The 70972-nt window shown below is 51.6% G+C and overlaps 1 protein-coding gene across 1 annotated transcript; it reads left to right on the forward strand.

The window, feature by feature from the left end:
- Window positions 1-13326: 13326 nt before the first annotated feature.
- Mn1 (MN1 proto-oncogene, transcriptional regulator) lies at window positions 13327-50280 on the forward strand. The gene is made up of 2 exons (XM_048450719.3): window positions 13327-17917; window positions 47918-50280. Exons 1-2 carry the CDS (start codon window positions 14176-14178, stop codon window positions 48091-48093), a joined length of 3918 nt encoding a protein of 1305 aa, XP_048306676.1. The 5' UTR covers window positions 13327-14175; the 3' UTR covers window positions 48094-50280.
- Window positions 50281-70972: the final 20692 nt, after the last annotated feature.

Consider the following 70972-nt stretch of genomic DNA (forward strand, 5'->3'; position numbering starts at 1 on the left):
CTTTCTGTGTCCTATGCAGCCTCTCTGAATAGAACCACACAGGAAACGAGCTGTGCATCTCTCACGCACCTCAGCTCTGAGCTGGCGCACTATATCAGAGCTCCATGCCTTTCCAAGGCTGAATACTATTCTGTTGCACGGACAAAGTCATCCTGTTTAATCATCACTGTTGGTGGAAGTGTGGGCTGCTGTGGAGAGTTCTAGAAACAGTTGAGCCTGGGTTTTTATTGGGACACCTGTTTTCATTCTGTGGGGAGGGTCAGCAAGAGTGGAAATCCAAAGCTTCACTTGCTGAGGAGTCTGTAGTTTTTCAAAACCAAGGTCAAGTAGGCTTTCACAACCTTGGTCCTGAGAGTTAGGGAAGCACCCTATGTCACTTCCGCAGTTCAGTGCTCAATGGCAGACAAGACAGCAGGTGGGAGAGACAAGGGACAGACGCAAGGGTGTCGAATAGGTGCCTATGGACAAGTCAGGAGGAGGAGCATCAGAGGCAGAGTAAGGGTCAGACAGGCCTTGCAGGGGGCCATTTTTCTCTGAAGCTAGTGCTGGGCTGTGGGAGGAGCTTCCCGAACCACTGGACACCGGCTGTGGCTGAGCGCATGCAGGCCTCACCTTCTCTCATTAAGGACAAAGACCTTTACATAGCTGTTCGTTCCAATTATTGAGCCAAAGGTTGGGAAAAAGGGAATTTTCTAGAAAATAATAGAAGCGAGGTTCATATACTGTAAAGACAGCCTTGATTAAACTCAGTAGGTTACAAAACAGCATGAATATGGGAAAGGACCTGTAGGACAAGGGGTGGGGTGGGACTGATGGGGAGGGAATGAGAATAACCAGAATGCATTATACACAAATATGAAGTTGTCAAAAAGGAACATCTAATAAAAACCAAATATTAAATTAAAAATGAGGAGTGGTGTCTCCCAGCATCCCCCACCAGCTTCCAGCTTTTATAATTTTCTGTCATTTCCTTAGAGGGGGCGTGGCCTGAATACCCAGTTTAGGGCCGAGTGCTCGCTGTTACTCGTTCTCAGCACCTTTTTTTTTTCTCCCCCCGAGACAGGGTTTCTCTGTGTAGCCCTGGCTGTCCTGGAACTCGCTTTGTTGACCAGGCTGGCCTCTCACTCAGCAGAGATCCGACTTTTCTTGCCTCCCGAGTGCTAGGATTAAAGGTGTGAGCCACCACCACTTGACTAGTTTCATTCCTTTTTATTATTTAAATAGTTTAATAAAAAGAATTATTATTATGTATATGTATGTTACGGAGAATGGTATTCATGTATGACAGTTTTCATGTGGAGGTCACAGGGCAACAGGCAAAAGTTGGTTCCTTACTTCCACTGTGTGGGTCCTGGGGGTTGAACTCAAGTCGTTCAGCTTGGCTGGTTGCAGTTTTAGTTTCTTCTAAATGGTGTGACCTGCACCATTTGCCTCATCTTCTGTGACTGGAACTCCAACCTGAATAAACACTCAGCACCGGCCCACGGTAAGCTCCAGAAATCATCTTTGCATCTGTATTCAGTTACTATAAGATGTTATTAGGAATAAATTATATTATAATCTTAAGATTATAATATAAAATTATAATAAGATAATCCTAATTATTTTCTAAAAATAATTGTTGCTTAAAAAAATATTTCCTGAGCTGGGCAGCTGTGGCCCTTAATCCCAGCCCTCAGGAGGTAGAGGCAGGTAGATTCCTATGAGTTCAAGGCCCGCCTGGTGTTCTAGGACAACCAGGGCTACACAGAGAAACACTGTCTTGGAAAAAAAAAAGTCTACTGTTATAAGTAGAGCCCATGGTCAAGTTTGAACTAAAGTCAAACATGCACGGTGTTGAGACCTACCGTTAGCAATCAGCCAGCTACTTTTTGACTGACTCGGGGTGGATGCATTAAAAACCGTGCGAGCCGAATGGCATACCCACAGCAACAGGAATGGAGTGTTTTGTGATGTTATTAGAGAAATACATTTGAAAACAGAATTGAATATCACAAGCTGAATCTGAGCAAAATGGCCTGACATTTTTGCCAAAGATTTTATGTACTGTTTCTTGGAGAAGCTGGCTACCCCAGGGAAACATTCCAGGGCATTTAAAAGAATCAGTGTGTGCTGAATTGAATGGTGTCCCCAATACTCATGTCCACGGAGAACCTGAGCGTGGCGTTACTTGGAATCACATCAAAACTTGGCCATAGGTGGAAGGCGTAGAGTACGTTTCTCAATGAGCATGAAGTCCTGGGTTCCATGGCCAGTACTGCAGAAGCCAGGCATGATGGTGCACGCCTGTGATCCCAGCACTGAGTAGGCAGAGGCAGGAGTGGTCAGAAGTTCAAGGCTCTCCTCAGCTGCTGAGTTTGTGGCCAACTTGGGCTTATATGAGACTCTGTCTCAAAAACAAAAGCCTTGTATTAGATGTGTGCATGGCGAGGGGGCAGGCTTAAATCTAGGGTGCTCTTATGAGGAAAACTCAAACAGAGGCACCAGGAGACAGCCACAAGCGGATGGATTGGAGCAGTGTGCCCATCAACCTGGAACCCAGGGCTCACCAGGAGGCTTTGGTGTAGGTCCATGTAGGCTCAGTTAAAATCTGTGAAAACAGCTTGCTTTTTGCAGCAGGCCTTTGGCCTTGCCTCTTCCCTTGGTCTTAGTTTTCCCACCTCAGGATCTTACTAGGACCCAATTTGCATAGGTTCCCAGAGGTTTCTGGTTGTATTGGGCTGCTCAGAGGAGGGCGGTTCAAAGCTGAGGTCAACTGTAGGAATGTGTGAGATATGCCACCTATTGGACAGGTGGCTGCATCTTAGCCAGTTTTGTTTTTTTTTTTTTTTTTTTTTTTTAAAGCCCTTCAGTGTTCGGTGTGAGCTGCAAAAGGATAGAGTTGCAGAGTTGAGGCTGAAGGGACTGGGAAGACATTGGGAGGTCTCCAGGGCTTCACAGACAATACTAAAGAACCTGATTGTCTTCTCTTGCATATGTATGTGTACCCCTGTGCATACGAGACATGTATGTATGTGAATTCACACCCTACAAATGGAAGAGTGGAACCAGGCGGTGGTGGTGCATGCCTTTAATTCACCCCCCCCCCCCCCGCCCCGCACTCAGGGAGGCAGAGGCCAGCCTGGTCTACAGAGCTAGTTTTAAGACAGCCAGAGACACACAGAGAAACCCTGTCTCAAAAAAAAAAAGAAAGAAAGAAAGAAAGAAAGAAAGAAAGAAAGAAAGAAAGAAAGAAAGAAAAAAGAAAAAAAGAAAAATATCAGAGTGGAGAATTGTCCCAGGTTTCTTCCTCCATCTGAGACTCCCCTAGGGGTTGGGTGGTGGCTGTAGCCATGGTGGGAGGAAACCCAGGGCCTGAAGCACCCCTCCTCCACAGTCCTCCCTTTGGAGCGTCTCTGTGTCCCTGCACCCTGCCCCCACTTTCTCCCGGCTCACTGTGATTTAAGAGGCATTTTCCTTTAGGGTGATATAGATTCTGAGACGCAGCATCCATCTCCGGCTTGGTGAAGCTGCCTGAGTTATAGCAGATTGCTTTCTGTGGGGGGAAGGGGCGGAGGCCGCTGGTTGCTTTCTGCTCTCTGAGCCTGGAACATTTGAGCAAACATTCCTGGCTGCTTTAGAAGTTACCAGACCCAGATGAGCTCATCCCAGCCAGAGGTGGGGGCAGCTGGCGCCTGGAGCCTGCCCAGAGCTCCCCAGGTGGCCCGGTGGCAAATGGTGGAGGCGGCTGGGCCTCAGCTGGGAAGAAGGCAGCCAAGACAGGGTGGGCCCCAGCACAGCTGGGTCTGCCTGAATAGGATGAGTTTTTTGCTTAGGGTCCTTCCTCAGAGCTAACGAGGCACTGGCTAGGGACCACAGCATCTAGGGAAGCCACGGTGAGCAGCCTGGCCCCAGCCCTTCCTGGGGCTACCCCAGGGAGCTACCCCCTATGCAGGGCCTCAGGGCCTCCCTCCAATGCAGTAGCTGCCGTTTATTGAGTGTTAACTATGTGCAAAGTGCCTGGGCCCCATTCACCCTCCTGATGTTCTTAAGAACTCTTAGTCTTCCCACTTGACAGATAGGGAAACTGAGGCCTGGAAAGGTGTGATGAATTGTGAGTAGTCAATATGCAAGCCATAGCGTCTTTGTTGTTGTAGTTGTTTGTTTGAAACAGGGTTTCTCTGTGTAGCCCTGGCTGTCCTGGAACTCACTCTGTAGACCAGGCTGGCCTCGAACTCACTGAAATCTGCCTGCCTCTGCCTTCCAAGTGCTAGGATTAAAGGCATGCGCCCCCCCCCCCCCACCATATTGTCTTCTTGCTGTACACAAAACAGCATTCTGGTCGTATTGCCAGGTACCTGGAAGACCCAGGGAGTGAGCCTGGTCCTGACTTTTTGGGCTGCTTCTCAAAGCCAGCAGGCTCCTTCCCACCCTGTCCCATCCTGGCAGTCTGACAGGGCAAGGAGTGTTCACAAGCCTCCCTGCAGTTTCCTTCCTCCCTAGGCCTTTGGCTTTGTTCTGGGTCTTGCATGTTCTAGGCCAGCACTCTGCCATTGAGCTGTGTCCAGCTCCTGTGCCCAGGTAGAGGGAGGTATTCCCCTCTATGGAATACTATCCCCTAAAATCCCTTCTGTGAAACAGGCACATGTATATCCCCTGGCGGGATTGGCGTGGGACTTAGAACTGACCTCAGAGGGCCCTCATGGAGAGGAACACCACTTCCCACCACTTTGCTCCCAAGAGGATGCCCAAAGCCACCTCTGCTTCCACACCCTCAGGAATCATTAGGTTCTCTACACTCCTGGGGTGTCACAGGACCTCATACCCTACCATCTCGTTCCAAGCTCTGAACACCTCTCCTTGTAGGCACCATTGAAGCCAGGTTTACAAAGGAAACTGAGGCACGGGGGTGTATTCTAAGCTACACAGAACCTCTTCCCTGGTAGAAGGAGGCAAATATTAAAGCAGAACACCTGCCCAGCACCCAGTCCTGCCACCACATACTGCTGCCTGTCTGTCAAAGACAAGTAGCTTGGGAACCACTAAGATGAGACGGGTGACTGCTCGGTGGCTGTGGGGGACCTCAGCACATCCTTGATGCCTGCATTTGAGGAGGTGGAGGAAGGGACGAAGGAAGGTCAGTGACGAGGATGGTGTGGTTTGAAAGGCTGTGTGAAGACTGTTTGGAAGCCCGCTTGCTTCTGGGTCCCAGTAGTAGGAACCCTATTGCCACCTGGTAAGAATAGGAGAGGGGCCATGACCGCGGGTCATGTGACACTCTGCACAAGGTCTGCTTTATTTTCTATTGCTGATCAGGAGTTGTAAGGGAGGCTAGACCAGGCCTGGAGCTGTTGGGCTTCATTTCCAGCCTGTGGGGCTGGCGTGAGTTATTTTGGGATGGGAGCCAGGTTCATCACGCTCGGCTTACAGAATGGAAAATGGAAGCTCCTGGCTGGTAACTGTCTGAGGAAGAGGCATCAGAAGGCTTCAGGATCCCAGGGCCTGGATCACCTGTGAGGTCTGGAGCAGCTACCCCTCCCAGAGCTAGGGTGCTGAAGATGAGGGGTGCTTTCAAGATTCAGGGGAATCCAGAAGAGTCTGTATGCTCAGAAAGAGGACCTGTCCAGGTGGTGGTGAAGGCTTGGGATTCTGATACAGCATGAGGCAGAGGCAAGAGGTTCATTGCCAGGCTTTTCTGTCTAGTGAGTTCCAAGTCAGGGCTATGCTGCAAGACTCTTTTCCGAAAAACCAAACAGCAACAACAACACAAAATAAAAACAAAACAAACAAAGTCAAAACCCTAAAGAAAGGGGCTGGAGAGATGGCTCAGAGGTTAAGAGCATTGCCTGCTCTTCAAAAGGTCCTGAGTTCAATTCCCAGCAACCACATGGTGGCTCACAACCATCTGTAATGGGGTCTGGTGCTCTCTTCTGGCCTGCAGCATACACACAGACAGAATATTGTACACATAATTAAAAAAAAAAACCCTAAAGAAAGGACTGGCTCTGGTTGCTATTGGGATCCCATCTCTGAAGAGTGGTTCTCCTCAGCTTTCTTCTGTGAACCTGGTGCCCAGGACCTCTGCATGCCCACGGCAGCTCTACCTTGGTGCCAACAGCATAAACCTCAGTGCCAATCATCAGTCAGCTGGGCAGATGCAAGGTGGGCAGTGTTGAACTGTCCTGTGCTACACCAGGAGCTCTGGCACAATCAGGCCTGAAGCAACTCTGGAGAACCACACCCCTAGCGGCTGGGTACAATGCAGTTGAATGGTGACAAGAGGGCTTCGGTGCACAGGGTCCTTCTGGGTGCCATCTGAGGGGACAGTGCTGAAACACTGAGGTCAGCCTGCCCAGAAGGAAAGCCTAGAGGGTCCTTCTCGTGGCCGAGGGTCTCCAGGATGCCAGACTGTTGTTCCCTGCAGACCACAGCTGGGGTTTCAGAGGAGCAGAGCAGAGTTGAGCAGTCTTGTCCCTGTACCAGCTGCTTAGCTTCTAGTTATGGCTCGTTTGTTTTGTGAGCCTGGGCACATTGCTACACCTATCTGTGCTTCAGCTTCCTCCTCTATCACGTGGAGGAGAGTAGTGAAGCCTATTGAATAATAACAGTCTACCTGCCTGCTACTTCCCCCCCCAATCAGTCATCTGCCTACATATTTTAACTACCTAAGGATCACCCAATTGTCATAATGTGTCTATCTATTATCTATCTATCTATCTATCTATCTATCTATCTATCTATCCATCCATCTATCTCTATCTATCTTCCACTCATCCATTGCCCATCCATCTATACCTTTTTATCCATCATATTATCTATCCATTATCTATCACCCATTGATTCATCTACAATCTCTCTATTTCTCTATTATCTATCTATCTATCTATCTATCTATCTATCTATCTATCTATCATCTATCTATCTATCTATCATTCATCCACCCATCATCCATCCATTAATCTGTCCATCCACCTATCAGTCCATCCATCCACCCATCTACCCACCCATCCACCCATCCATCATCCACTCATCCATCCATCCACCCATCCACCATCCATCCACCCATCCATCATCCACTCATCCATCCATCCACCCATCCACCCATCCATCCATCCACCCATCCACCATCCATCCACCCATCCACCCATCCATCCATCCACCCATCCATCCATCCACCCATCCACCCATCCATCCATCCACCCATCCATCCATCCATCCACCCATCCATCCACCCATCCATCCATCCATCCATCCATCCACCCATCCACCATCCATCCACCCATCCACCATCCATCCACCCATCCACCCATCCACCATCCATCCACCCATCCACCACCCATCCATCCACCCATCCATCCATCCATCCACCCATCCATCCACCCATCCATCCATCCATCCACCCATCCATCCACCCATCCATCCATCCATCCATCCATCCACCCATCCACCATCCATCCACCCATCCACCATCCATCCACCCATCCACCCATCCACCATCCATCCACCCATCCACCACCCATCCATCCACCCATCCATCCATCCATCCACCCATCCATCCACCCATCCATCCATCCATCCACCCATCCATCCACCCATCCATCCACCCATCCACCATCCATCCACCCATCCATCCACCCATCCATCCACCCATCCATCCATCCATCCACCCATCCATCCACCCATCCATCCATCCATCCACCCATCCATCCACCCATCCATCCATCCATTCACCCATCCATCCACCCATCCATCCATTCATCCATCCATCCACCCATCCACCATCCATCCACCCATCCACCATCCATCCACCCATCCACCCATCCACCATCCATCCACCCATCCATTCACCCATCCATCCACCCATCCATCCATCCATTCATCCATCCACCCATTCATCCATCCACCCATCCATCCACCCACCCATCCATCCATCCACCCATCTGATAGCCATCCATTCATTCATCATCCAATCCACCCATTATCCATCCACCTATTATCTATTTATCATCCACTCATCCATTCTACAATCTCTCTAACATCATCCACCCATTATCCACTATCTACCACCTTTCTTTCTTCCTTTCTTCATCCATTCACATATCACCCATACAATCCATCTTTTTTCTTTATCAACTGTCTGTCTATTCATCTATCTACCCTGGGAACCAGGATCTTTCTTGTACTGTCCTCCTCTCCGATATGTTTATGGACAGATGCTGTGCCTAGTCAGGGGCAGTGGCTCTGAACTTGAAACTTAGAACTCTCATACCCAAGCTGCTCTTAAGAGGGACAGGTGGGTAGATCCTGTGCCACAAGAGGGAATTCTGGTCTATACACACAGTGTGGCATGCTCTTGGCTACCTGCTTAGGAACAAACACAGGACTTCTCTCCCAGGCCTGGTTTCCAAGGAAGCCAAGGATGACTTCTGGGACCACCTTGAAAGGCAAAGAAAGGAATGGTACTCGAGTCTCCAGGAATTTGCTTCTGGTCTTTTGTGGTGTTCACAAGGCCCACACATGTCCACCTCCTGATCCAGGTTCTGACACTTTTCACTTTCCTAATTGCTGCCTGAAAACTTCCCACATCCTTCTAGTCTGGTGTCTGTATCTTGAATGGTCCTTTGGCCTAGTCTGTTTTTCATACTCCTATTCTACCTTCAAAACCCACCTTTGTGAACACTTTTCTATTTCTTTCCCCTCCTTTCACAGCTATTTTAAGCCCTTATTGATGGAATCCTTCTCATGTCAAATAATAGAACTCCTTTGATCTGATTTGACAGTAGAGACTGTTTTCAACTTTTCTTTTTCTGAGTTATCAGATGGCATACAGTAGCCGTTCAATGGACAGCTAGAAGAAGAGACACACTCAAAAGATATCAAGCATGTGTCGAGAGGTGGGAATTGCTGTCGCTTAGCAACCAGCAGCCTGTGGCTGCAGGAAGGTCTCATCCCTTCCGCCCCACTAGTCAACTCCTCTGTCTTCTCTCCTGGCCACACTATGTCTCCCTGGAGGTTTCTGTCTAGGGCACCATCTAGACTGCTCCACGGGCACTAGCATGGGGGAGGGTAAGGCATGGGCACTAGCATGGGGGAGGGTAAGGCATGGGCACTAGCATGGAGGAGGGTAAGGCATTCATCATGATCACTGGTCTACTAAGCAAGGTTGAGTGTCTTCCTGCCTTCTTGCATTCCTATGCAGGAGACATGTTGATGACTGGTGACGGAGAGGAGCAAATGCTGAATCACAGGCTACATGTGAGGTCTGTTGGTTCTGCAAACATGTTCAATGATCCTTACATTCTCCACAAACTGGCTTTGATGTCCCTTTCCAACAAAGAAAACAGGAGTTCAGAGAAGGTAGTATTTTGCCCAACATAACATGAAGGTGTTGGAGGAGTGGACTCCTCTAGGCTTTTCAGAGGACTCTGCTGAGTGTCCAGACTCCAGAGTGTGTGGGAGATTTGGGGGAATGTTTCCCAGTTTCTAATTTGTCTTAATAATAAAAACCTAGAGTCAGATATTAGGGGGTGAATGTTGAAAGATCAGAGAAGCAGAGCAGCTTCTTACCTCTAGGAAATCCTCAGACCGAATGGGGTATCCTGTCTCTACAAGTCCTCAGACTGAATGCCTTGAACTTGTCTCCTCTCTCTGCCCAGCCATATCCCTTCCTACCTCCACCTCCCTAGTGTTGAAATGAAAGGTGTGTGACTCTCGAGTACTGGGATTGAAGATGTGAGCTACCACCTCTATGGCTGACTCGTGGCTAGCTCCACACTCTGATCTTCAGGCAAACATCATTTGTTAGAGCACAAACAAAATATCACCACAGGGAAAGGGAAAGAGCATTTGTTGGGGAAGAGCCCTGCTACTTCTGCTTCCTCCCAGGGCAGCCATAGGCGGCTATGCCCATGATAGTACAGCCTGGCATAGCTCAGGCTGTCTGGGGACTAGAATTTAGGACCTGCTCTTATTTGTTCTCTGCAAATTCCTTGACCAAGGGAGGCATCTGTCAAATGGGTCAGGTCTGGACCTTGAAGGGCTGCCACGAAAACAGACAGGACCCTTGTACTCAGACAGCAGAGAGAATAGCTTACTGCCCTGTATGTGTGCAGACGGGTCTCCTTTGTATGTTTGTGTGGGCCTGATGGGCAAATGTGAGCGCAGTATCTCCTCCTCACAAGGTCATGGGTTTTGAGTGCATTTTGTAGTGTGTGGATGTCACTCTTCAGCCCCAGCTGGAGGCTGTTCTGAGCAGCTGCAGGGCATTCCAGGCAGCTCCTCACACGGTCCCAGCTCAGAGCACCCTCAGCAGCCTCAGGGCCCCAGCCTATCTGTGTCCCTTCCTTCCTTTGCTGGTGCCAACATGTTTAGTAGTGGTGGTGGTGGGGGGGTACAGGAAGGAGGAGAGGAAAGAGGAGGCCTGGATGGATGCCCGAGGCTCTGCAGTTTCTGGCTTGGTGCCAGGAGAGACTCTGAGTTTGTTTGAGCACTAGGGGGCAATGTGCCTGTTTGAAAGAAACTTAGGAGCCAGCTCCAGAGGTGTGAGCACACACAGCGGTGCCCACACCATAGAGGTGCAAACACTGGTGCACAGAAGGCCCAGGCAGACATGCATGTCCTCACAGAACAGGACAAAAGGTACACAGGGCAGGGGGGAGGGCGCTCAAGGGGTAAATGCAACTGCACAGAGATAAATAGCTGCACACCCAGAGAGATGGGCACTGGTGGTTGAGAGCAGACAATACCCCTGAGAGAGAGAGAGAGAGAGAGAGAGAGAGAGAGAGAGAGAGAGAGAGAGAGATCACACACACATACACACTGCACAGTGACTTCCAAAGGTGCATGCACCTGCTGTATACAGAAGCACACAGATGACAGCTAGCTAGCCTCTCAGGGCAAGCACAAATGCAAGTATAGTCCATTTATAGCATTAAGAAAGGAGTCCTCTCTCTCCAAATTCAATTCTCTCTTCAGACACCCAAACACCTCAAAGTGTTGACTCTGGGAAAGAGCCCGGAAAAATACCTATACTTCCTCCCTTCAGTGCAAGCAGGAAATTCAGTCAGATGCGGGGACCCCCACCCAACACCTCAGACCAGTGCCCCTCAGAGAGCAGGCCTGTGTAAACTTCTTCCCAGCTCCTGCCATCCCTCTCTAGTACTCCACAAAGTTCCCAAAACATCCTGTCCCCTCCCGACATGATGGACAAGGTATTCCATCCCTGCCTTCTGAGAAGGCTACCATCCCCAAGATGGGCACAGCTTTGCTACCTGGGACATCCTCCTGAGATCTACCCTGGACTCTCCCCCTTCCTGCCCAAGAGGTCCAGCAGCCCCGGGCTGTGGGCTGAAGGCTCCCTCGGAGGTGTCTAACCGGGTCCGTTTTCCTTTGTGCCTGCATAGCCAAGCCCTGTCTCCCCGCTCTCCTTCCCTGTCACTTTGCTAAGTAATAATTTCCATGTCCAGTTCCATTTCTTTTCTAGTTCTGAAACCTCTAAGCTATCAGCAAGAGGATAGTTCGCATGAAAACTAATTACACAAAATCAATATTTAATCACAGACCAACAACCTGATCCTGCAGAAAAATCCTTTTAAAACTCCACCACCCTGCACAAATACTTCTTCCCAATGCTTATTTATGGGCCCCGTTTTTGGTGGGGGTAATTTTCATTTTTAATTTCAGAAGGAAAAAAAAATCTGTAGACTGCAGGAAAGGCCTGAGCTTGTTGCAGCTTCCCAAGCATTATTTCGAGTGGGGGTGGGGGAGTGTATGTGGGGTGAAGGAGCAGGGGCGGGGTGAAGGAGCGGGGGCGGGGGGGTGAGTGAGTGTGTGTGTGTGTGTGTGTGTGTGTAGGGGGTGATTGCTTCAGAAGTCCCTTGGGGCTTCCTGCCGCCCCCCTCCCCTCAAATCGAGCCATTTTCCAACTAGAAGCTCCGGGGAGTGATGAATTCGCCGCGAATGACACGGTAACTTTTAACTCATGCCCGCGACAGTGGAGTGCTTAATCTGAGGTTTTTAAATAAAAACGGTTGGTTTTATTATAACGTTTATTTCATTTCAGATTTCATGCGTAATTTAGCAAACGCTAGACAGACTTGGGCGATAAACACTTTCTTTTGTGGGGGGAAAAGGCATTTTTATACACCATGCTTAATTTTATTTAGATTTAATAGCGATATCAGGGCACTTCAACGAAAGTTTTTTTCCTTCTCTTTTAAGAATCCTGGCCTGCCAGCAAAATTGTCTCGCTTTATTTCATGGCATGGAAAATTAAAACCCTTTTTGCCCCTCCTCCTCTACTTACACTTTGAGAGGAAAACACGCACACGCGTGCTGGCGCGCGGGGGTGCGTGTGGTGCGCGCGCGACCACATAATCAACACCTCTAGCTCCCATCACCTCCAACTTTTAATTGCAAAACAGATTTCAGCCTCCGTGAGGATCAGGAAGATTTAAACATTTTAACCAAGATTATTGGGATAAATATTTCATAGGAAACAGGGCAGATATTAAATTACTCCTATTGATTTTAGTATCACAATCCAATTCCGTTCCTTGACCTCTTCAGTTTAATTGATCTTTTAAGGAGTCCAACTTCGCGCCTTCCAGGGTTTGGGCCTGCGCGCCTGTGGCCGCCGCAAGGTGTCGGAGCCCCCACTGTGTGCGCTTTGCGCGTCGCTCCTCTCGGGGTTCCGCATTTTTTCGCCTCGCTACTTCCGCGCCTGGCTCACCCAAAGTGTCCCTAGAAAGCGGCCGAGTGTGCGTGGCTTTTTCTCGGTGGAGCCAGAGGCAGAAAACCGGAAGCCGCGGACGGTGGGCGACTCGGGAAGCAGCAAGCCAGTCCTGGCTCCGGGAGACAACCTCACTTTGTGTTTGCCCTCGGCGATCACACCGTAAACTTCCCAGGGTCGGCTCCCTGGGGCACCGCACCGGGTTGCAGCACTGGCGACACTTAGCGACTTTCCGTGGCGAGTCCCGGGGCTCTGCCAGGAGACCCCATTGTCTGTGCGCCCCGCACAGTTCACCGCCCACCTCCCCGCCCCCTGCCCACCCGGCAGGTCGCGCTGGCTCCAGTTGGGGGTGGGGAGTTGGAAACAGTGTGAATGGGAAGGGGCGGACAAAGCCCGGCTCCCGCCGTAGTCCTCTGCTCGCGCCCTCCCCAGTCGGGGGCACCCAGGGCGCACCCCCATTGCAGTAGCCTGGACTCCGTGTAGCGCGGGTCGGTGGCCAGGCCTGCGCAGCCCGGACCCGGGACCACCTTAAGAGCGAGCCCCGCCCCGGGCCCGCTCGGGCAGCGCTGATTGGTGCAGCGGTAATGGCTGGAATGGATTGCTGAAACGCAAAACTTGTTGCTGCTTCTCCGGGCGCCGGCTAGAGGCAGACGCTGAGCGGGAGCCCGGACCTCGCAACGCCCCTCCCGCCCCGCGCGCCCAGCTCCGTCGCGCGGCCCCTTCCTGGGTCCGAAGGGACCCGCGGAGCGCGGAGGCGGGAACCGCAGCCTCGGAACCACCGGCCCCACGCCTTCCCGCCCGCGCGCGACCACAGACGCCCGCGAACTCGCGCGGCGACTGACGGACGAGCCCGAGCCGCGGACCCGCGCGTTTCCCGCAGCCTGCGATCCCGCTCCTGCGCCCGCATCTCCTGCTGCGGGGCCAGCACCGGCGATGAAGAGCCGAGCCGCCTGTCTTCCGAGCCGCTGAAGCATTCGTCGCCGATAGCCAGGAGGTGCGAGAACCCGTGCGACCCGGGCTCGGGGACTCGGGGCAGGGGAGGGACCAAGGGGCTCCCCTACGGCCCCAGCCGGCGCGCAGCGAACTCCAAAAGGTGATCATTTCACTCTCCCGCCCCTTCCACCCCTTAACTTTTTGTCTTAGCTGGTCGGCCGCCAGGTCTCCTCTCCGCAGACCCACTCGTGCCATCCGCCCGGGGCATGGGCCCCCCCACAAGGCTCCAGGAGGCACCCCGGCCTCGCAAGACGTGAGAGGCCCGCTTGGGTAGATTCCGAGGTTCCGGAGAGCAGCGGAGAGCTCCCAGCCAGCGCCCGCGCCCGCGCCCGGCGGGGTGGCGGTGAGCGCTGCGCCTCGCCCCGGTGATAACGTCCGGGAGCGCCGGAGCCGGGCTGAAGCGAGTAGCTGGCCCGAGGCGCGCCGCGGAGCAGGCTGTCATGCCCTATTGATCCCCCCGCCCCCAGCCAAGTATGTTTGGGCTGGACCAGTTCGAGCCCCAGATCAACAGCCGGCACGCTGGCCAGGGCGAGGGGAACTTTAACGAAGCCGGACTGAGCATGAACGCCCACTTTAAGGCTCCTTCTTTCCATGCCGGGCCCCCTCCTGGCCCTGTGGACCCTGCCATAAGCGCTCTGGGTGAACCCCCTATCTTGGGGTTGAACATGGAGCCCTACGGCTTTCACGCGCGCGGCCACTCCGAGCTGCACGCAGGGGGGCTGCAGGCTCAGCCTGTGCACGGTTTCTTCGGTGGTCAGCAGCCTCACCACAGCCACCCCGGAGGCCACCACCCGCACCAACATCACCCCCACTTTGGGGGCAACTTCGGTGGTCCGGACCCAGGTGCCTCATGTCTGCACGGGGGCCGGCTTCTTGGCTACGGAGGTGCAGCGAGCGGCCTGGGCAGTCAGCCGCCCTTCGCAGAGAGTTATGAGCACATGGCGGAGAGCCAGGGGCCGGAGGGCTTCGGCCCGCAGCGGCCAGGAAACCTCCCGGACTTCCACACTTCGGGCACTTCGGGCCACGCCGTGCCTGCTCCGTGCCTGCCGCTGGACCAGAGCCCTAACCGGGCTGCTTCTTTCCACGGCCTGCCGGCCTCCAGCGGCTCGGATTCTCACAGTCTGGAGCCCCGGAGAGTGACGAACCAAGGAGCTGTAGATTCGCTGGAATACAATTACCCGGGCGAGCCGCCCTCAGGACATTTTGACATGTTTTCGCCCTCCGACTCCGAAGGACAGCTGCCACATTATGCGGCGGGTCGCCAGGTTCCCGGGGGCGCTTTCCCGGGTGCTTCGGCCATGCCCAGAGCCGCAGGCATGGTAGGTTTGTCCAAAATGCACGGCCAGCCACCGCAGCCGCCGCCACAACAGCAGCAACCTCAGCACGGAGTGTTCTTCGAGAGGTTTGGCGGGGCCCGAAAGATGCCCGTAAGTCTGGAGTCTGCAGTGGGCTCCCGGCACCCGTTAATGCAGCCTCCCCAGCAGGCCCCACCATCCTCGCAGCAGCAGCCCCCGCAACAGCCGCCGCCACCGCCCGGGCTTCTGGTCCGACAAAATTCTTGCCCTCCTGCTCTCCCGCGGCCCCAGCAGGGCGAGGCTGGCACACCTAGCGGCGGCCTGCAAGACGGGGGCCCCATGCTGCCCAGCCAGCACGCGCAGTTCGAGTACCCCATCCACCGGCTAGAGAACCGGAGCATGCACCCATATTCTGAGCCTGTTTTCAGCATGCAGCATCCCCCTCCTCAGCAGGCGCCCAACCAGAGGCTGCAGCATTTCGATGCGCCCCCCTACATGAACGTGGCCAAGAGGCCTCGCTTTGACTTCCCGGGCAGCACAGGCGTGGACCGTTGCACCTCGTGGAATGGTAGCATGCATAACGGCGCCCTGGACAACCAACTTTCTCCCTCTGCCTACCCAGGCCTACCAGGCGAGTTCACACCGCCTGTGCCGGACAGTTTCCCCTCGGGACCGCCCTTGCAACACCCGGGTTCGGAACACCAATCTCTGCAGCAGCAGCAGCAGCAGCATCAGCAGCAGCAGCAGCAACAACAGCAGCAGCAACAACAGCAGCAGCAGCAGCAGCAACAACAACAACAACAACGCCAGAATGCGGCCCTCATAATTAAACAGATGGCGTCTCGGAACCAGCAGCAACGGTTGCGACAGCCCAACCTGGCCCAGCTAGGTCATCCTGGGGACGTGGGCCCAGGCGGCCTGGTCCATGGAGGTTCGATGAGTGGCTTGGCCCAGACTAACTTTGAACGAGAAGGCAGCAGCGCGAGTGCGGGGCGCCTGGGCGGCTTCGAGCAGCAGGCGTCCCACCTGGCACAGGAGAGTGCATGGTTCCCGGGTCCACACCCTCCGGGAGACCTGCTGCCCCGGAGGCTGGGTGGTGCCGGGTTGCCGGCAGACTGCGGCCCGCACGACCCTGGCCTAGCGCCTCCTCCTGCTTCGGGTGGCTCAGGGGTGCTATTTCGAGGCTCTCTTCAGGAGCCTCTGAGGATGCCGGGGGAAGGACACGTGCCCGCTCTGGCTTCGCCGGGGCTGCAGTTTGGGGGCAGCTTGGCTAGTTTAGGCCAGTTGCAGTCGCCTGGGGCTGGTGTGGGACTGCCCAATGCACCGTCTGAGCGGCGGCCCCCGCCTCCAGATTTTCCTGCGCCAGCCCTTGGGGGCCAGCCTGGCTTTCCATTTGGCTCAGGGAGCCGGCAGGCCACCCCGCACAGCGCTCCAGGCGTGAACTCGCCTCCGAGTGCGGGCGCGGGTAGCGGCGGCTCAGGTTCTGGCGCGGGAGCTTACCCGCCGCAGCCGGATTTCCAGCCCAGTCAGCGCAACTCGGCCAGTAAACTGGGCGCGCTGTCTTTGGGGTCCTTCAACAAACCCAGCTCCAAGGACAACCTGTTCGGCCAGAGCTGCCTGGCTGCGCTCTCCACCGCTTGCCAGAACATGATCGCCAGCCTGGGTGCTCCCAATCTCAACGTGACTTTCAACAAGAAGAACCCACCCGAAGGGAAAAGGAAACTGAGCCAGAACGAGCCCGACAGCGCGGCCACAGCCGGCAACCCGGGCTCGGATTACTTCCCTGGAGGGACTACTGGGGCCCCTGGACCCGGAGGCCCTTCCGGGGCCAGTGGTGGCGGCTCCAAATCCTCAGGACCGCCCAACCCACCCATCCAGGGTGATGGCACCAGTCTCTCCCCCAACTATACCCTGGAATCAACATCGGGGAACGATGGCAAGCCTGGACCCGGGGGCGGTGGCCGGGGAAGGGGACGCAGAAAAAGGGACAGTGGTCACGTGAGCCCCGGGACCTTCTTTGACAAGTACTCTGCAGCTCCTGACAGTGGAGGAGCACCAGGGGTGAGCCCCGGGCAACAGCAGGCTCCTAGCTCAGCTGCTGCTGCGGGAAGCTCAGTGAACGAGGCCCGCGGGCCCACGCCCCACGAGAAGGCCCTCACGTCACCGTCGTGGGGAAAGGGAGCCGAGTTGCTCCTTGGGGACCAGCCGGACCTCATGGTGTCCCTGGACAGCACAGCCAAATCGGATGGTAGTTCCCCGCACGTGGGTGAGTTCGCCTCTGATGAGGTGAGCACAAGTTATGCGAATGAGGACGAAGTGTCCTCCAGTTCTGACAACACTACAGTCCTGGCCAAAGCCAGCCGAAGCCCCCTGGTCACCAGCTCACCCAAACTTCCTCCTCGAGGGGTGGGTGCTGGGGAACATGCACCGAAGGCTCCCGCGCTGGGCCTGAGTATCCTGTCTACCTCTACCTCGACCCCTGACAGCTATGGTGGGGGCGTGGGCACCGGCCATCCTGGTACTCCAGGTCTGGAGCAGGTCAGGACCCCAACGAGCAGCAGCAGCGGTGCGCCACCGCCCGACGAGATCCATCCCCTGGAGATTCTCCAGGCCCAGATCCAGCTGCAGAGACAGCAGTTCAGCATCTCTGAGGACCAGCCCCTGGGGCTCAAGGGTGGCAAAAAGGCTGAGTGTGCTGTAGGGGCCTCGGGAACACAAAATGGTGACAGCGAACTGGGCAGCTGCTGCTCCGAGGCTGTCAAGAGTGCCATGAGCACCATCGACCTGGACTCTCTGATGGCAGAGCACAGCACCACCTGGTACATGCCGCCTGACAAGGCCCTGGTGGATGGTGGAGATGAAGACAAGACGCTGGCACCCTGGGAGAAGGCCAAGCCCCAGAACCCCAACAACAAAGAAGGTATATGTACCCGCCTTGCTTGTTTTCTGGTCCCAGACCTAGTGTGGGCTGGCCTTCATCACCACAGATCCAGGCAACCTGTGGCTGCACCTTGCTGGGCTCTCAGGTAGATTTTGGTTTTCCTGGTAGCAAGAACTTACATTCCCCTTTGGAGGATCATCCGTAGTTACACCTTCCACCTCCCAATTTTAGCTGAGTTCTCAGGGTTCAGGTCTTGGGCAAGCTGACCTCGTCAGGTCACACTAAGACTCTTGCTGCCTTCAGCATTCAGCCCCACTGCTTAGGTGTTCTGCCCCCCCCACCCCCCAGGACACCTGGAAAGCTACATTACCCCCACCCTTTCCTCCTTAGCATCCAGCAGGCGTTGGTTTAGGGCTTCTACAAAGTTCCCGCCCTGGTGTGGGCAGCGTCACTCAGAGGCAAGGCCTCACTGGTCATTTGTTTTTAGAGAATAGCTCTCAGCCAGGGTTCTAGGCGGCCTCCAATCCCAGGTGTATCCGCTTGACATTGGGCAGCCGAGGACTGGGGCTGGGTTCCTCTGGCAGTGACCGCAGGCAAACCCAGCCCTCCTTCAGGACATCATGCGTGTTTGGGGACATGACTATTCCTAACACACAAAGGACCTTCGTTTGTCTATATCTCACTTGGCGTTGGTGGCAGATGTCCAGTCCCAGGTCTCATTTGTACACTGAACACCCCTTTCCCACCAGGCCTGGAGACCTTTAAGGTGGGAGGGACGGGGCCACTAAAAAGTCTCAGAACTCTTAAATCTAAAGATGAGTAGGGTGCAATAAGTTTGCATTTTATATGAATGGGGCTTTGTTTTTCTTTACAGAAACATAGCTAGCAGCTTTTTAAAACTGGCGGCATCGTTTTGCCTACTTCTCCACTCTGCTTCTAAATCTGAGTTGCCTTCATTAGGCTTTACTGGACAGAATATTACCATGGCGCATGGCTGACAATTTAAGCCCGTCTTTTAAAAAATGTACCCTTGATCGCTACTCTTTAGCTTTCTGGTGTCTGCTGAACCTTCTCCCAGCCTACTGTGTTTTAAGTATGGATCCGGGGAGGGTAAGTTTTAAGAAAATATGACAGGCCCTTTAGGGAGAAGGACGACAGGAGTCGGGCTGTTGGAACTCTGTCTGAGTAGTCCCCCTTAGCTTTCTGGTTCACAAGTGTGTCTGACTGCTTTTCTCTTTGTTCCTTGTTACTGCCCAGCCTGGGATGCCCAGGCGCACGCTCTCATTTGAAGCCGGGTGTTTAGCATGCACGGCAGACCCCAAGCCCGGCATCAGCATTCTCCAGACTACTCCCAGGCAAGGCCAGAAATTGGTTAGTTTGGGACCCTCAGCTCTCCTGACTCGGGTTTTTAAAATGGAGTTGGACAGAGTTTCCTGCCGCCCCTTATTTTCTTGTATGTAACATCTCGATCTAGCCCAGCCAATGATCAGTTAGCACAGAACCAATGCTGTCACTTCTCCTGGTCCAGTCTGTGCACGCCCCCCCCCCCCCAAGTAATTAAAAATATAATGGTAAAAATGGGGTAGGAAAAGTTTTTTAAAATTAGAGAATTAATAAAGAAAACCAGTTAGTATTTCTCCTTCCAGTCATTAGAAGGACCTACTAGGTGGGGAAGTAGTGGGGCTTTAAGGAGGTTTATTTTTATTTTTTAATTTTTTAAAATGTATCTTTCCACCTCATTCTCATTGGGAGAGTTGCAGGCTTCAAGTGCTGACATGTCTTTCCAGAATATTTTTCTTCCTTCCTTCCTTCCTTCCTTCCTTCCTTCCTTCCTTCCTTCCTTCCTTCCTTCCTTTCTTTTTTAGCTTGTTTCAGTGTCCCGGTACCATCCACATATGGAAACATGTACTAGTCGCTTCTGGGTTGATTGCCTCTGTAAACTGGAGGACACTCTCCTGTCTGTGAGGAGACACACTTCCAAAGGACTGTCTATCTCCTAAGCCTGGTGGGGGATACCCACTTGACCCCCTTTGTTCTCTACTCTGATATAGAAGGATAGTCCCCTATGTAGCTTGAGGAATTGAGGTTTTTGAATGTGCTTCATGGGCTGCAAGCTAGGGTTTAGCAGGGACTCTCCGACTCTGGCTTCCTTAATGGTAGTAAATAAGGATGATTAAACTTTTCATTTTGATAACACCCCACAGTTCCATGTGTATAGGCTGTGCAAATAAATTCACATGACTCTCTGTCAGCTTCTGAGAGCCCTGGCTGAAAAGAGCCACTTTGAAATAAGTCAGAAAAAAGAAAAAAGTAAAAGAAAAATGGTCTGTTTCTTAGAAGTTGCCCAGCCCCATTTGCTGGTGTGGGAGGATGATGGGCCTTGAACTTTCAGCCCAGAAAATGTTTTCCCTCACCATTCTCTCAGGCCATTTTTGTGATGATATTTTGTCTCTCTGGAAAACATGCCAGTACTAATGTGATTAAATATTAACTCCATTTCTGAAATCCTCTGCTCAGATGACAGACTACTAGTCAGTGTTTTACAAAGGTATGCGCTGGAAGGAGATATAAGACAGCCACAGGGATGCCTCTCGCTGGTTCTTCAGGCTGTAGATGGTCCCTTGGAGAGGAAGAAAGTTGATTGGCTCATTGCAGTTCTAAAAGGTCTAGGCCAGAAGGTCATGTGGCGATAAGGAGAGTGAGCTTCTCTAGATGACACGGCCCTAACTTCTCAACCAATGGACAAATACCTTCTCATAAGAAAACTCCACTTCCACCCATGAGGCTTCCTGTCCAAAGTTGGAGTGAAGGGAAGGGCGGGTGAGCCAAGCTGAGTTTGAAGTGGTTCAGACATGCTATGTCAGCGAAGATAAGATGGCTTTAAGATAGTTGGCTGGACCTCTACCTATGTGTAATAATAGGCTTAGTGTAGATTGGGGGAATTTTAAGACACAAAGGAAGGGAAAATGATGGTAGAGGATACACAGTGGGCACTGACTTGGGGAAATGTGTTTTCTTGCTTCCTTTGCACTTTGGTTTTCAGGACGGGAATTTTCCGTGATGTGTACTGACTCTGCTCTCACCAAACTTCTGTCTTTCTGCTGGTAGCCCTGTATATTAAACCCAGTGGCCAGAGGGTCTTTCATACACAATGAGGCCGGAACTGTCTCTGTCTGCCTTTGCATCTAATCCTTGCCTCCCGCCTCACAACTTTCAAGTCCTGTGTTTTTGCAGAGACTTGGGAGACGTTTTTGGAACTCCGTGCTCCTCTGTGTTCTTGTAGGAACACAGGCAAGGCTGAGAAAGTATAGATAGGACAGGGATGGAACGCTAAATCTTGTTGGATATAGGGTGGGCTTGAGGAAGCAAGGTTTGCCTTGGCTGATGGAGCCAGGTGTCCATCATTCCTGCACTTCAGAGGAAATTTTGAAGTCTCGTATGAACTCTCCCTGGGAAAGTGAGCCGGTGCTGTGTTGCCTTTCTCCTGCAGCATCACCCAGCACAGTTTGTATGCCTTCATGTGACTTCTGCGCCTTTAGCAGATGTAACCCCAGGCCCCTCAGGTGCTAATCAAGGGTACCGTAAATGGATAGGGGCCCCTTTTGTGCAGCCGGTGCTCTGGCTGCCCACTCCCTGGCTAGTGGAGGGCATCTAACTACTGTTCTTCCACGCTTGTTTAATATTTCATGGCTGTAATAAACCTGTCTTCCTTGCCCGCCTCCCGACATAAACCCCAAGCAGCACACATCTGCAATTACACATTTCTACTAAATATTAATAAAGGACAACAGATTTTTAAGGGGCTGAAGCTCAGTAGAGTTGAACTTGCTGTCGTCTCTGCTCCTGCATTTTTTCTGTTGTGTTTTTTAAATTTATTTTATATTTTTAAGTACCGGTGCATTCCAGTATGCACCATTTACTTATAGTTACATACAGCTTGTGCTGATGGAAAAGCCATTCCTCATGACAGCCTTCTCTCATATAAATTCATTTAGATTTCTTGTGAGGCCCCTGCAGACCGGAAGTGAGAGGCTGTTGAGATGCACTCCTGTTTTATCGAGGGCTCTAGGAAAGGAGTGTGGGTGGCTTAATCTCATTTCTCTTTCTAGCAATGAAATTCTATGATTCCTGATATGATTTTGTTTGGCTGACAGAGGTATTTAAATTTCTACAAAGAGTCTTAATGGGTCCTGAGAATACAGCTCCCCTCACCAACAAGCTACTTGATCCACTCTCCTGATATAAAATATGCATCTTTAATATGCCATGCTAGAGGACCAGATGAAATGAGAGGAGTGAAAGTCTCCTCTGTGTGGAAGCGCTGGCTGAAGGAAACCAGGGGCTCCTCAACATTGTGGAACCCAGGGAGGCACTAGTGGCCCTTTCCTCTCCACTTGAATGACAATAACAGTGGATTGTGTTCCTTGCCCAGGGAGCAATCCGCTTTGCCAAAACCATTTAGGAGATAAATACTGTCAGTTAGGAATACTGTATTTACCTCTGTTTGGCTAATTTTAGAGATGAAAAGCCTGCAGCTTTGTATAATGGGATCAAATGTCTGGGGAGGGTGTGGGGACCGCAGGAGAACCGGCCAACTCCTCCCTTGCCCAAGGGTCCCCAGCTAGCGTGTTTTCTGTAGCCAGCATGTCGGCCTGTTTTCCAACCTATTTGGCTAATTCTCTGTTTGTCCTTTGGCCAGGAGGAGCCAGAATAGCCCAGCTTCCTCACCTTCACTTAAGCAGCATCTGTCTGGTGAGGGTAGGTTTGTAAGGATGCATCTATTTTTAGGTGTGCCCTGGGTAGATAGATTTGAGTGTGGGATTTGATTGCTCACGGCAGCCTCGTTGATAGATCCGTTAGCCGGTGATGGAGAGGCGTTTCCTGGCCTTCTCATACACACTGAGACCAGATGAAGTCGGCTTGCTGGAGAATGTGTAGCCCAAGTGAGGTTCAGTGTTCTGCCTAGTCTTGGTGACAAGCAAAGGAAAATAGGCCTTTGTGCAGCTTCTGCCCTTACCCTGACAGGCACAGGTCTATTTGCGCTTCCCTTACTCAGAGCTGTAGCTTCTTGTTTGCTGTCCCCAATGTATTTTCCTATAAGTGAGCTAATCTGCATCTCAGTGGCCACAGTTGACAGGTTCTGATTCTGTAAGGGGACTGGAATGGACGCAAATCTTAAAAACCATTAATTTTGAAGATCTTGATTATAAAACCTCTGCCACTGGTCTGTGGGTGGGTTTAGACTGGAGTATCTCAGCAACAAACTCATGCACCCTTTCCTGAGTTCTGTGTGTGAGCATGTGGTGTGGAAGTGTCTTCCTGGCTGAATTCAGCCATGTCTGGGTTCTTATGAGGGGAGGAATCTTTGAATCCATGATTCTCCCACCCCTCCTTTCCCAGTTGTGGGCATCAGAGACTGCTGGTTGTTTATGGAAATCTTTTGGTACCAATGATGTGGCAGAGACGATGCTGGGCTCTCAAATTAGTCATGGTTCAGCCTGCAGGGACCCTCTGTGTCCAAAGGCACAGCAGTTCCTTCACATCCCCAACACTGAGCAGCTCCAGGGGACTGTGAAGCCTAGAGTGGGGCTCTGAGCACAAGCAGCTGCTGGGATCCTGGCACATCTGTCTGGATGGGTTGTCAACCCAAGGAGGCCGGCATTTCCTGCCATCTTCCAAGGTCCTGCATGCAATACCCAGTCTCTTCTGGGGACAACTGCCTGTCAATCTCATTTGGGGACAATTGGTTGTTCTGTTGGGTGTGAGTCATTCTGTTGAGGTCTTGTGGGTATGGCCTTCCCAGGGCCCAAACTCTACCGGGATGTGCTCCGAAGTGGAAAGTGGAGTTGAGTTTAATTTTCTTGGGTGGGAACAGGTTTAAGAGCCATCATTTTCTTATTTTTTTAAAAGATATATATTTTAAAATAGTTTATTTTTATTCTATGTTTTGCCTGCATGTATGTCTGTGTGGAGATGTAGGATCTTGGAGCTACAGACAATTGTGAACTGCCATGTGGGTGCTGGGGGTTGAACCTGGGTCCTCTGGAACAGCAGTCTGTGCTTTGAACCTTTGATTCATCTCTCTGGCCCCCAAAACCATCATTTTCTTGGGGTATAGTGACCAGAGGGAGCTGAGGCCTACTGTATTTTCTCATCTGCATTTAAATCATCAGGCTTGAGGTTTGGAACACCAGCTGAGTGTTTGCTGTAGGCAGCGGTGCCCTGCCGAGGGAAGCACAAGGTCCAGAAGGTACCACTGGTTCTCTGACTGTTGTAACTGTTTCAAATCCCCAGGAATTTCAGCTTGGACCTAGCAGCCGCACTGTAGACACTCTTGAACCTACTGAGTGGGGCTCCATCCCAGCCACAGCATCCAGGGATGAGAAAGCTGGGTGATTTTTAGCATGGTCTGTATTACCGCTGTTGCTTGCAACGCTAGATGAGAGAGAGAAAGAGAGAGAGAGAGAGAGAGAGAGAGAGAGAGAGAGAGAGAGAGAGAGAGAGAAATCCTTCCAGGATTTATACGTCATCGGAGGACCCAAATGCCCTTTAAACTGAAGGCGATTGAATTGAGCAGTTTGGAGATCTTAACACATCCCTACTTGCTTTTTGGCTCTTTCTAAATGTCCCGGAAGAGACATCTTATGTGAAATGAACTGCTCTGAAAAAGGAGGGGAAAAATACCCAGTCAGTTTAGTCCAGTGTAGCCCACATCCTTGACGGCAGAGGCGGACTCTTACAGTCTTGCCTCTCCAGCATACCCTCTCGCTTGCGGATCAATTGTGTGACTGAAAGTCTCCATCTTTCTTCCCGTTTTTGGACTCTCTGTGGAGAGTTCTGGGCTTTTCACAAAAACACTATCCTAGGATTCAGATGGCTCCGAGAGCCACTGGTTTAGGGTTTATAGTCTCTTCTACCTGGGCTGACATTTGCTCTAGGTAAGCTAGCTGGTGATTTGGAAAAGCGTGTTGGGGACTTCGTTGCCTTTGAGGGTCTTTGGAAAGCTTGAGGCTTTAAAGACACTCAGAGGAGCACTGTTTCCGAACCTCTCCCAAGACTCCCAGATAGCAAAGGCTTTGGAAGAATTGTGAACTGACTTTGAGGCACTCAGAAGTCTCTCTCGCTCTGGCCCCTGCTTCCCACAGCTGGCCTGCAACAACCCAGAGGCCCATCCTGGTGAGGTGCTTGAGCTCCGAGATTTACAATTCCTTTTTCCTCCGGTGCTGATGCATATGTAAAAAGTCTTTGGGCAGAAAGGGCTCCTTTGACCCTAAGGCATGGGGAAGGCATTTTTTCTGCAGCTGACAAGATACTCTGGCTTCTCTGATGCCTTGGGCTTCACATGGAGTGACTGGGGCCACGAGTCTGTCTTGAAATTGGGGATCCCAGCATGCTTTATCTAGTTTTCCTGGTTGGATTTGGGAGTTCTTGGAACGTGAGGTGACAGTTAATGAATTCTTTCATGCATGCGCTCGTGTGACCCTACCTAACACACCACACACACACACACACACACACACACATACACACACAGAGTCATTCAGGACACAGGGCATAGGACTCTTCCCAGTTATCGTGACATCCTTGGATCTTGGATCAGCATTGTTAAATGATTGACAGTGACCACCAGGAATAAGATACTTCTGATGATCTCTTAGATTAGAGGAGGTGGGTCAGGCTGCAGAGACCTCCGAGCAGCCTAGCAGCCTAGGCTGAGAATCTGCTGAGAAGTTGATGGGTCCTTTCCTGCTGAAAACTCTTTTAACTGTTTTAAGACTCACCTCATGTGGTTTCTCCCCTTTCTCGGGAGCCAGAAGGCGGTGGGGGGGGGGGGGGGAAGGAGGAAAAGAGAGAGAGAGAGAGAGAGAGAGAGAGAGAGAGAGAGAGGAGTGAGAGGAGTGTCTACAACAGAGGTGATGGACAGGACAGGCTGAAGTACACCCTAAGAGTCCAGCGTTATTTACTGCAGCTCAAGATTTGAGTGTGGAAAATAATTTCTAATGGTAGGAATCATTTCTACCTCCCGGACAAGGCAAGAGTGTGGGAATTGCTTGGAGACTGACATATGTATCACAAATGAAGTGCCTAACTTTCCCCACATAGATATAGAGGGATGTAGATATGGAGGGTCTTGCTCGGAAGGTCTATTAGCAGCGAGCTACCAAACCAGTACAGGGTGATAATAACTGCAGACAGGCCATGGGAGGGCTGGGCCACAGAAATGGCCATTTAGCCAAGTGCTATAGATACAGTGAAATCTGAAGATGTGTTGGGGTCATTTCATAAGCCAGGGTGGGGGCATCCTTTCCCCTGGAGACTGAGTGAGCTGTTCTTACCTTCACTGATCCCCATGGTTCTTCACAGTTTGAGGAGCCAGCATGCCCTCACAGGCCTCCAACTCAGGAGATATTTCCATCCTTTCTCTGAGTGAGGCAAGTGGGAGCCCAAGTTAGTGACAGATTCAGCGGAAGGGACATTTCCTAACTTGGGCTAAGCTAGGTATAGGAAGGAGACTAATGCCTGGCCTTTAAGGGACCAGGAACCCTCATGCCCTGGTCAAAGACCTGAATGGTTGAAACAAGTGTCTTTTCATCTCTGCAGCTGACTGATGCTTAGCTGACTAGTGCTGAGACCAGAGAGGCTGGCATTTGGCTTTTTGGCAGGGGAGCAATTGCATGGTCCGTATGCTACAGCTGTTTCTAGATGATTCAGGCTCTGTGCATCTCCTGTGGGTTGTGTTTGGAGCATGTGTATGTGGTGTGTGTGTCCTTCTGAGCTGAACTCATTCTAGGAAATGAAAAGATAATTTTTGTCCCACGAAGCTCAGACAAAGTTTTGGCTCTATTCGGTGTGAGGTAGAGACCCACTGATTCTGTTATGACCAGGTTTTGCTGAATTGGCTTTCCTGCTGGGCCTCAGGGAAAGGGCTGGTGGATTTCCTTGTGTATTTCATTATTTTGGCTCAGTTTAGTTAATAAGCATTTGTCTTGTGTTTGATTCGTGAGAAGCATCTGTGTGAGGTTAGAAGTATTTGCATGTGTGTACATACATTTGTGTGTGTGTGTGTACATGTACACACACGTATGCATTAATGGAGGATCCCAGTCACTGATCACAGAATAGCCCCCATTCCTTCACAAGCTGGGGAGAGGGGAACAAGTGGCCTTCAGCCATACGCTGTTGGAGAGAAGGCAGTTTTCAGCTGTCTCCACTACCCAGGGCCTTGGAGGCAGCCATAGAACTTGGCCTCTTCTGATGCCTCCCTCCTGGGACCCTGGGAAGTTTCTGAGCATTAATTCCTAAAAGACCGGGAGGTGGATGACATGACCCTGAGCTGAGGCATCTCAAAGTGTTTTTGGGCTCCCTGTATCATCCCTCTGGTGTGGCCATTGGTGGGAATGGTGGTGTATGGGCCTCTCTGCTTGTGTGTAACTTCAGAAATGTGTGGGTCAAGTTCCAAGAAGGAAGGGGAACCATGCCGAGGCCTCATAGTCTGGGAAAAGAAAGAAGATGGCAAACTGACCTAGAACCTTTCTGAACACTGTGACTCCACAGGCCATGGCCGTTTAAACTGCTGCTCCCTCTCTTTGTCAGTGAACTCCCTACTCCTTGCCTGTGTTAGGAAACAACCACCATAAAGCCAGTTAGGCCGTGGCAAGCATCTTCCTGAGGGCCCCTAGATCCCCATTGGCTTTGACTCTCACATGTTGTATCCCTTCAAGGTCCCATCTTTTTACAGCCAGGCCCAGCCTGAGTGTTTTGGCGCTGTGCCAACTGTCAGTGACCTCAAGGCTCTGAGGAAGCAGGCATTTGGAATGATGAGGACACAATTTCTTTTTTATGTGGGTCTGTTAAATTCTAATGGACACTGGTGTCTAGCTTTAAATTAGGAGAGGGTCTTTATCTAACCCTTAAACCCTGTAATTGCAGTGCCCATCTCCTTGTCTGAGTGCTGCGGCAGGGTGGGGGCACACCTGTTACCTTTCTCAAGTGTGATTATGACATTTTGAGTTCCTGGTTGGTAGTAAGAATTTATGGACCAGGTCTTGCCAGAAGACGGCAGCCAGAGGCACAGCCATGAAGGAGCCCCATGCCCAGCTCCTGCCACAGCCTCGCGTCTCTTTAATGAATTAATCTACCTCCCCACACTTAGTATTCAGTAGTTATTTTGGGAATCCAAAGGAGAAAGAGCTGGAAGATTAAAAAAAGAAGAAGACGATGAAAAGACACTTGAGGGGGGGCAAAAAAGTGTGTGTGGGGAGAATTGCTGCTTTTGAAGTTTGAGGCATTTTGACAAGAGATGCTGTAGAGATTGTGTGGACAGACCTGTGACCCAGGGCCCGAGGTGGCCCCACCAATCCCGCTTCTCTCAGTGGAGTGTTTTCTGTTGTTCGGAGTAGCAGAGTTCAGAATAGCCCGGCACCTCCTTGCGGCATTAGGTAGTGCTGTTTGCACACCCGCGCCTTCCAAATCTAGAGAAATGTGGTTTAGTGGAAAATAGCAGTCTTACAATCTTGCTGTTTGCTCAGTGTTTAAAAATAGTTTGTTTTGATGTTCTGAATTTCATCCTATCCTTATTTGCTTGTTTGATGGAGACGTGCATACCGTGGTGCATCGCGCACGGACAGGGAATGATCGCGTGGCTAGAACCACACAACCAGAAAGCGATGGTGATTTGGCATGTCCCCTGGTGAGACGGAGCCAGAACATTTGCTTTTGGCTGAAACTATCTGCTCTCTTCCTCAGCACCCTCCCCTCTGCTCGGCAATATCTTGTTTCTTCCTTTAGAAGGATTTGGGACCCGTTTGCTGAGTCCCCCTCTGAATAGCATTTCAGGGGTTATAGTAAATGTGTTTGAGGGTGATCTCAGCTTTCAGCCTGGGTGTCCCGGCACTAATGGTTAGCAGGGCCTATTACAGAGAAGCGAAGTACATTGTAAATGGCTTATGCAGAAAAACCATTTAGATAAAAATGCAATTTTCCCTTCTGCATGGAGTACTAAGAATTAATAGCACATTCCTTCTAAATGGGTATTTTCATATTATATTTTCCCCCTAATGAAATTCTTTTCCCAAACAGGAGCAAGTTTCATTTTGAACTTGGGGGGTAGAACGGACGTGTTCCGTAGCAGGCAGATACAGTACCCCAACCCTTCCCTGCTGGGGATCCTGGGGACTGACTCATGTATGTGTAGCCTAAGACAGGCAGTGGAGGGCTGCATCTGCCTGTCTGAGCTTCCTTCCTTTTTCCTGCTGTAGGCTTGGGGTGCTTGGCACTTTTGATGCATAAAGCAATTAGCTCTAAACCCTGAGTTCTGGAGGCTGAGCCCTGGCCTGGCCCTTGAGAGTGCCCCCCACCCCTACAGCCCCCCAGCTTGGGGAGTTCCCATGATTCTCTTTGATTGTGTTTGCCTGCTGGCAGGGCAGGCCAGCTCCTTCCTAGGTGCCAGCTGGGAAGGAGACTGTTTTGTCCTGAGTACCCAGCAAGGGGCTGCTCTGGGGGCCAGGTCTAGCAGCGCCTGCCTGAATGCCGGTATGGGCAGGGGATCAGGTACAGGCTAGGCAGCTTGTCCCTGGATTCCCTGGGATTGGTTGGTGGGCTTGCTTTGTTCAGGTGTTCATGTTGGGAGGTATTACTGCGACTGAAGAATGCACTTCTGTCTCCATGTGTGAAACCACCTTAAAGTAAAAGTTCTCAGGTGGGAGAAATTTATTCTTGTCTTTAATTTCCCTGTCCTGAAACATTTTCCAGCTGAGAGAACTACCCAGAGAGGCCAGGCAACTCAGCCAAGGTCACACAAGTGAGAGATGGACTTTCAACCGAGCCTTGCTTGTGGCTTTTTCTTTTTCACTGGGGAGGTAGGTAGGCTCTCATCCAGCTAAGTTTTGTACTGACCAAAGTCAGGTTTCAAACTAGAAATTCCCAAACCTTTCTAGACTGCTCTAGGACATGCATCCTGCAGGGGCATTCAGCATTTTCTGCCCTTGCACATGGGTCTGGTTCCTGGGGATACTGTGGGGTACCTCATCCCTCCACATGAGAGACTCCCCAGGCCTTTTCTGATCGTGTTGCCTCAGATATTCAGTTCCTCACTGCCTGTCTGGCATCCTTGACACAGAGAAAAAGGAGAAAAGGAAGATCTCCCCCACAGACCAAGAAGACCATACAGTGTGGTGGTGACTGCTGTGGGAATAGTGTCGCAAAGGCTCCAAAGTCAGACCTCCTGGGCTCAAACCCCAGCAGCTACCCTTCCTTTCGTTGGGCAGGCTACTCAGCCTCTCTGTGCTTCTGTTTTCTCGTTGGTGAAGAGACTAATAATAGTTCTTCCTCAAAGAGCCGCAGTCGGGGCCCCTCCTCACAGTGCCAGCCTTTAGCCTGCTCGGCTGGTTGTTTGGCCGTTAAGACTTCCAGAGATAGAAGACACAAAGCTTCTCTTTTGCTGTTTGTCTGATCTGAGGGTTGGGGAAACTGAGGCAATAATAATTCAACCTCACCATCAGGCTGGAGGGTGGGAGATAAGCCGCGTACAGGTCCTCTTGTCTGAGAGAACTACTCAGAGAGGCCAGACAGCTCAGCCAAAGTCACACAACTTAGCTCCCAGTGAGGGATGCACTTCAACCTAGTCTTGCCTGTACCTTTTTCTTTTTTCACTGGGGAGCTGGGTTGTCTGAGGCTGTTGGACAGACCTCATGCCGGCATCGGTGGGGTGGGCTGGCGGCGCTGTCAGGCACTGTTGGTCGCCGGCAGCTGGGAGCATGGAGATGTTTTTCTTCCTCCTGACAGCAATACCCGGCTGGGAAGCCGTCCCTGGTCTGCATAACGGTCACCCTTCCTGTTGGAGGAATTCATGAGCTACCCCGACCCTAGCCTCCCAGTTCTGGGCAAGGAGCCAGAGCCAGCCATAAACAGTCTGGGAGCTGACAGGATACCCACAAACCCTGGTGTCTAGCACCTCAGGTGGGGCCTCAGCAACCTGCAGAACTGGGACTGAACAGAGAGTGACCTGGGGGCAGAGTGTTGACAGATAGCGAGGCCTCTCTCTGCTCCTGTTGGGCTCAGGGAGTCGATCCTCCTGTGCTGTGTGGCTTTGAGTGGGAGCGCCACTTCTCTGAGCATTGGTTCATTCTGTAATCCTGTGATCCTCTCGAAGGTGAGTGTGGGCTAAGCAGCAGAGAGCTTTGGGGTGCTGGGTGTAGAGGGAAGGGATGGTTCTCTGACCCCCAACCCAGCTCCACCTTTTTCTGAGCTTCAGTGTTCGCAGCTGCAAACTGGACTGTCAAGGTGGCCTGACCCGGGGTGCGATCCCCGGGGAAATGTTGGCAGCATCTAGATACAGCTCTGGTTGTCGCACTGAGACAGGCTCCTCCTAGGGTCTAATGGATCGAAGGCTGGCAGGCTGTTAAACATGAGGTGTGGCCTCCTCCAACCCAACAGTAAAACCATCTAGCTCCACCATCAGTAGTGCTCAGGAAGCTGAGAAATGCCTGGATAGTAGTGAGTGACCTGGGTTCAGAATAAGCCTGGGGTCATTCAACAGCACACCAAGCCCTCACCGTGTAGTGGGACTGAGGGGAGCCATTCGATCCAAGCCCCACTGTGGTGCAGTCTGCTTTCTAGGATAGGAGACAGACCACAGATAGCAATAAAGACAGCATCACTGGACGGGCCAGCCTGAAAACGAGGAAGGACATGCACAAGTCTCTAGCCTGTGCCAAGGGAGGTTTGTGTGATCTGTAGACACAATGCTGAGTTTTGGACAGTGAGAAAGAATGAGCAGTGGCATTCTGGGGCGACAGCAAAGCTGCTGATGTCGTGGTAGAAATGCTGTTTTGCTGATGCTTCAGCCACAGAATTCCTGGATCTCTAACATGGACTCGTGTGTCCAACCCTGCAGGTTCAAGGGAACAATGACAGAGTCCAGAGGGTTTGTGCACACAGTTGGGACAGTGTTGCTTCACTGTGGCTGTGATGAGAGCTGAGGATGTTTGGGGATCTGGAAGGTGAGAGCGCACGTCACCATAGATTTTCAGTTAACTTGGGTTTATTTGAATTTAAGGTGACCCAGAATGTTTTTCTCATTCCAAGCCAGGCCTCCAGTTAGGACAGGGAATATACCTGTCACTCCCAGGAGAAGGAACTGAGGCACCAAGATAGGGCCCAGCTTACCTCACCTGGGGAGTCTGTGGTCCTTTGCTCTGGGCAAGCTGGGGTTGATCTGCTGGTCCAGGGGTCCCTCCACCCTTGTTCTTGAGGTCCATAGAGGTCTCCAGCAGGAAGGCACAGACTCCACCCAGGCGACTGCCCTGGCCACCTTCTGGAAGCTTTTCTTTCACTTTCTCCCAGCTTTCTGTGTGACAAAGGAATGTGAGCACCCTCAGCTGAAAACCCAGCTTGCAGATAGGGAAAGGAAGCTCAGTGATTGGGTGTGACCTGCCCAAGTCTGTACCTTTGGGGGGAATGGTGTGCAGACTCACACTGGCTTTCCTGAGCTGTGCTTAGGCAAGGGCACAGGAGGAGGCTGCACTTCCTTAGCATGTACTGGAGGTAACACTGCTCTCCCACACTCCCTGCCCTGGGCTAGTCCAGTTTTGCTGCGTGTTCTCCACAGGCAGCAGAGCTGGGCTCAGAGCTCTGGCATCAGTGTCATTATGGGGTGTGACCGGGGCAAAGACACCCTTATCTCCTCACTGGGCCTCTGGAATCTAAGACATGGATCCTGGCCTCTCCTAAGGAGCAGGGAGCTTTTTGTGTGTCCAGGGCACAGGGCCATCCTGGCAGGGCTGCTTCCTGTTGATTTCAGGTGGGTCCAGATAATCCTGAGCACAGCAGCCCCGGCACTCTGCCATCTTTGCACCCTGAAGCTTAGAAAGCTGAGTCAGAGCCCAAGATCACCCATCTCTGCCAGGGGGGTACTCTCCGTCCCATCCCACCCACCTCTTCTCTGTCCCGACCTGGCCCTCATGATTTCTCCTGTAATAGGGCATTTCCCACCTTCAGCTTCTTACCATCTTCGGGACCTGGTTGACTCGGGTGGGATTTCCTGTCTCATTTGGAACCTGCTGGTCATCAGCATTGGGTTGTGTGTCCCAGACCTGGGGGAGGAAGACAGTGAAAGAACCAAAGGCTGCGGTGTCCTACTGGATAGACCCTTCAGCTCAAGCCCCAGTTTCCTCAGCTTTGGGGTACATGGGGTATGGCGTGGTAGAAGAGTTCTCATCCCGATGCCTGGCGTGGCTCAGCTGGTCCAGGCCTTCGTAGAAACATGATTTCCGTCACTTATGTGTAGAATCTGGAACCTGTGGGCAGTGAGGGATGCTGTGGAGAGAAGGGAGTCAGCGCTCCTGCACAGGGATCTTGGGCAGGACCAAGGGAGAGCTCAGTGCGTGTTTCAGGTGGGGGTGATCCCAGTGCTGGGCAGGGCAGAGAGGTGCTGGGCTGTGGGACTTTCCAGGTTTGCTGTGTGTTTTCAAATGCAATCCAGTAAGAAAATGTGTCTGTGGAAGAATGGAAATTGGTGTTTTATTTTTGTTGTTGTTCATTTATTATTTGTGTGTATGTGTGTACATGGAAGTCAGAGGACAACTCTTGGGAGCCAGTTCTGTCATTCTACTGTTTGTCCTGGGCATTGAAGTCAGGTCACCAGGCTTGGCAGCAAGTGGCTTTACCCCCTGAGCCGTCTCGCTGGCCCCGATCCATTAGTTTTAAACTCTTTGCTCTGTGTAGCTGCTTCTTCAATCCGCACTTGTGTATGGCTTTGGAAAATCTGTCCCTTGCTAATTCGAGGAAACTGTTGTAGAAAGTCCCTGGGAGACTGCTAAGAGCATCTCACAGAATGAGACTGTCACCCGCATGTGGGCATGGGCAGTAATGAGACAGGCTACCCATGCTGCTTTGTCACCACCTTGTCACCAAGGCAGCTTGGGAGAAGCACCCTGCAGGTCTTTCCTCTTTTGAGACATAGCCCAGGCTAGCCTGAAGCTCATACTCTCAGGGCAGGAGCTGAGCTGACTAGGTATCTTTGATGCTGTCGCCCCAGACCTCCACCCTTTCTCCTTCTCTTCTTCCTGCAGCAGCCATCCAGCAAAAACCAGTATGTACCCAAGATGACCAGGCAGAGATCAGGGCTGTTGGGGAGCCATGCAGTGTCAAGAAAGAGGAGCCCGAGCCCAGAGACTGGGGCAGCCCCTATGCCTTCTTCTAGGCCAGTGGTTCTCAAGCTGTGGGTCGTGACCCCCTGGGAGCTGAATGACCCTTTCACAGGGCCCACCTAAGATCATTGGAAAACATTATGATTCATAACAGCAAAATTACAATTATGAAGTAGCAACGAAATAATTTTATGGTTGGGGTCACCACAACATGAGGAGCTGTATTGTAAGGGTCACAGCATTAGGAAGGTTGAGAACCACTGCTCTAGGCACTGTTCCCTGCCTGCCCTGAAGCTGGCCAGCCTCCCACTGTGCATTTTATTGGTTATTATTATCTTCTAACAGGGTCAGGTTGAATCCATGTGACCGGGCCTTCCTGCCTGCATTTGAAGGCAGTTAAACCAGGACCCGCAGCATAATCAGGGTGACCCTGCAGAAGTCACATTTGATGAATTTGTCGTTGTCTTTGGCTCTAACTAGAGATGGCCTCAAGTGGGACAGCTAGCTTCCTCCCTCAGAGAGGCCATCTTGGCTTTAAATGAGTGGTCCCTGCCCAGGGAGACCCAAAGCAAAAGACCCTGCCAGGGTTAATTCTTCAAGAGCACACCAGCATTGGCTGATGTCAGAGGAGGCCTGATACGAGATTTTTCTTAAGTTTGCTTGGGGCAGGTAATTGAGTTCTGCTGAAGGAAATCTATAGCCTCTTCCTTTGCCCCCTGCTCCCGCCTCCCTTCTTCCCAATATGCTTGTGTCTATGTTGCTGAGAGAGAGCTCAACCCTGCCTGTGACTCAGGAACATAGGCTCCAATTCCCTAGTATCCTTTGACAGTGAACTGAGTCTAAGCTGGCCAAAGTTTCACAGTGGGAGCAGCAGGCATAGCGGCTCATCTTAGCAGAAGGTTTCCACACGTGTTGGCCGCTATTCAGACTTGGCTGTGTGCGTGCTGGGCAGGTGTGGCCACACCCAGTGCTTCAAGCCATCAGGCCATATGCAAGGCTCAGGTGAAGTCCACTCCTCACTGGAAGCTATGCTGTGTCTCGACTTACAGATAGGGAAACTGAGGTCCTGGCACGGTAGTGCTGGGCTCAGTCTCCCAGCTTGTAGCAGGTGAGAGTAGATGAAGCTTCTCCAGGTCTCAGTCCTCAGACCCTCTCTTGGACCCCCCCCCCCCCCGGAATTCTGTAAGAGGGGGCTTGACTCACAGATGGACTTCACAGCTACTCTGTGATCACTCAGTGGGCAGCCAGCCAGTGTGGCTGAGGACACATGGCGTTACCCTCAGTGTCCTCAGACCCCAGTGAGGGGACCTTAGCCAGCCTCTAGCAGCACTAAGTTCTGGCCTGGAGATGCCACCAAAGGGAAGTTGGAGGTGGGTGATCTGAGAAATGTGGCCCAGGGGAGAAAGAGTTCCTGGGGCTGACTCTGGGACCTGTCTGCCAGTGGCTGGTAGAGACACTCTCTACACCAGCCTATGTATAATAATTAATGCTCTTCTCCAGGTCTCAGTTTCCCTATTTGAGCAGTGGGAACATGGCAGTTTCAGGTCTCAAAGTAAGGAGGCCGTGCTGGGATTAGCCCTCGATGGATAGTCAGAAGTAAGAGGGGCTCCGTGGAAGCCAGTGAGAGCGGGAGGCAGGGAGCTCTGACCTAGTCCAGCCTTTCGGCTGGTCTCTAAACTGGAGCTGTGGAACTGTGGGTACGCCACTTCGTTGCTGTTTTTCAGTATAGGGAGGAAATGCTGGCTACCATGGTGAGCTGGTGCATTTGTGGTAGAGAAGGGAGGGTCTGCTACAAGTCTCTACCCTTGACTATGGGCAGTAGCTACCTTATAGGCTGTGCCTCAGTTTCCCCATCTGCAACAGAGAAGTTGTAGTAAAATACCTAGACATGCTTGCTATCCTCAAGTAGGCTAGATGAATGGGAGGACTTAAACTTCAGACAACAGGGTGCAGGAGTGGCTGAGTAAGCAGAAGGCACCATATTTAGCAGTTCAAGGCCTACAGAGAGGCGCCAATAGAAGGACCAAAATGATATCTGTGTGCCTGCATTTGAATCTTCTCACTCTCCTAGGAAGCCCCATGTAAATCACTTGTTCCCTTCTGACTTGGTTTCCCCTCCTTTGGAATTGGCCCATGGATTTCCTACCCAGGAAGCTAGGAGCCCTGACTGAAGCATCGACTTGCTGAGAGGCCAGCCTGTACCTCCCCTGACAGTCTTAGGCCTAGGTTCAGCCTGGTAGGATCTGGAGCGGCAGAGACAGAATCAAGTTCTCCTCTGACTGGTCCATGCTTTCTCTTCCTCTCTCCCTCCCTCCTCACTTGCTCTGAAATCAAGCTCAGCGCGTTTCCCTGGGAACTGCTTAATATTCTACTGAGGTAAAATGAACTCATTGGAACCACCCGCACGCAGCTGAATGAGCCCCAGCAGCCTTTCAGAGTGGCTCGAGACCCCCCCTTGGGCCTCGGGGTAGGCTGGCAACAGCAGTAGCTTTGGGACAAGGGTCCCCTTTTTCTTCCTGGTTCCCCAGGGGGCCTATTTCCCCAATAGAGCTCCTGGAGGGCCAGAAGGGGTCTGCAACTTGGGATGGGCGGCCTGTTTGGGGCCTTGTTTGGGCTACATGGCTCTACATGTGAGGCCTCCTGGGGCCAGCTGAGAAAACTAGGCCTTCCTCATGATTTTCCATAATTCAGCCTTAAGTTGGGCCCAGGTTAGGCAGGAAACCCCAGCCTACAAACTATACTGCTTGGTGATGGTGATGATGGTGATGTGGTGGTGGTGGTGGCGGTGGCGGCGGCAGCAGCAATTCAGGTGGTAATGGTAGTGGTTCTTTGGTTTGTTTTTGTCTATGGGACACAAACCTAGACATATCTTGGAAGATGGAATCTTAATTGAGAAAATGGCTTCTTAAGATCGACCTATAGGCAAATATGAGAGCATTTTCTTACTTAATGTTTAATGTAGGAAGGCCCAGCCCACTAAAAATGGTTCCACCCCTTGGCAAACTGGTCCTGGGTGCTAGAAGAAAGCTGGCTGAGCAAACCAGGAAGCAGTGTTCCTCCATGGTCTGTGCTTCAGCTCCTGCCTCCAGGTTCCTGCCTTGAGTTCCTGCCTTGATGTGGAAGTGTAAAATAAAATAAACCCTTTCCCTGTGATCCTAGTCACAGCGTTTGTCACAGCAACAGAAACCCTAACTACGACAGCGACGATGATATTGATGATGGCGGCGGTGGTGGGGATGACCACAGTGACCGTGGTACTGGTGTGATGGTGATTATCATTATGATGGCAATTGACTCCTGCAGAATCACTGGGGACATCTGCTATCCTGATTCTTACTTGACACAGGAGAAAACAGAGGCCCCTAAATAAGTCAGCAGGTTCAGGGTTGTACAGCTAGGGAGTGACAGAGAAGAGTAGCAGTCGGAGCCCAGCTCCGGCCAGCAGGGCTCCATGCTTGCTACCCCCCACAGGGTTGTGCTAAGGTCAAGTGGGAGGACAGCTCGTAGGCACATAGTGGCACTGCATAAGTGCTGGCCATTGTCGTTAGCTGATGACTTCACAGCTGTGGATTCTCCCTTCCTACACCCAGTAGCTCCTGCATGCCATGATTTCCTCTCAGCTCCCGCAGAAGCCATGCATTAGAGGCCGTCCTGAGCGTAGAGGAGGCTCCATGAAACTGAGTTGCACCTGGCGTGTGATAGCATGACATCTGCTATTATTATTTCTGACATCGTCATTGCAAACATCACTGTCAGCATCATCATCACCACCACCACCCTTCTGCCTCTGCATCTCCGAGGCTCTTTGATGAGTGGATTTAAGTCACCCAAGGCTTTCACAGCTCAGACCTGCTGGGGTAGTAGAAGGCAAACATGAGGTGGTGTGCTTTGAGAGAGGGTTCTGTCGAGCCTAGACTGGTTTAAATTCAGTATGGGGCCCAGGGCGGTTGCTCTTGGATCTTCTGTCTCAGCTTCCTGAGTGCTAGGATTACAGGCATGCTCTGCCAGTGACACCTGCCTCATGAAGTGTGTCTCTATCAGCTGACCGTGGCTTGGTCATTTTACTGCTCTGGAACTCGATTTCTCCTTTGTTGTGATGAGCAAAAATTGGAGCTGGGTCTGGGGTCCATCGGAGCCAGTGCTGTGGTTTATAAGGATATCTGATATCCTAGGAGACTCCCATGGGGCCTCTTGGCCTCAGGTATGGCTCAGTGGAAGGATCTTCCTGCTAGGAAATGGTAGCGCTTCTTTGTAGGAAAAACAGTTGTCATGTTAGCCCTTGACACAGATTGGGGTGGACGTGGCAGGTTATTCTGGATTAGTGAAAATGTCTTCACTACCATGATCCATGTAGTCTCCACGGGCCTCCTGCAGTCGTGGAAAGGCGGGCGTGGCTAGGTCGATTGTCATTTCTAAATATCATTTAACTTAGAAATGTCAGAACAGTTAGTGTGTGCACATGTAGGGATGGAAGGGTAACCTTGGGATACCCCAGTTCTGGCCTCTAAGGGGTTTTTGATTCCAAGGTGTTAATCCAAGAACTCAGGTGAGTCCTAAGGTGAGAGTCTGTTGCTTGGCAACAGAGATAGATAGTCCTGGCTTTGGTTCTGCCCCCAACAGCCAACTCCTCTGCATGTGTTCCTGGGTGGATGGCTGCCTGCTTGGGGCCTACTCTTCTCTCTGAGGCCGAGAGCTGCTTTCCAGAGTGTTGAGCTGCACTGGGCAGCGGCCTGAGCCTGGTGCTCAGTGTCAGAGACTGTATATGTAGGCTCTCATTGCCGGAGGCCCCAGAACACAGCCTGGTAGTTCCAGGTGTACAATGGGTAGCAGTGAGGGAAGGCAGGCTTCCGGAGTTAGGACAGCGGTGCCTCTTCCAGCTCCCCTTTCCCTCACCTGCCTCTGGTAGGGGATGGTGCTGGAACAGGTAGGTGCCGGCCAGGACTTGGTCAGGTCTCATGTCAGTGTGTGGTGGAGATGTGTGGTGTTGAGCAAGTTGTCCTGTCTTTCTGAATGGGAGTGCGTGTTCATGATGCTCAGGAATGGGGAAGGTGGCACCCGTTCTCGGACATGTCTGCTAAATGGAAGCCCCCTACTCATCTGAGCTCTGTCTCTGTCTCTCTTCAACTCTTGTTTTCATTCTTTCCTCTCTCTGTCTTCAGAATCAACGCCTCAACACCTGCCTCCCCCCAGTTCTACTCCCCTTGTCCAGAGATGGCTGCAGAGTTGTTGGGAACTAACTCTCCTGCCTGAACTCAGCTTAAATATCACTCAGAGAACATCATCCCAGGGACCCATGCCACAGCCAGGCATGGTGGACACGGTGTTTCCAGGGCACCTGTCAGCCCATGCTGAGGTCTAGCCTACTCTCTTCTTCCTCTCTGTATCCAAAGCTCACAGGGAGCATTCTAGCGCCCAGGCTCTGAAGCACAGTGTCCCCTGTCTGTAAGCCTGGGGAAGCACAGTGGTGGCCCTTCAGGAAGTCCTGTGTCTTCAGCCACCAGCAGCAACTTCCTCTGCAAGTTTCTGTTCATGTTGACCTGGAGGCCCTGAGTGATGGCAAGGCTTCCTCAGGAATTGGTAGGTTACAAGACCTACTGTGTGCAACACTAATGCCAGCCCTGGGAGAAGAAGACAAGGCCCTCAGTGTATAGAAATTACACTGTTGGGTTGTACAGGCAAGAATGAGAATTTGTGGTTACAGTACAGGTGACACCAGGTGCAACATGGGGCATGGACAGCCTTGCTAAGGCAAGGGCATGCAGGAGAATAAGTTGGGTGGAGAGAGGGGACAGCAGTACCCCAGCAAGGCGCATGAAGGCTTGTGCAGTGCCACTCCTTGGTGACAGTGGGCTGCGGAGCCCGTGATTGCACCTGCAGCATAGTTTTAGTTGCTCTTCTGCCCTGACTTAAATGGCCTGGCCCTTGCTTCCGTGCTACAGCACCTATCAACCCTGCCTTCTGGGGTCTCTTTCTGTCTTTAGAAGGTCACAGGCACAAGAAACTTTTGACCTCTGACCTTGGAGGAGAAACTCTGGGCTTTAATCCAGCGTGTGTGTTCTAGAGACATAAGCCAAACAGAGAAAATCCCTCCTGAGGTGGGTGTTACAAAATGTGTCTTGTCCAGGGGGAAATCTGACAGAAGATGAGGATGGGCTGACTCAGCTGCTGGCCCCCACCCCTGCACCTGCCTCTTCCCTTGGAGGCCTCTGCTTCTCTAGGAGTCCACACCCCACCTTCCTGGGTGATGCCAGAAACTGCACTTGGGTGTTACAGGCCCAGTAGGAACTCAGAGCTAAGCCAGTCACCAGGGCTCAATCCTTCAAGCCTTCTCCCACCCCCAAGGGAGAGATTAAGGAACATTTCCCAGCAGTCCACAGGATGGTTGGGGGTGGGAAACACCCACTGGGGGCTTCTGCAGGTCATGGAGTCACAGTTCTGTCAGCTGACTCTCACCTTCCTCTTAGAAAAGGGACAGCAGCTAAGAGACAGCAAGCAGTGTTCCTGAGGTTTTCTACAATGGGAGGGGAGACCCTGATGAGAGGAAATCAAACCAGGCACTCAGTTCCAGAGTGTCAGTAGAAGCTGGCTATCACAGCCTTGGGAGGGGGAACTGGGGACGAGTGCTCTCAACACAAATGTCCAAAGGTGTCTGTCCCCACTGCTGTGATGGACATACAGGATGATGGGCTGTGGACCTACACAGACCTGTGTTCACATCTAGCCTGTCCACTTTTAGTCATGTGGCTTTGGTTCTCCCAGGTTGTCAGGAGGGTCGGCTGGGGCTGTGGATGTGGCTCAGTTGGCAGAATGCCAGCCTAGCATGCACAAAACCATGGACTACATAAACAGGCCTGGTCATACACAGTTATAATCCCAGCTCTAGGGAGGTGGACGTTAGGGGGTCAAGTTAAAAAAGTTCCAGGCTAGCCTGGGCTGTGTGAGACCCTGTCTCAAAAGGAGTTCAAGGCTAGCCTGGGCTGTGTGAGACCCTGTCTCAGCTCCCAGGTGGTCATCACTGGCTGTGTCAGTTTGGGGCTGGGCTTCCAGGATGCTTTTCTGGCTGGATGTGGCAGCCTTGCTCCATCTCAGAGAGCCCATTTCTCTTCTTTTAGGGAAACTCCTGGGATAATGATTTTCCTTCCTTCCTTCCTTCCTTCCTTCCTTCCTTCCTTCCTTCCTTCCTTCCTTCCTCTCTTCTTCCCTCCCTCCCTCTCTCTCTTTCCTCCTTTTTTTTTTTTTTAAAAAAAAGTATTCAAAGCATTTTTAGAGCAACTCTAGTTCATTGAGGTTAGAAAGTGTCCACAGTCAAAAGAAAGGTGGGGCCACAGTGGCCAATAAGGGTATTTCAGATTCCCCTAATTGTCATGGTGTAACATCCTCACATGTCTAGAGTGTGTATTAAGCACCCGGTAGACATGGTAACTTCCTCCATGTATAGACTTGAGCCTCAGGTTTGAAGGTTGGCTTCTCTGTAGAGAAGTCAGTTAAGATCTGGCATTTGTGGGTTATACAACGCAGCGGTTCATTTTGCCTACGTCACGGAGTGCCCAGGCTTTTGGTTAACTATTGTTTCTCTGGAAAGCCCAGACACATGGCACAACGACAGAAAAATAGCCACAAACAAGGCCATGTGCTAGTAAAACTTTGCTTGCAGGTATGAGCCAAGATCAGTTAGCGTGGGTTAAGCAAGCATCTCTGTGACTGGGTCAGGAGAAAAGAGACAAGACAGGGTCCCCAGTGGGTGCTGAGGAATAGACTGGGGTGCTGTTAGCCACAGTTGTTGCCTGTATTGTTAATATCTGCATGTATGAGTCTCCTAACTGCCCTGTCCGTCTCTCTGATCTCCCTGCACACACAGGGAAACTGACCGGAAACTGAGATTTAGCTGCAGTAGCCCGCCTCACCCTGTTCGTACATGTTATCTCAGTGCGTCTTTTCCTGGCCTCGGTCTCCCTCCCTGTAACTTCAGTGAGGACTTGCTGGTGTGAGGTGGAAGCCATGATGATTGCATCTGTTATGCAGAGAGGAGGCAGAGGCTCAGGGAGGTATGGTGTGGCTGCGGGGGAGCTGGCCTAAGTCCGGGGATCAGAGCTCAGGTGTGAACCGCCTAGGGTTCCTGGTTGGCCTAATCAGGCAAGAGTTTTTCCAGAATGTCATTCAGGTGGTGGCAGTGACTCCAGTCTCCAGCTTGCTCAGGGTTGAAGGACACCAGGGATTGTGGGTTCTTCCAAGTCAAGAGTCCCGTGTCAAGACTGGGGTAAGGAAGATGTGAACTCTTACCGACTTTGACAGATTCCTTATTCTGAATCCTTTCTGGCTACCTGTTGCTTCCAGGAGGACCAAACTTCTTCCTAGGTTCCTCATGACTGAAACCATTGAGCTTTTGCTCTCCTCATCCCCACCCCTCAGAGTGTAATTCACTCCCGGTTCTGGATGTCCAAGGCTGTGTGAAGATTTTTTCCCCCCAGAAAGAGTCCCCAATGGCCTTCTAATGTCCCTCTTCTTCCTCTCCCGAAAAGTTCTGTACTTGTCCTTAAATCTGCCCCACATCTCCCACAACCCTGAGTCCTCCGTGAGCCTTGACTCTTGTGCCGGTCCCAAAGCATAGCCCACAGAGCAGCCAAGACCTAATGTCTCCTCATTGCTAGTCAGGGATAACCAATGCTGGTTTTCAGGGTCGGATGCAGAGATTCAGGGAGCTGATTTGTGTCAGCCTTAGCCCCACAGTCTGGCACTTACACGTAGGTTACCCAGAGCTTGGTCTGCATAGCATGTGAATGACTAGCCATGTAGATCTCCTTTGGGGAAACATGTGAGCTATGGGAACGTATATGGGTGGCAGGCAGTTTCCATTGCCACTGTCACCCTGACGCAGTACCCCTCACAGAGGAGCAGGCATCCCCAAGGATCTTAACCTGGAACATCCGCCCTTTCTGAAATCCATACTTGCAATTGAAGCCATAAGGCTGGATTGCTAAGGAAATGGGCATGTTTATGTGTCCTGATAGATGGAATATTGTTGGGCCAGGGAGACACTCAGGCAGTACAGCAACTTGATGTGCAAATGTGAGGGCCTGAGTTCAGGCCTCTACACCAGGTGGAGAGCCAGGCATGTGTATACATAGACTGCAACTGGAGCACCATGCAGAGCAGAGGCAGGAGGATGGATGGGCCTTGCTGCCAGCTAGCTTAGCTCCAGCTCCAGCAAGAGACCCAGTCTCAAGGGAATAAGGCAACGTGATGGTGCAGGACCTGGACATCCTCCTCTGGCCTCCATAGAGTGTGGACTCTCAGGAGTGCACACCTGCACGTCCTCACCCAACACCCTGCCACTCCCCTATCCCCACCACACATACATCTACCTGGTGGTGTTGCTACAGAGCTGGGTGGCATCATCCATCCATAGTAGCTGGCTCTACGGTTGGGAACTTGTCTACCTGAGCCCTGACACCAGGTGTTTGATCCTCTTTAGCCTGTGGGGAGGGGCTGTTCACACGGTTGCCTCCCTTTGTGCCTGCAAAGGGCTGGAGGTCATGGACCTTGGGTTGGGGACCCCTCATGGGTTTGACAGCTGGGCAGGAAGTGGGAGCCAGCAAGGGTACAGGGGGAGGGTGTTATAGACAGTGTGGGTGTGGTGGGGAAGGACTTTGTGTAGAGACTGCGCCCAGTAGGAGAGAGACAGATGGTGCCAGAGGCCAAGTGGTGAGTGTGACCAGGAGGCTGTGTAAAGTCACAGCTCAGTCCTGGGTCTGGGAAGCTATGGAGGGTTAAGCAGGAGGGAGGTCTGTCTAGGCCTGTAGATGCGGAGAACAAATTGGCTTCAGGCTGTTCAAGAACAGGAAGTGATCCGGCCCAGCAGGAAGTGATCCGGCCCAGCGAAGGGCAGAACTCACCGAAGTCAGCACCTCTCCCTTTACCCCTCCAGGGTCCAAATAAAGGAAATTCAAAATATACTTCCCTTCTGGGACTCGAGCGAGGTGAATGTGGGGGGCGGCATTAGCTGTTGTCAGGCCCACACTCCCTCTTACATAAGCCATGAGTTAAAAATACCCGCTCTGCCTCATGCTGGCCGTAGGGAGCCCCCACAGAGATGAAAGCATCGTTGTTCTAGGTCTGGTGCCCTCAGATCCTGGGCTGTTGAGTAGAAAGTGCAAGTCCTGGGCCTTTTGAAGGCTTGGGTATCATGTGGGCCTGCCCAGAGGTGGGTTCATCCACCACCCCTCTGTGCCTACCCTCAGTCTGGGCACCAGCTGGACGCCACCCATGTCCTGTACCTTGGTCATCCCTCTGGTAGGCAGAGAACAGAAGGCCAGGCCAGACTCCCCATCCCAGGACTCAAGATAGAATGGGTCTGGAGAGCCACTGAGGCAGGAGCATGGCTGCCCAACAAGGCTGCTGATGTCTGAGCATGGTCCCCACGTTGAATCCTGGTTAGGGCTTCAGTACAGAGCAGGGTGCAGCCAGGATTGTTGTGTTGACCTAGAAGAATGGAAGGATAGAGGAGGAAGCCCAGGAAGCAAAGGGGAGAATGAGAGAAGGGGGGAGGAGGAGGGAGGAGGAGAGAAGAAGTGGGGAGGGAAGAAAACAGGCAGCCAGCTGCCAGCTTGCTCCAGTAGCCACTCAAGGCAAGTCAGGCCCCTCACATTCCTGACCTCCCTGGTCCCTTTGCACGACTGCTCCCCGTTTCTTAGACTCCAGGGTCTGGAAGTCCAGGGGTGAGACACAGTGCACAGGAGTTGCCTACCATTGCTGTTGGACCCATAGGTGAAGTAAGGCGACATTGGCATCATCTCCTGGCCTCACTGCAGGACTTCCTCCTTCGCTTCTGTGGCTGACATCTTGCTGTCTCACTGTGGTCTAATGCCTGAGACAGAAGCCTGTTTGAGTCTTTGTGGCAACAGTGAGGAGTCAAACTGGCTCTGACTTCAGTATCCTGAGGCAAAGCAATCAGCCGTCATGACCCAGGGCAAGATCTGTTGTTGTCAGGGATTGGTCTTGTGAGGAAGGACCTTGAGAAGTCTTGCAGGGGCCACCTAGAGCCAGCCTTGACCCTGGCTATGTGCGTGAGGAATCTCTCTTGTCTCAGAAGTGCAGTCCAGACTATCCTGGTCTCTCGTGACCAGCCAACTATGGGCTCTCACTCCTGGAATGCCACTGTCAATGAGGTTCATGCAGGGTATATAGAGACGATGGTACCCCTCCATCCTCACCTGTTTGCATGAGGCCTGTGCTTCTGCTCTGTGGTCCCTTAGCTGCTGTGAGCCTGGCTCACCCAGGATAGGACTTCCAGTAACAAATAGGGGAACGGGTACAGCAGGCAGGCCAGCAGCCTAGGTGTGGGGGTTCCCTCATCTATCAGGAACTCCAGGCTTGAAAGAGAGCCAATCTATGACATCTGCCAGCACTGGGTACCCAGGAATCCCAGGTGTCCCTCAGCCCCAGGGGCTTGGTGAGGGGGGGACAGTGTTATCTCTGGATTGCTGACGTGGAGGCCTGGGTGTGCTCACCACCTGAGGCTTGGGAACTTAGCGTCTTCTTGGCTGGGACAGGCTGGGACTTGAACAACTTCTGTGGGATAGATTTGTCATCCATGAGTTGACAGTCTGAGGGCCATCATCCTCAGGGTATGGTGGCTCCCCCCCCCCCCACTGTAATGGCACTGATGGTGGATGAGTACAATTGAGCCTGCATCGTCAGGAGCTGAAGAACAACATTCTCTCCTCAAAGGGCTGTGTGGACACCGGGCTGGGGTTGATGGCCTCATCAGGTCCTGCTAACACTGGGGAATTCTGTGCTTATGATGTGTGGCATCAGGCCAGCTCCTCACCCTCTCTGAGCCACAGGTGTTTCTGCCAAAATGAAGGAAGGGCAGCACATTCTTGGGGGATAAAATTAGATAATCCTGGACTCCACCCCAGGTACAGCAACTGCCTGGCTCTGAGATCCAGATATAGTTTAAGAAGCGTCAGCCTAGGTATGGGAGCAGAGAGTGACCAGAAGCAGAGGGTGGCCAGGGAATGGATTATGCTTAAGAAATACCTCTGTCGTATCACCTCCGGGGCCTGCAGTCAGACCTGGGCTCTCTCCTGCCCTGAGTCCCTCCTGATTCATCTCTGCTTTGATGAGACTCTGCTCCTCAGAGCCTCTGGTTTTCTGTGTAAGGAATGCAGGCATAGCTGCATGAATCTCTTAAGAGGATGACCCGCCCCTCATGGGACATTGCACTCTGGAATAATATAACACGGGGCAGGAAGCAGGGCTGCTGCTGGGGGTGAAGCATGGGTGACTCAGACAGAGCCAGGACTGCACTGCTACAGTAAACTGGGGCCTGCATGTGTTCAGGGACCTGGGTCCTCTGTCTCTGCCATCCTGAGGCGCGCTGAGGATGGGCCCACTGGCAAAATCCAAACTGTCCTGAGCTCGAAACCTCAGTTTCTTTTACAAGATGAGTGAAGAGTCCATGTCATGGGTAGGAGGCAGACTGCCTGACCAAGATTTAGGAAGTGAGAGGCTTCACAGGTTTCTGGGTGGCTCCCTTGTGACCTTCCAGGGACCATTCCAAGGCCCTGAGAGAAAAAGCAGTGGAGCTATGCCACTCAGTGGTGGGACTGCCCCTCCCGCTCCACCTTGATTGATCAGAGTGTTGTTTGCAGCCTGGTGCCACCATGTCAGGATATAACAGGTCCCAGATAAGTGCTTGTCCATTGAGTTGAGTGCGTGAGGGCAGAAGCTAAGGCAGGTTTCTCTCCACCTTGCAGGTTCTGAAGCCCTGTAGCAGAGCCCTAAGTCATAGAAGCTTGTCTGACCCAGGGGGTGGGGCTTAGCACCCTGTTAGGGCCAGGCTCTGGTGGAAGACACCTCTTAATCCTAGATACTGGGCGGGGTGGGTGGGCAGCTTCTACTGTAATGATGGGGGTGAGCGGGTCCTGGAGGTCAGTATCTGGGTGTGCCTCCTTAGTCTTAGTTGGGCCCCCACCCCAATTCCTTCTTCTGCTTGCCTACTGATATGGTCTGGGAGCTCTACTACCGTTTACGCAAATGCTTGGATGCGGTTCTAGCCTTGGTAACCGAGGCATCTAAGACTAGCGTCCCTGGATCATCCTGTTTTCAGAGGACGGAACTGAAGTTCCTGTGTATGGCTAGAACTGCATTCTCCAGGCAGGTTTCTGTGCCCCTCTGGGCAACAGATGTCTTTAAAGTGCAGAGCTGGGAGGGTGAAGGATGTAGTAGGGTGGCCATAGGCTCCCCCCTTGCCAGCCTGCCCCCAAGCCACTTCTGAGCTCGGTCTCTGTTCCCTAAGAGGGACAGAAGCCTCTGGCTGGGTGACCACACAGCGCTCTGGCTCCACTGGCACTGACTCCTCCTCCATCCCGCCAGAAGAATTCTTCTCCATGTCCCCTGAGGCAGGCCATCCCACCCTCTGGACCTTGGTTTTTCTTCTCTGTAAAGTGGACCAGCTGCCCTTAGCTCTAGGATGTGCTATGCAGTCTGTCTATTTCAGGAAGGTCTGAGTGTAGATGAGGCCCACAGCACGTGTCTGTCCAGAGGATGAGGCAGTGTCCTCCACTCCTTTAGGATATCTGTGAAGCCCTGTGCACCCTAGGATGTGTTTCAGGTGGGCTTTTAGATCTCCTGGTGTCTGGTAGTCTTTGTCCACCAAAGACGGGCAAACTCCAATGTTATTTTATCCTATTTTCTGCTTCCCGGGAGCTGCAGACTTGCAGTGGTGTGGATGTGGTGTGGTGGGCTTTTCTTATGCCGTTTTCACAGCCAAGCCTCTGTGACCATCTCCAGCCATGAAGGAGGGCCAGAGGCTACTTCTCATCACCCTTCTGCTGTCACCTCTACCAGCTCCCCACTGGTCACTAACTTGTGTCTTTTTTCTCCACAGCCCATGACCTCCCCACCAACAAGGCCTCAGCCACCCAGCCTGGCAGCCACCTGCAGTGCCTGACTGTCCACTGCACAGATGGTGACCCCAAGGCCCGCACCTCCGTACCCACCTGGCGGTCTCTGCACTCCGACATCTCCAACCGATTTGGGACTTTTGTGGCCGCCCTGACTTGAGTCCCTGGGAGTCCCTGCCCTACCCACTCATGAGGGCCTCTGTGGCTGAGCAGACTCATGTTTTTGTCTAGGTTGGCACCTGCTTAGTGGCACTCGGAATGGAAAGGGTTCACTGAAAGGGGCTGGGGGAGGTGATAAAGAGAACCTCAAAAGTTTATTTTAAAGCAACTGTGTGCCACATTGTGACACCAGTATCAGTCCTCAGCCAACAGCAAACACTGACTCAAGCCGTTTTCCTGCTAGAGAACCCCCTGTTTTCTGTACTTGGAGTGTGTTCTAGAAGGCCCTTGCCTTGTTTAAGCCAAGGCGGGGGTGCACCTTTTACCCTCTTTTCTTTTTTATTCTCTTTTATTCTCCCCCTTCCCCTTTTCTTTCCCCTTTGCTTTGTTTATCACTAAGATGGAGATCTTGGAGAGTAGTGTTCTGGAATATTCCCGGGTGGAGGCCGCAGGGCCGCCACAGCATTAGCTCCTCTGTCACCAGTTAGGAGACAGGATACACGAGCAGCTGGAGGAACTTCCAGGGGCTGGGTTTTCTCTGTTGCCTCAATGGCCCTTAGCCTCCAGCTAGCTTCTGTTTCTCCCATTGGGAACTGTTCTTTCGGTCCCTCCTGGGTTGGGTACTGGATGCTGGGATGCTGTGTCCAGTTGCTTGGAGGAAGGAGCCTGCCAGGGCCATGAACTCCCTTCTCCTTTACTGACTTTACCATTGCACACTCTGCCTTCTCTGAGCTGAGCAGGGTGGCCTTGTGACCCTCAAAGGGGACAGGGAAGAGGCAGTCAGTTGTCCTAGTTACTTTCTGGCCCTGCTCTCCCAGGTGGCAGCCAGGGTGCCTTGGCTCTCCCACCTCCTCCTGGGATTCCATCCCTGGGAAGAGGGATTAAGGCAGACTGAGACACTCTCTTTGGTCCTGCAGTTCCCATACAGGGATGAGGGGAAGGAGAATAAAATGAGTGACTTCATGATGTCCATTCCTGGGCCTCATGTTCCCTTCCTGCCCTTTTGATTTCATTTCATTCTGATTTAAAAGCAGAGCCCTGCCCAGTGTGTCCCTTCGAGAGGCAGTTCCCGCCCCCAAGCAGAGAGCAGCAGAGATCTCAGTGCTGATGTGGACACCCCAGGGTGTGATCTACACCTGACCGACCTCTGTGCCCACTGCTGTGGGGCTGTCCATCCCTGGGAGGGCCAGAGCAGCTCTAGTCCAGCTCAGCCTTTGTTATCAGCGTGTCTTCCCAGTTGCTCCTTTCTGAGCCCACCCCAACTTGACAGACCCCTTTCTTTTTCTTAGCAAGAGGCCTGAAGGCTCGGGGCTCTCCAGATACCCATATTGTTTGTGTCAAGGGACTTTCAACCATGGGAGCCACTTGCCAAAAGCTGGCTCTCTCCCTCGTGTCCTCCTCCTCCTCTTGGCTGAGGTCTGAGCCCCAGGGTCTTCACTTGTTGCCTGGGCAGTGTGAGGGGCTCAGAGGGCAAACAGGTGACATGGACTGGTGAGCAGGAAGGGCCCTCTGTTCTGGGCCCAAAGCGGTGAGCGGATGGCTTCCCCTTCCACGGGCCACAGGAGCATCTTCCAGACTCTACATTAGCTCTCAGAGTTTGCAACATCTAGAGGTCTGAGAGAGCCCAAACAAGAATGACTTCTCCTTCACTGCTTAAGGCTGGGGAACGAATGTCCTAACGTCCATCAACAAACTTCCCAGAATCAATCCACATGCCATGAGCCAGTGTGTGGCTCAGGCCATTTCCAACCCCCGGGAGTGTCACTCCCCACGACCCCAGGGTGAAACAGCCTTAAGCAAAAGGATGCCACGTCACGAAATTTGGTTTAGTAGAAAGAATAAAAGTGGAAGAAAACCACGCCCGAAGCGCAAAAGCCTGGGAACCCTGTAATCAGTATGCAGCCAACTCCAGCAGAGAGAAGGAAATCGCTATTGCACATGTAAAATATGAACCCTTAACCCTGCGGTGCCGTGCGCGAGCCTGTAAGCTTTTTTTGAGTCTTAAAGAAACCATTTCTGAAATGCTTGGTTGGAAGACAGTGACAATAGCTCATGAAACTGAGTGGTATTTTTCTTTCTTTTTTAAAAAAATATGTAAAGTTGAGTCTTCCGTATTCACGCATACTGTATATACGTGTATATGTTTTGCTGAGCGGCTTAAATAACAATAAATACAATGTTAATGGTGTCTGGGTCATGTTTGTGGGTGGGATTTGCTTTTTTTCATGGGCTCCTTACTTTCTGCACATGTATTGAGTTTGGTGTGCCTGTGTGTTCACATGCATGTGCACAGGCACTTGGGGAAGCCTGCAGTTGATGTCAGGTGTCCTTTCTCAATCACTGAATTACTTATAGAGCCCAGCTCTCACCAGTTTGGCTAGTTGGGCTAGCCAGGTTGCTCTTAGAATTCCTAACTCCGGCGGCTATCACACCTGTCCGCCTTACACATTAGTCATCCGACCTCCACTGACCCTCATGCAGAAAGTACCTCATTCTCTGAGCCATCTCTCCAGCCTCCTGGATTTTAATGCTCCCTGGGACACTGGAATGGAGGTCCAGGTGCTATCCTGAGTGAGTATGTGCATGTATGCACTGTGTACATGCATGTATACATTTGTGTGTGTGTGTGTGTGTGTGTTCTGAGTCAGGTTACCCCAGGTCCTCAGCCATGATACTTATCCCCTCTTGTGCCTGACTGCTTTTACTTTTACAGGGCAGGGTGGGTGCTCACACCTCACAGACCCCAAGCTCCTACCCACCATGTCTCATCAGGATTCCTTTTCCCCATAGTGACAACCAGAATGTCTCCAGTTTTGCCTGATGTGGAAGGACTGCCCTAGTCAAGAACCCCTGTGATGGGGCAGGGGTGTGGGAAGCCCTGGAGGGTTGTGGGATGGTGACCCTTCTGGAGTCTTGTGTTCAGCTGTGCGACTGCTGCAAGAATGTGGCTCAGCCTTGGGCATCTCCTTGTTCTCGTTTGTGAAGTGGGCGCAGTGTGAGGATCCGTGAGGAAGAAAGGTCCGGATGCACTGCTGTGGCGGGCATTGCTTTGGGGAGAACTGCTTGTCCATGTGGTAAGCCGGTCCCTCTGCTTTAGGGCCTAGAGCAGCCTCCATCCATCCAGAGTGAGGGAGTGTGATAGGCATGCTCTCTTCTCGTAGGCAGTGTTGATGGAGAGCTTTCCTAACATGCAGAGTGAAGGTGGGGTACATGCAGGGTGGTGGGAAGCAGGAAAGGGGCCTGGGCACCTGAGCATGTGGCTGCCCCAGTGTGCCCCAGGGCAGAACCTCTTTCCACAGAGGGATGGGTACGTACTCGGAAGATATGTCACTTTTATTTTTAAAAAGATTAGAAAAGGGACCTGTCAGGTTGTCAACCTTGCACCTTTTCCCAAGCCAGCTTGTCAGCCTGTTTATTTGTTGGTTTGTTAAACACAGTGGTGCCCTATGTCATATTTTAAATCTGGGCTATGGCTGGAGATGTAGGTCAGTGGTAGAGCACATATTTGTGTTCAATTCCAGCACTGATAAGGAAAGTCAGAGTTAAAAGTTGGGGTATAATTTATATAAAGCAAAACACTCAGATCCTAAGTGTGTAATATGCTGTCTTCACAAACACACCTGTGTAGCTCAGACTTCCATCAGAATGAATGTATTAGTTAGGGTTTCTGTTGCTGTGAAGAGACACCATGACCACCACAACTCTTATAAAAGAAAACATTCAATTGAGGTGGCAGTTTACAGTTTCCAGGGCTTAGTCCATTATCATCATGATGGGGAGCATGGGGACATGCAGGCAGATGTGGTACTGGAGAGGGAGCTGCTATGTGTTGATATGCAGGCAACAGGGACTCACTAGGTGTGGCTTGAGCATATATGAGACCTCAAAGCCCGCCCCCACAGTGACACACTTCCTCCAGCAAGGCCACACTTCCCATTAGTGTCACTTCCTTTGGGGGCCATTTTCTTTCAAACCACCACAGTGAGTTGTAAAAAGTTCTTTCCTGACTACCTCCAGCACCAGCACTGTGGCTTCTGTCACCATGGAGCAGCTGAGTCTGCTCTGGTACCTTTAATGGCATGGAAACGGACAGGGGCAGCCTGGGCTCATCCAAGCCTACCTTCTCTCTGTACCATGCTTTGAGAGCATTGCACCCATAATAAGTTTTTTTTTATATTTATTGCTGAGTAGTATTTCACAGTATGTTTAACAATAATATCCCATCTTAGTCACTGTTCTGTGAAGAGACTCCATGACCTAGGCAGCTTATAAAAGAATGCATTTAACTGGGAACTTGTTTATAGTTTCGGAGGGTGAATCCATGACCATTATGGTGGGGAGCATGGCAGGAGGCAGACAGGCGGGGTGCTGGAGCAGTAGCTGAGAGCTTACATTCAGATCCACAGGCAGAGAGAGTGAGCGAGCCTGACATGTGCTTTGGAAAGCTCAGAGCCCACCACCTCCAGCAAAGCCACACCTCCTAATCCTTCTCAAATAGTTTTACTTACTGGGGACCAAACATTTGAATATATGAACGTGAGGGAGCCATTCTCCTTCAAACCACCACATTTCTCTGCCTAGCCCCATAGGTTTGCAGCCACAGGTTAATACAAAATGCATTTAGCCCAACTTCAAAAGTCTCCATAGTCTTTCACAATCTCAAGACTGTTTAGAAGTTCAAAGCCTCTTCTGAGACTCAAGGCAACCTCTGAACTGTAAGTCCCCACATGCAGACACTCCAGGGCTGGACTCCCACTAAGGAAGGAATGGAAGGAGTCTGTACAGGGAAGCATCTGCAGTCCCCAGGACTTCCTGCACATGACCTGCTTCGAAAGCCTGCTTTTGTCTTTCCAAGAGCCTTGCTCTTGCTCTATTGTGTCCCTGTGCAGGGCTGCTTCTGTCCCCAGTTCTGGGCTGAGGGAGGCACAGATCTGACTGTGCAGGCTACCGTCTCCTGGCTAACAGTCTGTGCGTATAAGCAGCCATTGTCTAGTCCAGGAAATTGGTCCTCCCAACCAACAGGAAGGGGTGGGGGCGGATCTGCATGGGAATGTCTGCTTGAGAAGGAGAAATGATGTCACTTCAACCATAAAAAGGCAAATGCCTTGAAAGTACAGGCGTCTCTGCTTAGAAGGGACAGAAGAGTCTCTTCCAAGGGGCCTGTTTGTCACATGGCCCTGGGCAGTGGGTCCTGAAGGGTAAGGTGCCTCCCCTCTGGAATGGACAAGAGGAATTTTGTGTTTAGTCCTTTTTTTTTTTTTTTTTTGGTGCTAGGGATGGAACCCAGGGCCTGTGTATGCGAGGAAATTGCCCTTCCATAGGGCCACACCCCAGCCACTGTGATAATTTTTAATTCCTAAGGGAGCCCCTGACTGGTATCCTGTGCCTGTGCTAAGGTCTATAACCACATCTCTTTACTTGCTTGTCTCTCTTATGTTAACACATCCAAGCCTCTATGGGCAACTACACTGGCATGCAGCTGTGGGAGAAGAAAGCTTGGGCTCCCTTCTGCAGGAGGCCAGTACCTATGGGAGCTGGAAGAACATGCTGGCACAACATCCTGGAGGTCATCCAGCGGATGAGTGTGTCTGAAAAAGGAAGTCCTTGTGTAGGGTAAGAAGGCAGAGGAGGCCCAGAGGGAGGTCTCAGCACCATGTGAAGATATTTATGGTCCACTGTATGGGTGCCAGGAAGGGTGAGCAGGAGCAATGGTCTGAAAGAGAGGGAATAGAGGCAGATGCAAGATGGAGTCCACCAGTGGCCCTGGTAATCAATGGTGACTTTGAGGTGAAGCTACCAGTGCCAGCTTGCCAAGTAGACTTTGTGCATGGCAATGGTGATACTGGTGATGGTGATGATAGTGGTGTTGATGGTGACGATGATGTTGATGAGGATGATGATTGTGATGGTGATGTAGTGATTGTTGATGTGATGGTGATGTTGATGGCAGTGGTGGTGATGGTGATGATGGTGATTGTGATGGTGTTGGTAATGGTAATAGTGTTGATGGTGGTGATCATGATTGTGATGGTGATGGTAATGGTGATAGTGTTGATGGTGGTGATCATGGTGCTGATGATTGTGATGGTGATGGTAATGGTGATAGTGTTGATGGCAGTGGTGGTGATGGTGTTAATGGTGATGGTGATGATGATGGTGATTGTGACAGTGGTGGTAATAGTGATGGTGGTGATGGTTGTGCTGGTTCATCTCAATCATCAACTTGATTGGTCTAAGAAGCTTTGAAAATTACCAAAGCATACCTCTGCATATGTCTGTGAGAATTTACTGAGGGGAAAGACCTTCCCTGAATGTGGGTGACAACAGGTTGAGATGAACTCAATGGGAAATGGGAAGGAACCCCAGCACAGGGTTCCTGACTTTACTCTCCTATTTGGTCGCTATAAAATAAGTGTCTCCTCCACCTTGCCCTCTGCCACCATGGAAACTGTGAGCTAAACGACCTCTTCCTCTCTGCAGTTCTTTTACTCTCAGGTATTTTGTCATAGTATTGGGAAAATATCCGCCACAGAGTCGGTGGTGGTGACATTGTAAACACCAGCATCAGGAACTTCACATGGACACTCCGCACCCTCACCTGTGCCCGTTAATAGGCCCCTTTCCTACAGACCAGTGCCATTAGCAACCCACGTTTTCAGATGTGGAAACTGGAGCATGCCAGAGTGGAACTTAGGCTGAGGTTGATATGACAGAGGGTGTCCTCATGCCCAGGGCACAAAGATGTCAGTGTGCAAGTTTGTTCAACCTTTGTCCTGCCCTGACCACCTGGGCCAGGTTTTGGAGTTGGTGGATACACTGTGTTTAGGTCCTGCCATCTACTGGTGCCTGTGACTACACCCTGGTTCAAGGAGGAATGGGCTTTCCACAACCCACAGTGCTCAGTGCTGAGTCCTGGCAGCCAAGTATGGAATAATTAGGTGCGTGTGGATCCAGTTTCTCCCAGAACACACAGCCAATGGAGCTGGGTGAAGGCTGGAGAGGCCTTGCAGTACTGAAAACTCGGGACTACCGCCTCCTGGATGGTCACTGCCTCTCAGAACCAGCTGGCATGCAGCTGCTGGCCAGCAGCAGAAAACAGGCGCCATGGCCTTTCCTTGAGTTTGCCCAGAGTGTATGAGCCGAGGGAAGACGCTGGGGGACTTGACTTCGCTGGGTGTAAAGACCTTCAGGAGATCACATGAAAAGCAAAGCTGAATAATCTTTTTTAAAAGTCTGTGCTGTGGACTCAGCTCAGCTGGTGGGTACTTGCCTACCTGTACTAAGCCTGGGGTGGATGCCCCAGCACTAAGTAAACCGTGTGGTAAGACCTGTAACTCCAGCTCTAGGGAGACAGAGGCAAGAGGAAGTTAGGGGCCAGCCTGGGACACATGAGGTTCTGCCTCAAAACAAAACAAACAGACCAAACAAACAACAACAAGGCCCACCTCCCTGCCAAGCCTAAAGACTAACTAAAGGAGGCCAGCAATGTGGGAGGTGCTGAGCAGGCCCAACCTCGGGCGCTATCTACCCAGAATGCCCCAGACCACCTTCCCTTCCTCCCAGGCTTTCATTCTCCTCTTCTTACAGAGCCAAGAAGCATCCTTATCCACTTTCCAGACAGCACCATGATTGGTTCTAAGGCAGGTACGTAATTCACAATGAACTAATCAGAGCCCTTCTCTGGGAGTCTTGTATAACCAGCTTTTTTCCACAGAGGTGAGCCTTGAGTGATGGGGAGATGAAGAGGGAAGGATGAGGCAGAGAGACACAGCAGAGGACAAAGGCCAAGTCTGGAACAGATGATGTCCTCGGAAGTGGCCCCACTTCTCCTCATATGGAGTTTTTGGTGATAATAGCTCAAATATAGCATCTTTTTTTTTTCTTTGAATCCCTTGTGCGATCCAGTTAGGGCTCACCACCCTCTGACTCAGCCTCCAAGATCTGGGTTTACAGACAGTTGGCCCACTCTCAGCCATTTCTCCTCAGCAGACTGACCCTTTGTCTGTCTCCCGGGATTCCACCCTGCTCCTGCAGAGGGTGTTTCTTGCTCCCATAGCACCTTAGTGGCTCTTGGCTCTCCTTGATTCTCAAAGCCTGGGACAGCATTCCTATCAGCTCTTGCTACTCATCAGAACTAGCTGTTTCCCCGAGCTCCATGCAATGCAGCGATAGCCAAGCCTCCAGGGTAGTGGCTCTCAGTTCCTCATGTTGTGGTGGCCTGCACCCATAAAATTATTATCATTGCTACTTCATAACTGTAATTTTGATACTGTTATGAATTGTAATGTAAATATCTGATAGGAGTCCCCTGTGAAAATGTCATTCAATCTGCAAAAGCGTTGAGACCCACAGGTCTCAACTGCTCCGAGGACTGTTGCCCCTACAGTGTTTCTGGAGAGAGTATTAGCACCCTCTGGCTTACAAACATAGATACAGAGGTATAATGCTGCCGGACATTCGCTCTAGGTCACCTGACTGCCTTTTACACTGAAGCCACCCCCTGCCATGACTTCTCTTCCAGAGGTCCCTGATGGTGCACACCACTCACCTCATGGGATAACAAGCCACCTCAGCTTCTCATGGCTCGCAGAGTGCAGAGCTGGTGGTTTTATGCGTCATGCACTCCCTTTAATCCCCATTTGGTTTGAGAGGTGACTTACCAAAGGCCAAATGGCTTGAAGACCACAGAGTCTCCCTCCTGTGCTATCTCAAAGCCGTGGGTGTTCTGCGTCGTGGGCGGTGGCTCCTCTACTTTCTGTCCCTCGGATCTAGGCACACCCAAACTGCGGTCATGACACAGACAAGGCAGTGTAAACAACACAAACACATTTCCTTTGGTTTGGGGGCACTGCACCCCCAAGATCAAGGTGAAGCCCTGCCCTTGCTGAGGCTAATGGTAACTGGGGAGGGACATCTTCAGTGGCACAGCCGCCAGTGAGCTGTCCACGCTCCTGTTAGCAACCCCAGTGCAACTCATTGGTGCATAGAAAACAAAACAAACACTAGACCACAGGAAACCCAGACAGCACTAGAAACGCCACACATTGCCATGGAAACACCACACATTGCCGTGGAAACACCACACGGTACCTGTGGAAATGCCACACAGGACCCGTGGAAATGCCACACAGTGCCCGTGGAAACACCACAAGGGCCCGTGGAAATGCCACATGGTGCCCATGGAAATGCCACACAGTGACCCTGGAAATGCCACACGATCCCCGTGGAAATGCCACACAGGGCCCGTGGAAACGCACACGGTGCCCGTGGAAAGGCCACACGGGGCCTGTGGCTAAAATTCCTTACTTGAGGGAGAGATATAACATCTGTCCCTCCTCCCAAGGCCAAAGCCATATTTAATCAAGGCTCAACCCTTATGACCTCATCAACCTTTACCTTCTAACCCTGTATCCCCAGATAACCCCCTGAGGCTTAACCCTTTAACACACAACTTTTGTCGTGTGGCAGAAGTGCGCTTGTTCCAGTTCCAAGCAGGACCTTGAGGGTTTTGTAGTCTCAGCTGATTCTCACTGCTGGAGGCCAACCTCCACCAGCCCAACTGCAGCCCAGGAGAATTGTGAGCTAAATAAACATATTTTGCTTCCAGCCAGGAGGTTTGGGGATAGTCTGTTGTCCAGCAAAATTGCACAGATTTGCACACGTTCTTGGGAGAGGTCCAACTGGGGTCAGGCCAAGGAGAGGTGGTAGGCAGGGATTTGAGGTGCAAAGCTGAGTATGTACAGTCACAGTGACATGCAGTTCTGGCCCACAGATCAGATAAATGCTAGTGACTGGTGGCACATGGTGGTAATTCCAACACTCAGGAAGCAGAGGCGTGAGGACAGCCAGCTGGAGGTCAGCCTGAACTATGTAGTGATTGTGATGTTACTATAGATGCTCAACTTGGCAAGACCAGGGTTCCTCAAAGCCACAAGCCTTGGGTGTGTCTGTGAGGGTGTTTCTAGATTGCTAATTGAGAGACCCACCCAGAATGTAGGCAGCAGCATCCAATGGGCTGGTGTCCAGGGCTGAATTACAAAGGAGAAAGCAAGCCGAGAACCAGTGTTCACCCATCTCCTTCCAACTGCAAGTGCTGCCCTGTCTTGGGGAACCGTGTCTTCACACTGTGAGCCAAACACAGGTGTTGCTCTCAGCCACAAGGGAAGTAACTGATTGTGACCCAGTGGTGCCACGACTGTCCTTTCTCACAGAGCGCAGTCCATGCTACTACATGACTGCATCTCTGCACCTGATTGAGCGCTCCAGGTAAAAAGCAGTGAAGACAGTGGGGAGGAGAGGTGGCCACTCAGCTCTGAGCACTGAGCCAGGCTGTTTGATTGAGTGTGTGAATGTGGGACCCTGCAGGGGACAGAGCAGGATACCCGTGTTTCCATTCATCTGCTTATCAGGGAAACTCCAGACACTCTGGGGAGATCCCAGCATCCACTGCTTGGGCTTAGATCCAGCTGCCATCATAGCCTCAGTTTCACCAAGGAAAGAGGAGCAGTGCCACCACTCTGTTTTGGATTCAGGGAGCTCCTCTTTGCCTTGGAGCCCTTGCAGAGGTAGCTGGAGTCCCAGTTTGCATGACTTCCCTGGGAGGGGATGACCACATTGGTCACTCACATTCTAGCAGAGGTGCGGTCTCCTCCATGGATGGTGCATAGCAGCACGCACCTAGGCACTCCAGAAAGGGAGTCCAGAGAACAAGGTTCTAGTGGACTGTTGGCTTCCTCCTGCCTGGAACCCTTGGATAGAAATCTCAGTACTGTCTACAGTCATACCACCCTGAACAAGCCCAATCTCATCTGATCTCGGAAGTTGAGCTGGGTCAGGTCTGGTTAGTACTTGGATAGGAGAAATCTCAGTGCTACTGGGTGGGTGAGTGGATAAAAAACTTTTTGTTTCTCCCCTTTGCTTGTCCTGGGCCTTGGGATGTCAATAACTTCTTTCTGGGAGGCTTGGGACACTCAATCTTCCTCCCCAGGGTCACATGTGGGGCCAGCAGTTGTTGATGGGGCAGGAGATGACTATACTAATGACCTTCTGCCAGCTCAGGCTTGGAGAAAATGGCCCTCGATGCACTAGGACTTGGTTGCAAATGTTCCCTAGTGCTCTGAGATGCCAGGACTGGGACAGTCAGGTTGTGTCTTGACTTTGGCCTTGGCCTAGGAATTGGCTGCAACTCTGTCAACCTGTGATCATCATTTGGGGACATGCCAGCCATCATAGAGCTGCTGAACTGGGGTGCTCTGTGGCTTAGGTGCCGTCCACAAATTTCCATTTCTGTTACTCTTTGCTCCTAAAAAATTGTTTCTTTAGTTGAATTTAACTTATGTTTGGGCACGTGTAGGCCAGAGGTCAACTCAGCTGTGCATGGTGTTCCTCTATCTTCTGCTGGGAGGCAGGGTCTCTTGCTGGCCTGGAGCCTGATGACTTGACCAGGCTGGCTGGCCAGTGAGCTCCAGGGATCTGTCCATCTCTGCCTCAGCATCGGGATTACAAGTGCGCGCGGCCATGCCTGACTTTTTCACCTGGATTCTGGGGACAAACTTAGGACCTCATGTTGCAAGGCAAGTCTGTACAAGCTGCGTCATCTTCCCAGCCCCTGTATTATATTTATTTTTACCTGATACATAAACACATGTGTGGAGATTAGCAAGGTATGAAGTGACTCCCTCAAGCAAACAGCAGAGTTTCTCCACCCTCCCTTCCCACTCTCCCTTTTGTCTTTGGGGCCACAGTTCTATTCTCAACTTCTGGGAGATCAACTTTGACATGGCACACACATCACATGAATGAGGTCACATGACATGTCTCTTCTGGTGCCGGGCTTTCTCCATTTCACCTGAGGACTGCCACTTCTGTCCACACTTTCACAATGACAGGATTTCATTCTTTTCTATGACTGAGCAGTCCGCCACACTGTACTGGCACGACACTGGCTTCTTGCAGTTGTCCGCTGGTGGACACTGAGGTGTCTCAGCTCATGAAGAGCATGTGAAGAACTTAGCGTGCAGGTCTAGTCTCTGGGGACACCCTGAAGTGAGATGGTCCAGGTTTTCCACAATGGCTGTGCTCCTTCCAAACTTTTCAACTTGAGATGATTTTACTGGGGAGAACCGCTGTTTTAAGTAGACTCAAATTTATTCTCCTGGGCATGACATCCTGAGTACTCATGGCTCGGTCGTGATGTCCTGGGTAAGCTGAGTCTCTGAACGCCCATCTGTGGAAGTCCTATCTCTACTCTGACTTTATCATCTCTGAAGAAGGACTTGCTGGGAGTGGAGGCAGGTGGGAGAAGACCCACAGTTCCCAGTGCTGCAATCGGTTTGTTCAGATCACCCAGCATCAACATAGCCCTGGGCATGGGATGGAACCCACCTCAGTACTTCCTGGCCAATGCTCAGCTAAGCTGCCAACTGTATCTGGTACCGGACACCCTGAGGATATTGCCTTGCTTTTCATTCAGATGACAAGGACAAAGGGCAGTGAGAGCATGTGCGGTCTCAGTCATCCGATGTGGTGGTGTTTGCAGGAGTCACCGTGGAGGCCCAGAGAGGCCATCTTAGTCCCCACACCCAGTTCTGGCAGGCGAGTGTGTAATCCCGATGTTCCAGGTCACTCTTCTGTGCCACTGAGGGAGGTTGTCTCAGTGTTCACCCTAGAGCCCCTCACCTTGCAGTGTAAAAAAATTGAGTCATGTGCTTTATTTCACTAAGTGGATCGCCAATCAGTAATCCTGAAGGCACCTGGCTGCTCCCCACTGCCTCCACTCTCTGCTAAGTATCTCAGTGGGAGGTAGTAGGTACTCACTGACCTGTGTGGCAACCACAGGGATTCCAAAACCATCCTGCCAGGTGATGTTCCCTACCAGGCCCTTCAACATTTCTATGTTCTGAACCCCACTTTTTATGAATATGAAAAGGGAGGCCCAGAGAAGTCAACTAACTTATTCAAAATCAAACAGCAAGAGAGAAAGAGAGACAGAATTTGAGCATACACATGCAAATGTCCAGAACCAAGCTGTGAACAATGTCCCATGGACCCTCATGGGTTACCACCCTGACCCTCAGGCCAGCATCATGCTTTTCTTAGCCTTGAGGAGCCTTGTGGGGAGGGAGATGGCAGCTGGGAGGCACCTCTGCTATACTGCCTCATGGAGATGACTGACAAAGAGGTAGAAGGGCTGCTGAGCGGGTGTCAGCAAATTCACGAAGCTGAGGCCCTTGTGGCTGGGAGAAGGAGGCAGCAGTGACAGTGCCGGGCACAGTTCTGGAAGCCTGGGTGACTCCACGTCACTCCTGTGCGTGGAGCGGGGGAGTCTCTCTTCCCTGAGCCTCACGTCAAACTAGTTATTTTTAACCCTGCTTTTTATAGTTGAAACATTCTCATGTCATAGTCACCAAAGCAGACTCTGAGGAATGACGCTCAGGCGAGTGATGTCGGGCTCCTGAGTCACACCCACCTTCACTGCGCTCCTCAGAGTTCCTTGGGGGGAGTTTTTTCAGGACAGGGTCCCTGGCTCCAGCAAGAACTGACTGTCCCCTTGCTCTCCCAGCCAGAGCCCTGGCGACATTGTCCTCTATTGAACACCCAGACTGCCCCCTTGCTTTAGTGACTGAAACTCATAATCTCACCTGCCCCTAGACCCACTACCACCAAGGCTGGGCCACTCCTGTTCAAAAGGTCAGATCTGCTGGGGAGACAACCTTGAAAGCCAGAGGACCTGAGTTTGATCCCTGAAAATAGCCTCCGCACTGAAGAGGACAACCCTTGGGGCTCATTGGCTTAGCCTGTGATAGAACCTTTCTAAAAAAAAAAAAAAAAAAAAAAAAAGGAAAGAAGGAGAAGAAAAAGAAAAGGTGGGCAGTATATTTGAGGAATTATGCCAAGGCTGTTTTCTGGTCTCCATATTTGTTTCCATGTGCACACAAATGAATACACACACACACGTACCATGTACACAATATACATATGCATACACACAAATACACACACATGCAAATGCATGCACACATAGACACCTGCATGCACATACACATTCATGTATACATATACACATGCTCACAGACGCTCACATACATGCATACACACATGCATGTACACAGACACACAGATCATATCTGATCACGGTGTTCTCAAAGTTGATACCCCCCTTCCTCCTCAGAATGAGCCCCCTTCCCTCACCCCAACTTTGCTCTTGCTGGCTCCTGTCACCCCATTCAGGCCTCCATTGTTCCTGCTTGTGGTCCTGTGTGAGAGTCACTTGACTTAGATCCACCACACTCCACATCAGCCTTTACTGACTTAAACATCTCCAGGCAGAACTGGGGCTGGGATGGGTCAAGGCCACAGCAACCTGTACTGGCCAGAGGACCATGAGACAAGTCAACAGTGCACATGGGCTAGAGAGGAAAACACCAACCCATTTACTGGGTAAGGGACTCAGGGAAGTTTTCCTCTGGGCTTTCAATCACTCCTTGGAAATTTGAATTCTAGAGAGAACCTAGGAGCAGTGCAGGGCCCCTGTTCTTGTTGCCTTCAGTCTGCAGTGGAGACTGCTGGGAGATGTTACGGCTACAAAATAAGTCTGGAAACAGCTACACAGTGCAGCTGGACTTCTGTGTGCTTTTCAGCCACTTTACTGTGTGACTTTGGGTAAATGACTTAGCTTCTCTGAGAATCCCTGATCAAATGGGAGTGATAGTCAACTCAACTCCCCTCACTCCTGATTTGAATGAAGAACATGATAGATTGTGTCTTTGAACATTCCCACAGCAATATATCCTATCTTCACTGCCTTACAGAACACTGAAGCTCCCTTATTTGGAGCCCAAGTCCCTTTACCTTGACCCTGGGATGCAGGGTCCTGCATGAATGTAGACTACCTTCAGTGTGCTTTAGGCTGCACCAGAGCAGGGAACAGACAGTGTCCCCACGCCCAGGGAGACATTGAAGCACAGAGACAGCAGTGTGTTGTTCCAAGCTCGCACAGCATCGAACATGTAGCACACATCCTGCTGCTTCTATGTGGGTGGCTAGGTAGGATCACTGGGTTCCGAGCCCACCGCAGGCTGGTTCTGTCGTCCTCCTCACAATACTGGCCACGCACCCATTGCTCAGAGCACTGCTGATGGGCCAGACCTGGTGCCTCCAGCCAGCTCTGCTGCTGCCAGTTAAGCCCTCCTGGCCTCAGTGGCAGTCGAGGGGGTGGAGCCAAGAAGAACAGCTGAGCATTGGCAGAGGGCTGGCCCCTGAGATGGGGAGGGGCATCATCTGGCACCAACCTTGCTTCCTGGAGGCCTGTGGCTCGACTCATCCTCAGAGCTGGGATTGCCCCATGGAGGATCAATGACTTCCCTCTTGGCATTAATAATACTGTTAATTAAGCAACCAAGGGGGGAGCTTGGCTGGCGCCAGTAAGGGGACAATGGCCTGAAAAGGAACCGGGGGGCCACATCTATGGCTTCCCATACAAGGCTTTCAAAAGAGCAGCCGTGGGGAGCGGGTAGGCAGAGCTCAGTCAGCAAGGGCAAGGAACATGGGGTGCCCTGTGCCAGCTGTCCAGCTGTGCCCCATGGCTCCCCATCCCACCCATTGCAACAAGGTTCTTCTGGAGCTGTCAGATATGTCAGGCCTCATCCTTAGCTTATTCTGTGGAACAGACCAAAGTAACTTCTGTTTCTTTGGGTAGATAGTGCCAGGGGAAAGTGATTGTCCGGAATGTTGGTCTGAGAATTTGGGCCTGAAATCAGGGCTCTTTGGAAAAGCATGCAAGGGTTGATTAGCAATGTCTGAGACAAGTGCAGGATTGGGCATGCAGGCAAGAGTACTATCTGTGGATTGGTGTGTCATGCTATCTAGGATTGGATTAGGACCCCTGTAGACAACCCAATCTGCAGGTCTTCAGTTTCCTTATGGAATACCCTGTATGTGAGCCTGTAACGCCTACATACCTTCCCCATTTAGGTGACTTTCCATACCTAGCACTGAGCAAATGCTATGTTTACTCAGGGAGTAGAAAACCCATATATACCTCAAGGTATAGTCCATTCGAGGTTAACCCTTTCAGTACAAGTCAGAACCGTGAAGAACTAGCTGCTTTCCTTTCCTCGGTTCTGTGATTCTTTGAGACAAAATAAAAAAGAATCTGCAGTCAAGTGAGGACATACCAGGGGTGGTAATAAGGCCTTGACACTTGTCAGTTGCCCCAAGTCACAATCCAGGGACTGATTGATAAACACAGCTCCATAAATGCAGTTATTAAATATTGGCCATGTGACACATGTCAGCTATCTTAAACCCCAGTGCTCAGGAGGCTGAGTTGGAGGCCAGCCTTGGCCACACAGTGAGATTATGTCTCAAAACTGACCACAAACACAAAACCAAGCAAAGTATTACTTTTGGCAAGTCTGCCCAGGACGCCCACCCTGGCAGAGCTTAGAGCCCTGAGCAAGAGAGAACATAGAGCCCCCAGGCCCAGTACATGGACATCTTCCCTTCAAAAGGGTTTTGTTGATCCCTGCTTTATCCTTTCCCACGTATTTTCCTGTCATCGTCTCCTTGGTTTTCATGGTGACCCTCTGAGTGTGGCAGTGTGACACTGACAAGCCCCCTTTCAGAAGAGGAAGAAGACAGCTGACCACTGGTGGTGGGACCTTGAGCCCAAGCATCATTTCTTTCCCTTGATCTCTTCTATTCAACATATATTGGCCCCACAATCTGCTGGCTCTGTCTCTCACACAAGCCCCAGCCCCCAGCATTGTTGGCCTGAGTAATTCTGTCATCTCCCAGGTTTATTCTGCAGGGCCCTATGGCGGTTTAGGAAGAGCCTTTGGGTGACTGGAGAGAAGTCTGGGCACGTGTATTGTGTATAGTTTGAGATGCCACAGCTGACGGTCTGGGGGGAGATTATGTGGTATAGGAGGGAGGTGGTGTGGGCGGGGAGGAGCAGTCAAGAAATGTGAGGAGGAGCACAACTGTGGTGTTCAGTGTGTGTGCGTGCACGCATGTGTGTGTGTGTGTGTGTGTGTGTGTGTATGTGCATGTGTGTGTGTTTGTCAAGCACAACCACTGTCCAGGGCCCTAGAATTATCAGGATTGGGGCAAGGGTCCTCCTGGAGTTCCTAATCCTTCCCTCAGACCTCCCTTAGCTCCACTTATGTCCTTATTCACACTCTTATGTACACTGACACTCACACTTACCTTCAGCCTTCCCTCAACCACAGGAACTCACAGTCCCACACCAGTCAGCACAGGATGGGTCACGCTACAGTAACAAAAGTACCCACACATCCCTGCACAGCAGGGGAAGTTTCATTCAGGCTCTGTCTACTCTGTCTTATTCGCTCTTCCTCCCACTCCCTCTTCTCACTTGCTGGGACTCATGATCTCTCAGTCAGTGCAGGATATGCCATGTCTCAGTAACAAGCAGCCCCAGACCTCAGCACAGCTCAGCCACTGGAGCTTGTTCCTGCCCACTCTGGACGCACTCCCTCCCCTCATCTTCCTCTTGTCTTTTCCTTCCTGTGTGACCCACACATGGGATTTGTAAGCTCTGCATAGAGATTCTACATGCATAGTGGTCGTGCTGAAGGACCTCATGGCTGCACAGTTCTATGCCAAGCCACACCCCTACCCTTACAGGCATTCTGGCATCTGCCACACCTCTGCACACAGCACATCTGCAGCCACCCTGTACTTGGGTCTCACCCTCTTCTGCATACTGTAGACGATTGCTGCTGAACATGGACTCAGAAGCCAAGAGTGAGGTCCAGGAGGTGGGATCTTTGGAGGTGACAGGGTCGGGAGGGTGAGCCTCCAGGTGGAACCAGTGTCTTGAATACCTTTGACCCTTCTGACTTGCAAGGACACAGCAGACCAGCAACTGCGAGGAAGTGACTGTACCTGGGACTTCCAGAACTTTAATCTTGGACTTGGCAGCCTGAGGAACTGTGGCTGACACTTGTCTGTGATTCTTCCGCCTCCATTCATGGTGGCTCATTCTGCAACATGGTCACAGTCAGGCTGTCCAGCTCTCAGCTGGGGCCCTCTGTCCTAGCTAGTTTGATGTCACCTTGATGCAAGGTAGAGTCATTTGGCGGGAGGGAACCTCAATTGAGGGAAAACTTGTGCTGCTTTTCTTACTTAATGATGGATGTAGTTGGGTCCAGCCCACTGTGGGTGGTGCCAGCCCTGAGCTGGTGGTCCTGGGTTCTCTTAGAAAGCAGGTTGGTCAAGCCATGAGAGGCAATCCCAGAAGCAGCACCCTCCACAGCCCCGCATCAGTTTCCGCCTCCAAACCCTGGTGCCTGCAAATCTCCTGGCACCTGCCCTGCTTTGGTTGGTATACATTCCCTGAATGAACTTGCAAAGGGAAACTTTCTCAAGTGACAAAAACTCACCAAAAGTGAGGCAAGAAAGATCAGGGCAGGGACTATGTATGTGTGTGTGCGTGTGTGAGCATGTATGTATGTGACTGCATGCAAGTGTGTGCACACATGTGAGTGTGTGCATCAGAGTGGGCCTGAGTGTGTGTGTGTGCGCAGGAATATGTGTATATGTGCATGGGAGTGTGTGTATATGTGTGAGTGTGTGCAATTGAGTATATGTGTGTGCATGTGTGAGTGTATATATGCATATACATGCACATGTGTGCATGCATGACACTATGTGGGTGCCACCTGGGGAGCACATTTCCAGAGGTCAGCAAATGGAAGTCCATGTATATGTGGTGAGGGAAGAGTGGGTGAGGGGTGACGGGGCTGGGTTTTGTCAGGCTGTGGGCAGGTCTGGAGACAGGTCAGTGTCCTTCCAGAGGTGCTTGGGGGAAGGGCTCTTCTGCCTTCCATCATGCAGGGTGAACTCTCTGTGAACAAGGAGAGGAGTTCTCAGCGGTATCTGTGTCACCTTAAACTTGGACTGTGGGCCACCACACCAGTGTGTGTCACAATCTTCCCTTGTTTTTCAAATCCCAGGTTGAGTCTTCCTCATACCAATCTGAGCATCCCTAATCTGCCTATGGCTATGCGCCTCTGGGTGGGAGGTCTGGGTTGGACATAGATTTTTGAGTCCCTGTCTAACTGTGTCTGTGGGGCTGCTGGCATCCAGATGACCCTGGACCTGCCCCAGCTTGCTGGAGAGTGGCCCTCGTGTTGACTGAAGCCCTGGGCTTGTTCTCTGCTATTCTATATACAGGCTCCGAAAGGGCAGCTTCAGCACTGAGGGGCGTCTGGGGTGGGTTTAATGTGCCCAGCAATTCTCGCTGCCCCAGTGCCAGCCGGCATAATTCACTCTTAAATTATGGCTATAAATTCCTTCAAAGAGATGGATCCCCAGGCCTGTGGGGGGTTGATGCCAGTGTTGCTGAAGGTAGTTCACACGTCTGCTGGAATTAAAGGGGACAGCAAGCCAGCTTGGGGCCCCGAGGCATCTCTGTCCCTTCATGAGAGTGTGAGTGTGGGCAGCAGGGAGTGGGCTCTGGGTGTTCTTGGGTGCAGGGAGATGAGCAGGGCTTCCTCTGGAATCTGCCTATGGCACTGCTGCTGGGTGCATGGCAGTCCTATCTAAGAAAGTGATTGTTTGGAAGTTCCAGAAGCAATACAATCAGGGAATCTGAGTGTTGCAATGACTGAATTAGAACAGGATCTGAGGGCAGAGCTTAAAGGACAAAGGAAAGGGAACAAAGAGACCAAGACTGGAGTCAAGCAGTCACAACACAAGACAGGAGGACCAGAAGATGCAAGAGGCAAGACACCCCATTTGCACAGCCTGTAGTGACTGGGAGGGTACAGGATGGGTGCCCTGGTGCTGAATGGATTTGTCAAGTGGACAGATTTAGTGGCTGCAGAACAGAAGCCCTGAGGTGATTCAGGGGTTCTAGTCCAGGGTCTTGCCTCTAATCAGGCTTCTCAAACCCCTCTAATCTTTTATTCTCAGGCCTCGTCCGTGAAATGGCGTGATGTACTGCCCTGATTCCCAGTGACTCATTCAGTTGGTACTGGCTGAGTCCTCTGTATAGGGCCATGTGCTGGGATGCAGACTAAGGAATGAGACCCCCAGCAGGGAGACATGCCCAACCTGCAGGCATGGGCCGCATGTGGACACAGATAGCCGGAAATGCCATCCAATGCAAAATCAAAAGCTGACTTAAATATTATGAAGGAGTTGTTAGTGGTAGATTTTGCTTTCAGATGTTTGGAGCACCTGTTCTGAAACCGTGCCCCAGACAGTTCTATAAGAAGGTGATGTGAGAGAGGGACAGAGGCCAGGAGTCCCAGGCAAGTCACCGGGATGGGCCAGAGGCACAGAGAACTCTAGATTGGGTCTGGATCCTGGTCAGGCTTCCAAGCTGAGGGAGAGTAGAAGGGAGAAGTGGCTCTCTCTGGACATGGGGTGGAGATGACTTTGGGGGCTCACACCACACTTGCCTACAGCCTGCCTTTCCTCAACACTATGCTTCTTCCACCAGCTGATGAGCTATAGCCCTTTGATATCTATGGACAGTGGGAGGGGCTTGGGTCCATCTGGTCTGAAGTACTTACACAGTGAGCTGCTAACACACCCTGTGCTCCTCCTCCAATCAGACCCACATCCCAGGCCCACCTGCCACTCACAGGAAATTCCTCTACAGATTTGATTCTAGACCCTGTTCTACAAAGTCAGTAGGGTGCTAATGTTTTTAAAGGCTTTTTAAAAGGTCCAAATTTCTCTTTAAGGAAGACTGAGAGGAGAGGGAGCTGCTTAAGGCTCAGCTCACCAGGTAAGTGCGGGGCTGTGCTGTGCAGGACTTTGTTATTTGCTTTTATTTTTATTTTTATCTTCCTCCCTCAAACCTTCTCTCCCTCCCTCCTTCCCTCCCTCCCTTCCTCCTTCCTATCCTCCTTACTGTACTCCCTCCTTCCTTCTTTCCTTTCTATTTTGACAGGGTTTCATATAGCCCAGCTGGCCTCTAACTCACTATGTAGTCCAGGATGATCTTGAACTTCTGATCCTTCTGCCTCCACCTCCTGAGTCCTGGGGTTACAGGAGTGTGCCACCATGCCAGGCTCATGGAGAACTAAGGATTGAAGCACTCAGGGCTGCAGGCATACAGGAAGCATTCCACTCACTGAGCCCCACCCCCAGTCCCTCATGTTTATTCTCTTTGTGGTGCTTGTTGGATGGCCTCTCTGTTTCTCTGTAATGATATTAAGCTTTATTGTAAAAAGCAAGCAAGCAAGCCAGCAAACAAACAAACAAAAAAATATCTTAAAAGGGAATAGGTCTGAAGAAGTCATAATGCCCAGAAATGGATCCTTCAGGACCCTGCGGCTAAAGCCTGGTACTATAGCCACTGGGAGGTAGACCAGCATTTAGAAGCCTCTGATCTGGTGAGTATTGAGAGCCATTGAAGGTCTGTGAACAGGGAGGTGCTGACCTTGGCTGCCTCCCTGGAGGTGCTGGGGACCTTCCTTCAGGCCTATCTTGGGTCCAGTAGGCCCCAGGCCCCCAACTTCCACACTGATGGAGAAATACTGAGACAATCAAGCAGTGAACCATGGCAGAGGGTTTATGAGGTGGCCATGCTTGAATGGTCAAAAGTTAGGGAAAATGTATTTATTACGCTTTTCATGGGCAAGTTATCATTTTGTCAAACTTTATTAGAGGGACTAATTAATGGGTTGTAAAGAGTACTAGTGCGTGGCCGGAGAAAGAGCTGTGGTCCCGGGGACATTGGCAGCCCCAGGATTTATGAGCCCTCCGTTCCCCATTTATTAATGTGGGGAAGGTGTGCAGCAAGGGTTATATATGGGCTGGTAGGGAGCAAGGCTGTCTACCCTCCCTCTCCTGAGGTGTCCATAGGCCTGGGAGGGGAGGGAAAGGACTCCTGGGGAGGCAGGGGACCTGGGCTGGCTGTGTGACCTTGGATGACCTTTTCCTCTCTAAGCTTCTCTGAGTCTCCATGTCCTTGTCCTGGAGGCAGATGTAAGGAGGCAGAAAACACTCAGCAACACACAAATGCTAAAGCAGGCATGAGCTGGAGAATGTGGGGGAGGGGAAGAGAAGACTCTGCCCCCAGATAATTCATCATCCTAGTCCAGACATGTCCAACCATGTCAGGAGTAACCTGGTAGCCAGGTGTGCACATGCTCACCATCCTAACACTCGCCAGACAGAGGCAGGAAGATCGGAAGTTTGAGGCCAGCTTGGGCCACATAGTGAGACCCTGGCTTCAAGCCAAAGAAGGCCATGGAGAGAGTCAGCTGCTTTCACTGGGCTCTCCTGCACTTTTCCATACCCTTGCCGCCTTCTCATCTCCTGCTCTCAGCTCAGGGTCACTTTTTGCAGGAGGTCCTTCTGGCTGCTTTATGGATACACCGACTATGGTCAGGGGATCCAGCGAGACTCAGTGACTGTGCCCCCTGCCCTGGACACAGCAGAGTCTGTCTGACCTGTGTCCTGCACCTGACTCATCAGCAGCTGCAGAGATGGCTGCTGAGTGTGGGAGCTGCAGGCCTGGCCACAGGGCAATGAGAGGAGGTGATAAAAGCCTTTGCCATGGTTGGAACCTTATGGCCCCTAGGTAGGCAGCTGCCTTGGCTAGGAGACAGGTTCTAGCAGGGACAGCTCCCTCCATCGGGTGGTCATCAGGAGGGAAGGGGACTTGAGCTGTAGGGAATGAATGTTTTTCTCCCTTCTGTCTTCTGCTTCTTCCTATGATGCTCTGGGAGGGGGCTGACACTGTGCTGTTCCCAGGCCCACTGCAAGACCGAGCTAAGCATTGCTCTTGAGTTGCGGACCCTTCCTAGTTCTTCAAATGTCTACCCACAGGCCTGGGAGGCTGGCATGGGAATCCCATTATCCAGTCAGTGTGAGACTCCGTAAGACTTCCTGGT

The sequence above is a fragment of the Myodes glareolus genome, chromosome 2 (genome assembly GCF_982192425.1).
Source record: "Myodes glareolus chromosome 2, mMyoGla1.1, whole genome shotgun sequence".
NCBI classification, from domain to species: Eukaryota; Metazoa; Chordata; class Mammalia; order Rodentia; family Cricetidae; genus Myodes; species Myodes glareolus.

Coding starts and splice junctions, on each gene's coding strand:
- Mn1 (XM_048450719.3), top strand. CDS start 14,176: ATGTTTGGGCTGGACCAGTTCGAGCCCCAGATCAACAGCCGGCACGCT. Junction 17,918..47,917: donor GAACCCCAACAACAAAGAAG/GTATATGTACCC, acceptor TTTTCTCCACAG/CCCATGACCTCCCCACCAAC.